This window comes from Amblyraja radiata, chromosome X (genome assembly GCF_010909765.2).
Source record: "Amblyraja radiata isolate CabotCenter1 chromosome X, sAmbRad1.1.pri, whole genome shotgun sequence".
Classification (NCBI taxonomy): domain Eukaryota; kingdom Metazoa; phylum Chordata; class Chondrichthyes; order Rajiformes; family Rajidae; genus Amblyraja; species Amblyraja radiata.
Window position 1 is genome coordinate 1,681,672 of NC_045999.1, and position 72,089 is coordinate 1,753,760.

At 42.8% G+C, this 72,089-nt stretch overlaps 1 protein-coding gene across 6 annotated transcripts; it reads right to left on the minus strand.

Annotated features, from left to right (window-relative positions):
* Positions 1 to 7,349: 7,349 nt before the first annotated feature.
* cxh15orf39 (chromosome X C15orf39 homolog) lies at positions 7,350 to 56,713 on the minus strand. Of its 6 annotated transcripts, none has more exons than XM_033014982.1 (5): positions 56,276 to 56,713; positions 55,993 to 56,182; positions 52,158 to 52,200; positions 12,853 to 16,478; positions 7,350 to 9,891 (listed from the first exon to the last, which is right to left on the minus strand). In XM_033014982.1, the coding sequence occupies exons 4-5, from the start codon at positions 16,433 to 16,435 to the stop codon at positions 8,888 to 8,890; spliced, it is 4,587 nt and encodes a 1,528-aa protein (XP_032870873.1). In that variant the 5' UTR covers positions 16,436 to 16,478; positions 52,158 to 52,200; positions 55,993 to 56,182; positions 56,276 to 56,713; the 3' UTR covers positions 7,350 to 8,887. The 6 variants fall into 6 exon arrangements, with proteins under 6 accessions (XP_032870873.1, XP_032870872.1, XP_032870871.1 ...); XM_033014981.1 differs by having other exon boundaries at positions 55,993 to 56,185; XM_033014980.1 differs by lacking the exon at positions 55,993 to 56,182.
* Between the last annotated feature and the right edge of the window lie 15,376 nt (positions 56,714 to 72,089).

The following is a 72,089-nucleotide window of genomic DNA, read 5'->3' on the forward strand; positions in this document are numbered from 1 at the left end:
TCGATAGAAAATCCCACTCACAAGTCTACTCACCAACGCGTAGGAAGGTAGAACTACAGCCACGCTATAGTCTACTAAAGGGTTTTTTTTCTCCTACGGGTTAAGAAACCGAGGAAAAATGTTTTTGGAAAAACCTGTCTACCCCTCCCGCCATTTATGCGTTGCTCCCGTATCAGCTAATCTACAATTAACCTGCTCGACGTCCAACTGCGAATTGGGCGACAGGAGGTCCACTCAGCTGATATCAATTGACTGGTGATCAGCGGGTGTGGCCAGGGACTGAGTTTGCGTGAAGGGGGCGACTTTATGGGGAGTGGGAGGAGGTTTGGAAAGAAAGCACTTAAACCTTCCACATGCAGTCTGTAAGTGTCCACAATTACATTGCATGTGGACACAACATGCTGATCGTCTGAAGAAGGGTCTCGACCCGAAACCCCACCCATTCATTCTCTCCAGCGTTGCTGAGTTATCCCAGCATTCTGTACCTTATCGTCGGTTTAAACCAGCATCTGCAGTTCCTTCCTACACATTACATTGCATGTGGTCTTTGATCAGTTATTGCAACCCTCTACCCAACGCAAACTTTCAAACCACTTTAGTATCTTCACTTCATAAGATGTTTGATCTGCTGGGTTTGGACTTTGTTGATTAGAGTTCCCTTTGCCTCTCACTCGCCAAGCTTTGTCCCACCCTACCCCTCTTCCAACTTTCCCCTACTAGGTAGCTTTGAGGTCATATTTAGAGTATTGTGTTCAGTTCTGGGCACCGTGTTGCAGGAAAGATGTTGTCAAGCTGGAAAGGGTACAGAGAAGATTTACAAGGATGTCACCAGGACTAGGGGGTCTGAACTATAGGGAGAGGTTGAGGACTTTATTCCTTGAAGCGCAGGAGGATGAGGGGTGATCTTGTAGAGGAGTACAAGATCATGAGAGGAATAGATCGGGTAGATGCACAGAGTCTCTTGCCCACAGTAGGTGAATTGAAGACCAGAGGACATAGATTTAAGGTAAAGGGGAAAAGATTTAATAGGAATCTGAGGGGTAACGTGGGTGTATGGAACAAGCTGCCAGAGGAGGTAGGCAGAATTCTGAGATGACTTGGATAGAGTGAATGTGGAGAGAATGTATCCATTGGTGGGAGAGTCTAGGACTAGAGGTCATATTAAATTAGTATTAAATCAGAATTAAAGGACGTTCTTTTTGGAAGGAGATGAGGAGGAATTTCTTTATCCAGAGGGTGGTGAATCTGTGGAATTCTTTGCCACAGAAGGCTGTTGAGGCCAAGTCAATGGATATATTTAAGGCAGAGATAGATCGTTTCTTGATTAGTACGGGTGTTAGAGGTTATGGGGAGAAGGCAGGAGAGTGGGGTTGGGAGGGAGAGATGGATCAGCCATGATTGAATGGCGGAGTAGACTTGATGGGCCGAATGGCCCAATTCTACTCGTATCACTTATGATCTCATGACTTAATTGAACATTATCATGACCTAAATTGATATATCCAGCATAATTGGATGGCAACCAACAAAGATGCTTTCAAGAGAGAGCTAGATAGGACTCTTAAAAATAGCTGAGTCAGGGGATATGGGGAGAAGGCAGGAACGGGGTACTGATTGTGGATGATCAGCCATGATCACATTGAATGGCGGTGCTGGCTCGAAGGGCCGAATGGCCTACTCCTGCACCTATTGTCTATTGAGAACTGGTGTTATTTTCTTTGTCTGTGTGTATATTTAGTGAGCTCATTTTGAACTTGAGAGACATACTTGAAGCATCTTTATAGTCAAGGGAGTCCTAGCAATTCCTCCGCCACTGTTGTCATGGCAATGGTATTCCCAAGTGGTTTTGCTGTCTTAATGAATCATTCTTTGTCTACTGTGGCTTGAATTAGACATCCAATGGCATTCTGAATCGTGTTGGAAGGTAGCTCAGTCATGACTAAGTGTTGTGAAAGCAGTGATCCCAGCTGCCAGGCAGTTGTTTGCAAGGCGATTAAGACAAATTATTGCAGAGAAACAAACTGAGAATCTCACCAATGGCTTTTACCGAGACCAAATGAAGTCAGCAACCTCACATTGATACAATAATATTCTATTCCATGAGGATGTTCTCTGGAGAAGACACAGAGTGCTGGAGTAGCTCAGCGGCTCAGGCAGCATCTCAGGAAAAGCAGTAGATACAGTATAAACTATTGAAGGATAATAATATTTATAGATGTAATGGATGTCAAATTCCATTTGCTCCTTGGCATAAAGTGCTACAGATTCTCAATCACTAGAAATTAGTCAGTGTTCACATACCTTGACATCAATAAAAATAGAATGCTTGCTTCTGTGGTTCGATAGACACAAAATGCTGGAGTAACTTTGTGGGATAACTTTGATCTAGTGTGAACGGGTAATCGATGGTCGGTGGGTCAAAGAGCCTGTTTCCTTGCTGCATCTCTAGACTAAACTAAATAGCAAGGAATTGGTTCACCACACATACAGGGACACAAGTGTTAAGTCCTTTAATGTTCATCTATTACCCTTTGTTATGCTTACCAGCCTTACCTCTATGTGACCCCCTGACCCACCAGTGTGGTAGATTTCTAACCACCTCCACACTGCAGGGAGAATTGGGGATGGACGATAAATGCTGGCCTCAGCAAAAAACAACAACTGAACTTTGGACTCACATTGTAGAAGTTGCATTTACATTGTGGTTGAGAATTGAAGCTCAACGTGAAACCCGCAATGAAACTGGAAGTTTCACTTCCACTGTATGAGCCAACATTTGGTACATCACTTGCAATGTTAGTGGCAAGACAAAGTGATCAGAGAATGGTAGTGTTGTGTTGAAGACATTATTATAAGTGTAATCATAAGTCATAGGAGCAGAATCCGGCCATACGGCCCATCAAGTCTATTTCGCTGATAGACAAAAATGCTGGAGAAACTCAGCGGGTGCAGCAGCATCTGTGGAGCGAAGGGAATAGGCAAAGTTTCGGGCCGAAACTGAGTCTACTGAGTTACTCCAGTATTTTGTGCCTATCTTTTTGATCTTCCATTGTTTCAATAAACCACCTTTTCCCTCTACAGGCTCTATCTTTTGAGCTCTGCAAATTATCTTGCTTCAAGCGTCCATCCAATATCTCCTTTGACTGTTTCCACCAATCTTGCAAGGTTAGGCTTTCAAGTTGGAGCTGCTGTTATTAGGTACGCCTAAGGTTTGGGATGGCACGGTGGCGCAGCGGTACATTTGCTGCCATACAGCGCTTGCAGCTCCAGATTCGATTCTGACTACGGGTGCTGTCTGTACGGAGTTTGTACGCTCTCCCCATGGGTTTTCTCCGAGATCTTCGGTTTCCTCCCACACTCCAAAGACGTACAGGTTTGTAGGTTAATTGGCTTTTTATAAGTGCAAATTGTCCCTAGTGTGTGTAGGATAGTGTTAATGTGTGGGGATCGTTGGTCGGTGCAGACTCGGTGGACCAAGGGGCCTGTTTCTGCACTGTATCTCTAAATTAAACTCACATCTAACGTGCAGGAGTTGTTTATCTCAATGGTGTCAAATTGGGAAAAGAGGGAATACAATGGGATCTGGGGGTCCTTGTTCATCAGTCACTGAAAGTAAGCATGCAGGTACAGCAGGCAGTGAAGAAAGCGAATGGCATGTTGGCCTTCAATACAAGAGGAGTTGAGTATAGGAACAAAGAGGTCCTTCTGCAGTTGTACAAGGCTATAGCGAGACCATACCTGGAGTATTGTGTGCAGTTTTGGTCTCCAAATTTGAGGAAGGACATTCTTGCTATTGAGGGAGTGCAGCGTAGCTTCACAAGGTTAATTCCCGGGATGGCGGGACTGTCATATGTTGATAGAATGGAGCGGCTGGGCTTGTATACCATGGAATTTAGAAGTATGAGAGGGGATCCTCTTGAAACGTATAAGATTATTAAGGGTTTGGACACGCTAGAGGCAGGAAACATGTTCCCAATGTTGTAGTTAATGGCAGGAACAGCATTGATGTTCAGAGGGATCTTGGTGTCCAAATCCCGAGCTCCCTTAATGTGGCAACACATGTAGATGGAGTGGTAAAGCAGGCGTATAGTAGGTCTGAAGAAGGGTTTCGGCCCGAAACGTCGCCTATTTCCTTCGCTCCATAGATGCTGCTGCACCCGCTGAGTTTCCCCAGCAATTTTGTGTACCAGGCGTATAGTATGCTTGCCTTCATCGGTCAGGGCATTGAGTCCAACCATCAGGATAGCTGGAGTAAGTCAGCAGAACAGGCATCATCTCTGGAGAGAAGGAATGGGTGACGTTTCGGGTGGAGACCCTTCAGACTGAGAGTCAGGAGAGAGGGAAACTAGAGATATGGAAAGGTACAGAGAGAATGAAGACAATAAAGGAAGAAAAAAATGCTGGAGAAACCCAGCGGTTGAGACTGCATTTCGTTGTCTCTGTACTTGTACACTGCACAATGACAATAAAGTTTTGAATCTGAATCTGAGCATCTATGGAGCGAAGGAATAGGTGACGTTTCGGTCGAGACCCTTCCATATCTCGTTTCTCTCTCCCGACACCGTTTGTCCATTCCCTCCACATATGCCGCCTGTCCAGCACTTTGTTTTGCTCGAGATTCCAACATCTTCAGTTTCTCGTGTTGCCTACATTAGAGTTGAGCAAGCTCGAAACTTTGATATACAAAATAAATGAAGGTAATCAGAAATTGGACACGGAGCAAGAGCAAGCTCAATGTTCTTTGTGTAATTGAATCATGTGGTTTATGGAAAATGTTACAAACATTTGTGACTAATGTTCATTCATCTTTGCCACGATGTAATAAATAGTCCCATTCCATCACAGTGATGAGGTCAAGGAAAGAGCGTTCACGTCGATCGCGGCCCTGTTTCCACTCATCTTTCCACCACCACGCACAAGAAGCGACAAGACAGACACCATTGCATGCAGATGCCGAGAAGTGTGTTCAGCTCTGGCTGAACAACTTCTAATCTTGTGTGGAGTCGATAAGATCAGTGATCAGGCAAATCCTATCTATGTCTCTTCAGCGAGTTCAACAGAGTACTATCCCTGCAGATGAGGTTAGATTGAGTTCATTGCTGCAGCATTAAGACTGCAACAGTGCGGATCTCTCTACAGAACATCCATCATTGATAGCTTCATGGATGCCAGCAACTGGAAGGTAGTCTTATGATATGACATAGTCTTCTTGATTAGTAAGGATGTCAAGGGTAACAGTAGAACGGGGTTGAGAAAGAAAAATAGATCAGCCATGATCAAATGGTGGTGCAGACTCAAAGAGCCAAATAGAAACATAGCTTAGACAAATGGCTTAATTCTGTTCCTTTGTCTTATGGTCTAGAAGTATTTATCGTCAATGTCGTCTAGGTTGAGTTGAAGACTGGTAAAGCAATTATTGAGCACAGGAATAGAGGTGAAAAAAAGAGGACTGCAGAGCTAGGTGTCAGAAGAACCAGCTCCACCACCAACTGGAATACTCCATCATCTGAAGAGGCTCAATGATCACAGCTAGTGGTTGAGGTAGATCTTGGCAACTCCATCTTGTATTGTGCCTTCAAACATTTGCACCGATGGTTTTCTTCCAAGACTCGAGGTTCAAGAAAGCTCGTAGAAAAGGATTAGTCCAAGGGGAAGAGAACCCACACCTTTGGTCCATGGCCGTGGGAGTTGTTAACGCACTGTCCCCTTTGTCAGACGGTAACAAAATCCAGGATCCACGCCAAGTATATTGCATTTAATGATTTCTTCTGTTGCGCCAACATTTCAGCCCGAAGCAAAGATTGCATAATGTAGCAAGAGACACCAGTGTAACTTAAAACTAGTGGAAAGAGACCAAGTTGTTGAATGGCTGTCAGGTGGCAAGACTGGAAAGAGAACTGCAGCAGAAAGTTGGTGTGCACACTGCCTGCGGTTAGAAGCAGCGATGAACATAAATACCACTCAATACAAGATCTTTATTATTGTGGATAGTTTGGAAAGGTACTACAGAAATTAATTGGAAACAGCCTAATGAACAATTGCTGCTCGTTTCTCATGTTTATCTGTGCCAGAGCTAATTAGATAGTACTTGGCAACATGGAAGTTGAGTCATGGCAGTAAGAACTAGTATAACAGTCAGCTGTAGAATTGTTGGCAGGGTGATTGGCATCTATGACACTTTGGAGCGACGCCCTATACACTGGCCTGCGTAAGCTTTCACATTATAACATGCTCAGAATTTGGTTTTCTCGTTGAAAGTGATTTTGAGGGTCAGCAGAATAAAGATTTCGACTTTAAGCGGAATAGAAATCTTTGCCAACGTCATGGAGACAACACTCATGAGGTAACATGGCGGCATGTCGAACTTTATTGAAAAAGATGTAGGTCTGCTTTCTTAGCATCTCCACATCCATTGCCTGAGGCCTCCTATGTGTTGTAGAGGCATCACTCACCTTATGTACCAAAGCCACACACACACAATTGGCACCGCCTTGTTAGAAAATTAAAGAATGGGCTTTCAATAACTCTGAATAACCTGAAAAGATGTGAAATAAAGTCTGTTTATTTATTTCAACTGCGAAAAGACAGATGTTTCTCATTTCAATTCCATTCTCATCTTGTGGATGATGACATCCATGCTTCCAAGAAAGACACCGGAATATCTCAACACCATGTGTTCTATTGAGTGATCTTTATTGTTGTATCCTTTTGTTTTGTTCTAGACGAGCATCATTCTCAGCAGCAAAGAGTGAGATTCCTTCGCATGTTAACTCTTCATCACCATCTTAAGGGTCAATCACAGCATTCTCCACAATGTTAAGTGTCAACATCTTCACAATCGTAAGTCGATTATACCATTCCGTAGGGACTTCTGGAACTGCAGGCTGTAGTGCAGGGTTCCACCTATTAATTACCAGTACTTAATATAGGGTTACTTACTGCGCTTTGGCAATGGGTGGCGCAGCGGTAGAGTTGCTGCTTTACAGTGAACACAGCGCCAGAGACCCGGGTTCGATCCCGACTACGGGTGCTGTCTGCGTGGAGTTTGTACGTTCTCCCCATGAGTTTTCTCCGAGATCTTCGGTTTCGCTCCCACACTCCAAAGACGTACAGGTTTGTAGGTTAATTGGCTTGGTAAATGGAAAAACTGTCCCTAGTGTGTGTAGGAGAATGTTAATGTGCGGGGATCACTGGTCGGCACGAAGCTGGTGGGCCGAAGGGCCTGTTTCTGCGCTGGATCTCTAAACTAAATGTTCATCCACAAGCATCATTTTTGGAGTTGCATTTGCACAAAGGTGTATTTTAATTCATTTCACCGTCATGTAAATATATTCAAAAGAACCAGACACATTTCAATAGTTTAAGATCTTTATACAAAAGTAGTTCGTAACAACATACTATTTCAATCTTGTTTTAACTTACTGAGATACAAAACTAAGGTATAACAAAAAAATAGAAAACACCAGTGTAACTATGCTACTTATGTTATCAATGCCTCAAGTTCTTAGTCTGTACAGCAGCAACAGATGAGCACATTTGCCTCCACGATGCACACCGTTATTTTTTGACAAGAGGAAAAGGGAGACAAATTTACAGCAATATTAAATCTTGTGAATGTACAATTGCTGTTTTTGAAAAATTGTCCATGGTGACCTCAGCAAGCAAAATTTTTGTTTAACGTGATACATATTGAAATTGAGATTTCTGTATCATTGATTCTTAATTTATATATTATCTGAGACCAAACAGTACTCTATGCACTGGAAGTGGACAAAAATGCTGGAGAAACTCAGCGGGTGAGGCGGCATCTATGGGGCGAAGGAATAGGTGACGTTTCGGGTCAAGACCCTTCTTCAGACTGATGTACTGGAGCACAACTTGTAAAACTCTGCCAACATAACCACAACCCAACCAACTTAATAGTGTTCACTGTAATTTTAGAAGGGAGGTTACAAAACAATGCTTCTCTCCTATCAAAAGTCTATAAACAAATTTGTATTCCACATTGTTGAACTGAACTCCGAGAAATAGACACATTAAAATGATCGGCTCAAATATTTTCAATATTCTACCCACTAATTAGCCGTTTCTCTAGAAATATGGTACAGGGATGGAAATTGAGCTCTATCACCCCAGGTAACAATTAAATAAATCAGGTTTCCTGGCAACTCCCATTTGGTAGGTAGGTGTGTACGCACAAGTGTGTGTGTATGTGTGTGTGTGTGTGTGTGTGTATGTGTGCTCATACCAATGGTAAAGTACAGCTAGCTGCAAGCTAGTTCTATAGAGATATCACAGCACACATTGAGAAATGAGGTGAATGCATTAAAGGAATGTACAGCAGGTTGCTAGCAATTGCTAGCTGTGCCCAAGAACAAATAGGTACTTTCGACAGGAGGAGAACTGATCGTAGGGAAAACCCAATAAGCAACAATTAGTTTTGGAAGAGTAGAAACAAGGGATTGCAGATGCTGGTTTACAAAAGGCAGAGTGCTGGAAGAGCTTGGCAGCATCTCATGAAAACACGGACAGGCGATGTTTCAGGACGGGACCCTTCTTCAGCTGAAATTAATTTTACTTGGAACTTTGAACCCTTTCCTTAATTTAAGTTTGGAATGTGTATACTTTTTATCCCTAATTGATATCATAGGAATGTTATTCGCCCTATTGTCTCACCAACATTTGGATTGTAAAAGAAGAATCAACACACACATTATTTTGCCATCTTGGAATGAAGTGTTGCAGAGGTATCATTTTTTTGCTAGTAAACTCAAACCCCACAGAGACTTGCTACAGTTCTCTTACAATATGCAGAATATCTACTAATTCCTTCCTGAAGTTTGCTTTACTTCCCACCGTGGTCACCTGAATGAGTCAGAATTCTTAGTCAGTCATCAACTCTCAGCCATCCCTTTTCATAATCTTGCAAGAGTTCAAGGTAGTACTTCCAATCAGGTTCAGACTCATATTTAACTTCATACACAGTCTTCAAAGGATTGTCGTGCTTTTCATGTACCCTGAGTACGACGCCTTTATACCAAGACTCAGATTTATCATTTTCCTCATACAGATGCCTGATATGCTTACCCACTAAATTTGGGTACTTATTTTCCTGATGATTTCTTAAGCTTCGAGGTTTCAAACCTTTCTTCTGATCCAGCCGCTGTGAGTTGCGAGTCAATAAAGGCTTTCTTGTGGTGATTGGTTTCAATATTATCTTTCTGCAGGGAGTAGATTTCACAGGTTTATGCCACTTTAGTTGCACGATCGAGCCACGGAGGTGGAGAACTTTGGACGTGCTTAGTGCATCCGTATTTTTCTTTGCGACCATTTGGGGTTCTTTGACCTTTACAGTGCAGGGAATATTTGTTCCATTACTGTTCTTTTCAATTACCACTCTGTTCAACTTAACTACCAAAGCACTTCCCCTCTTTTCAAAAGTATTTCTCACCCTCTCCTCCAAGACCTCTTTGGTACCCCTGCGTAGTTTTTCTGGAGTTGGCTGAGGGTCTTTGGACAATTCCACTGCACAAGGATTTTGCTCAGGTTCTGTGGGGCAAGATTTTGCTGAGTGATCAACTGACAATGGGTTAACTTTGTTTGCAGATGATGAACCACTTATTGAATTATTACATACAGGGTTGGAATTTACACATGAGGAAACATTATCATCCCGTAACCTTTTCCTTAGTTTTACACCAAGTCTGGGGACGGTAATGCCATCGTTAGGCTTTTCTTCAATGGAAGATGGGTTTTTAACTGGTGGTCTGCTTTGCATTTTTTTCTTCTTCTCACCAGAACCTGAATCTGTCTGCTGAACTTCATCACTACTCTTCCCAGCTGGATTTGGAGTGACGGCAATCTTCTTCAGCTCTTCCTCATTTTGATCACCTACAAAATACAAGAATTGTATACAATTAGCATTTCAGATAAGTTAATTAAATCATTATTTAATAAAGAAATGAAACATCAAAAAGTGCTACAGGATTCAAAACACTGGTTAAAAGATACCTGCAATGGAGCATCTAGACCAACATGTGAAGGCAGATCTGCAAGAAAAAAATTCATTTACAGCGATCTTATAGGTTGATTATTAATTATGCCTAATATATATTTTAAGTAGGTTTTAAATTAGATTTTTTTTTTTTAATTCCCAGCTACATCTAATATTATTTTCCTCTCCTCCAAAAGGTTCCCAGCTACACCTAATATTATTTTTCTCTCCTCCAAAAGATTTGAAAATTTTATTTGGTAAAATGATAAGATTTTTCTCTCTTACTTGCTGCTGCAGAGACAGCGGTGCAACATGTGCCTGGCAGATTAATCGGCACTGCTGGGTTTCAGTTAAGGCTACAAAATTATCCAAACTTTCTAAATTTAAATTTGTCTTTAAGCCTTCGTAAAAGGTATACGCAACACACAAGACCATTAAGTGTTTTAAACAGAAGGTTAAATATGTACAGGGATATAATTGTTTAAATCTTAGATCTTATGTTCAGAGGAGGTAAACTACATGTCAATTCCAATCACATCTTCCTTTTTAATGCTTCAGTGCAGATCAACGCCAATGTTTTGTCACCAAGGTAGTCATTCCCTTCCCCCACTGTTTTATAGTTCATAATACAGAAAATATTCAAAATTCCCAATTTAGCTTACATTTTTTTTTAAATTAAGGTTTCCAAGAATATGATTTGCAAGGTAAAATAATGGCCAGTCATTCATCGAATTACATAATTGACTTAGTATTCCATGGAAGAGTTATAGTTAAAGCTACCTTGCTTACACAAGAAAGTCTTTCCCTGGAACCTATTGGGGTTCTGTAGTATATTTGAGATTCATCCCAAGCATTAAGATATTTTGTGCCATTTTTCTTGTGACTATCCATAGCATCTTCCAGGGTCGCAACAGATTGGTGGGAATTGAAGATGAACTTTTAACACCATGGTTACTTCATTTTGGGTTGCCACTAGAACTGTTTAGACAAACCACATTACAATTCATGCATTGCAAGGGTACCACAGTGACACAGCTAATAGAGCCACTCTCTCCAATACCAACGGCCAAGAGGTTCAATCTTGGCCTCTAGTGCTGTCTGTGTTGAGTTTGCACGTATCCCTTGTGACTGCGTGGGTTTCCTTCCATAGAATGGAATACTTTATTGTCACATGAGACGAGGCACAGGGAAATTCTTTGCTTGCCCAAGGTATGTAAACAGTCGCCACATACGGTGCTGACAGTTACTTTATTCTCCCCCCCTGTCAGTGGGCAACAGAAGTGTTGCTACAGTTAAAAGATGAAATACAAAAGTAAAGACAACATTTCCAGAATACATTTTGTAAGATATTAGCCTCATTATGCAAACTAATCAAGTTTCTTGGAGACTATCCACATCATTTACTTGATGGGTTTCAGCCTAACTCATTTAGTTTAAGGCTTTTAAAAAAAAACTGGGAGGTAACGGCAGTGTGGAATAGGAGTGGAGGCAATTTGGTGGGGTTTTGAGTCTGTGAGAAAGATATAATTCATTAATATATGTTATTTATGAAATGACAGTAGAACCCTGTAATTTGGACTTTTTTCATCTTTTTAAAAACAAATTGAAGCTAAAAGCTTAATAACCATAAAGAGTCTTTTCCAGGGGAATGCCCAGTTCCCGGGGTGTGGGTGAACGATAACAGGGGAGGAATTGTTGCCCCAATCGCCTGGAGAGGATCTCATGTTGCATTTTCCCGGACTTTTGCCCCATGCTCATACATGGACCATGAACAGAACAGTGAACTTGATGACTGGAGGATGTGGTCACTAACTGCTGATAAAACAAGACTAGAGAAAAAGCTAGCGACATCAAGAAATTCACACGCACAATTTTGTCTTATAGTTTTGGATTTCATCTTTAACAGACCAACACCTAACATTGTAGCTTGCAAACATCAATCCAGACCTGACATCCAAATATAGCACCTTTTTCATTATTTATCACCCCTGCTTGCAAAAAAAAAAATACCGATTTTGCTTAAGCCATGCCAAAACCAATTTCCCACTCTTCTGTCCAAAGTAGCAACGGAAAATTGGAGAACAGAACTGTATAAGCCAGTGTTGACTTTTAGTGCTATATTTTCAGAAATAACCCGTGTAATAAGGGTGAATCAGGCTTTAAAAATACAGATGGGGACATTTACACAGGTAAAACATTTTTACTTGGGATATTTTCCAGAGGAATGCCCACTTCCAGATTCCACAGAGTCAAATGACGATTGTTAAGAGTACTCTGCACCAAAAGAAAAGTTAAAAGATTAGTTTATTTCAATTAGGAGTTTGGGGTTAAATATATCTATTCTACAAGACCCAACCTGTAGCAATTTAATAGAAAGAGCAGAAAGTGAGAGTTGCAATTATTTAGCATGCGAGGGTTAACTAGTTAACCATTACGATCTGGATGTAGGCATTATGGATAATTGGGAGATTAAAATGCGTGAAAGGAGGGGAAAAAAAATAAACAGCAGACAGAAGGAACTGCAAATGCTGGAATCATGAGCAAAAAACATACAAAGTGCTGGAGTAATTCAGCGGGTTAGGCAGCATCTCTGGTGAACATGGATAGGCGACAGTTTGGGTCAGGACCCTTCTTCAAACTGATATTATAAAGAGTGATTGGAGGTTTGCAAGTGACAGTAAGATAGAATACATTAATAGGTTATTTATGAAATTACAGTAGAACCCTGTGATTTGGACTTTTTCAGCTGTTCTTAAAATTAAATTTGAAGCTAAAAGCTTAATAACCATAAAGAGTCATTAGACTTGCCTGAGAAACAGTTCTCACCCTGGAGAGTGCAGAGCTGCAAGGGGACTTACCAAGACGAAGTTTTGCACAAGAATGCCACAGAACATTCAACAAGTCTGGGTAGATTTCGGGCAGTTGCTTAAGGGAGAGCAGCTTGATCAGTCTCGAGGAACATCGTTGTAGTTTCAGCTCACTTTGTAGCTTCTTCTCCTCCGAAAGAGTTGTCGGTCGCAGTTCTATTTTGTGCTCCTGAAAAACTTGATCAATCATCGCTCCCTTGAGGCTATGAAAGAGTTTCTCCTTCACTAAATATATTGGAATAAAGAACGCACCTGCCCTTATTACATGGGGAAATGGGCAGTTTTTGGTGAAATGGTAGATCTCCAGTTGAGAAAGCAGTTTTTGCATGGTTGGTTGAACATGCCCATAGGCGAGCCAAATCTCCTGAGATTTTGATATCTTTACTCCCTCACTGTTTCTCGTAGTAGTCTTAGACTTCAGTGAAGATCTCAATTTAGGATTTTCCTGGCCATGCTTCTGCGTTTCAATGTCCTGTAAACATGCGCGCAAAACCTCCTCAGAGGTTTCCGCCATAGACCCCGCAATCATGTCACACAGGGACCGATGAAGACTCAGAAAGTGATCGTAACTGTCATTCTCATTCGGCATTAATACCCCATTACTGGGTACACTGGGTTGGATTTCACAAGGAGACCTCCGAAATTCTGGAACAGGACTCGGTGCCAATTTGGGCTCATTCGGCATGATTAGCTTCAGAGGTCTCAGAAATAATTTCAATGGATCAATCGATCCAAATAAACTCAATTTTGTAGCATCAATAGAGTCTGGAAGAGTAGGATTGGGTCCATCCATTATCACGGGGATTGGTCTCAGTATTTTATATTTATTCAGTTCCAATGTGAGGGCACTATGGGTAACTGCACTGCTGATGACTGGGGTTTTAATTACTGTTTGCACATTGTTATCAGATTGTGCTTCAACCTCTGGTTTCCTCTTATCACTCTCACATTCTGCAGTATTTTGCTGCTTATCCGTTGATACTTCCTTGCTCTTCAATTTCTCTCTGGACTCGCTGGAACCTGAAGGCAGTGGGAGCTGAGTGTCATCCACTTTGCTTTTTGGTCCTTCCGTATTACTCGTGGACTCCCCGGCACTGACATTCTCTTCTTCTTGCATTTCTTCAGCACGCTCCCATTCTTCCTCAGATCCGCGGGAAGCTGAGAACTGTTGCGGAGCGACATTCACAGGCTGATATTTATTTTTAATGCTGAGGTCTAAGGCTGACTCGGCATCTGTTTCGGTCACCTCACCAAGCTTTCCAGTGCTATAGTCAAATTCTTGGCTTGCTGTAGAGCTGCTGCTCAATGGACGGCCAACATTTAGAATCCTGAGGTTAGGAGACAATTTAACGTCTTGTCGTTGAATGTCTGTGGAACTCTTCTCATTTTCTGCTTTCCTTGGATGTTGTCCTGATAAGTCTTCATTGCTAGTGACCCCTGTGCTGCTTTGCTTTAATTCAGCGTCTTTGCATTGTAATTCACTGGTGCCCATTGAAAGTTGTACAGGGGTTTGCTTAAGTAAGTCGGGGTTCACAACTCCAGCATAGCCAAAATGCTTAGTTTTCTTTTCTGAAGGACATGAACAGTGTAAAGATTTATTGGAATCTGACAGACATTTCTGACACCTCGAGAAAAACAGGCCTGTGGCTTCCAGATATGATCTGTAAGGTGCTAAACTGAACACATTATTAATAACAGGCATAGGCGGGGAAGGAGCAGAGAGTCTCTTGTCTTCCCTTGAAGAGGTGGGAGATTGGAAATTAAGCTCCAATATTCTTCTGTTTGGACTAATATTGTAACTCTTTGGAGAGTCACCCTGTCCAGAGTCCACCAGCTTGTTATTAACAATTTCATTCTCTTTACTGAAAGTTGAAATACCATGATTACTAATAGGTGAACCATCAATGCTTGGGTGCCGTTCATGCATATAAATGTCCTTTGGTCTTTGATCTGCAGGGGAGACTGCAGCTGGTCTCTCGAATGCCCCCTTCAAATGTTTTCCAGAGAGTACTGGTTGAAAGGCACTGTGTTTGCTGATCAGCTGATGCTGGCCAATATACTCCTTATTGGGAAGAGAGTTTAATGAATCGTAACATCGTTTGTCTGTTTGTGCCTCAACAATAACACGCGGCCTGAAGAGCAGGACATCCGATGAAGGCAGTTTTCCATTTGCTGGATCGTGGTGAGATGGGGGAGCACTTTTTCGAGAGGGGCTATGTAAGTCCAGCTGTCTCGGTTGTGTCCCGGATTCCAAGCCCGGTTGAATCAAAGGATCTTTCAGGGGGATGCCTTTCGGCACTGGAGGGGAATGAACTGGATACTCAGAATGCTGTTGATAAAGGTTTCCTGAGCATATCTGACCTACAAACGTTGAAGTGGCTACAGGTATCCGCCCACCTGTGCCTTGAATTGAGGGGTACGGGCAACCACTTGTTTGTGCTCTATAGCCATGTGGATGCAGCAACGAGTAAGGACCTGCATTTTGCTGATTTAAAATAGTGTTTTGAGAGTGAACAACTTTTGGCTGAATTGGCATTGGATACTTTGGAGGTGACAACTTCTCACAGTAGAACGGTGGCTGCAGCTGTTGCCGTTCACTTGTTGAATATGGGTGCAAAGGAGGTTTTTGGAAGTTATGGAGGCTGTGTATAGATGCCTGGCTTGGCATGTTTCCGTATTGTAGCACAGAATATCTGGGATCTTGAAGAACATTCCTACTGTATGCACCATATCCTTGGCACAGGGGTGACTGTAGTCCGGCTAGGCTTCCAGTTTCTTTGGAGATTCTGTCTGTCGAACTAGGCTGTGCATTGCTATGTCCATGAGGCAATGATTTATTTTTCAAAAGAGGATTACCATACTGCTGAGTATGCATCAATTGATCATTATTTGCAATTAAACAGCTTGAAGTAACCGGAGTTGTCATTCTCCATTCAGTTTCCCGTGTTCGTCGGTGAAAATGATCTGCCGAATTTTCCAAAGGGCAACCAGACCCGGAGCAGCAAATGCTACCTCTATATACAGGTTGCGGAAATGCTACATTTCCGCAGTTATGGACCGTAGGTAATGTAGAAGCCATTAAGGTATGTTTCCCAGCGGGAGATGGGCAGTGTATACCCGAGGGGGTCTGAGCATTCCTCAAGTTCTTTTGTCGTTCAACAAAAGTGACCCACTTTGACCGAACGTTCATCAGGTCCTTGACCAAATCAAGTTTATCTTTCTCATTTGCAGATCGCTGATACGTTGGGGATGGAACTTCAGGTTCAGTCCGATACAAACGGTTGCCAAGATGAGCATCATCAGTAGCTCGCGACTGGGCAGAGAGATTACTCATGCTTTGTAAATAGGCTCGCGACGGACTCCAGATTCCCGAGTTGTCGGTTCCATCTCGGTTTCTAAGATGATATGCTAAATAAGATCCAGTGTATTTAAGGGAGTTTTCTTGTGCATAAGTGGGAAACGGGGTTGGTTTAGAAATCTCTACTGATAATTCACTGGGTTTGTTGTCCAGTCGAGGCATCTTGCTACAAATGACAGAATCCATGCATTCAAGATTTCTTTTATTGGCCATCATGATCCTCGCCGGCTTTTATCTCCTCCAATAAAAGGTAAAAGGCCTTAACCAAAACAAAAAGAGAGAAGAACATTAAAAACATCAAGCAACATTCTATCATGGTTAAAATAAATGCAGAATACATGTGCTACAGTGTGTCAACTGGAAGTTAATTGGTGAATGCATGCACAGATATAACCAATGCAAGATTAGAAATGAAGAGAAATAAAAAATAAAGCTGGAAATACAAGAGATACAAGATGAACCGATTCTCTGAAATTATTGAATTCCTAGTTTGAGGACAAAGTTGTATGACTGCAGCCACAGAATTGGAGGGAACTAATCAAAAGTGCAAGTTGACGCAGCGGTAGAGTTGCTGCCTTAATGCCCCTGTCCCACTTAGGAAACCTGAACGGAAACCTCTGGAGACTTTGCGCCCCACCCAAAGTTTCCGTGCAGTTCCTGGAGGTTGCAGGTGGTTGCCGGAGGTTGCAGGTAGGGAGGCTGAAAAAAAAACCTCCGGGAACCACACGGAAACCTTGGGTGGGGCGCAAAGTTTCCAGAGGTTTCTGTTCAGGTTTCCTAAGTGGGACAGGGGCATTTTACAGTGCTTGAGACCCAGGTCCGATCCAGAATATGGGGGCTGTCTGTACGGAGTTTGTACGTTCTCTCTGTGGCCGCATGGGTTTTCTCCGAGATCTTCGGTTTCCTCCCGCACTCCAAAGACGTACAGGTTTTGTAGGTTAATTGGTTTGGTACGAGTGTAAGATTGTCCCTAGTGTGTGTAGGATAGTGTTAATGTGTGGGGATCGCTGGTCGGTGCGGACTCGGTCGGCCGAAAGGTCTGTTTCTGCGTTGTAACTCTAAACTAAACTTAACTTGAGAAGTATTTAGAAGTGTTCAGGTTGTGGGGAAATTCACAAATGACATTGTATACACCAAAGTTCACATTCACTATTAGATGAGACGGTGATATTTTTTTAATGCACTATCAAGCTCTGAACTGAAATTTTGTAATAAAGGGACATGTGCAAAAGTATCACTTATATTTAAACCTTAATACATGCCAGTGAACAGAAGTGCTTATCTGACACCTCATAGGAATGCGTTACCCTGGAGTCACATTTAATGGACTGCTCTACTGGGTTGAAATTAATCAGCATCATGCAGACATGTATCCCATGCACAATTTACATTGAAGCCAACAAACAGAAATGATCCGTACTAGTACGTTTCAGGCATGTCAAAAACTTATTTGGAAGCAAAATCCAAAAAACACTTTTCTTCTCCGATTCAAATGCCTATTTTAAAATTAGAAAACCTAAATATCGATGTGTGGCCACAGAGATTGGATTTGGAAAATCATTTCCTGCAAAATGAAAACTATGCATTGTAAAACTCTTCAGAGCTAGATTATTGGCAAAGGCTAAACATTGCGCAAAACCCTAATCTTAATCAAGTTATCATTCACGCCACCTGTTTTTATTATACATGGGATGCATATCTATAGGTCACAGCTCCCGTTAATGAAGGGGCTTTTCCAGTACTCAATCAATCCCTGTTCAGGATCTCAAATTGAAAGACTGATTCACCACCTTACAAAAGTGTGCTGTTTTACCACGAGTTTATATAAATTTCAAGGGGAGTGTAATTGTTCAACGATAATGGCAGTATAAAAACAAAAAGATCTCTACTGTCACCTCAGATGTTGTACGACAATTGTCTGGTGTGTACAATAGGATTTTCTGTGATCTTTTAAACATACAGGATTTTCTAACTGCCGCCAGATGGCAGAATTACCAAAGACTTCCTTCCACTCAGTCTTGCTACAATGTCCTTTCACTATAGGAGGTGACCACTTGATGGTTAGCGTGGTGAAATTTATGGTTTTTAGTGGCACAATCTCGAGAATCAACCGTGCGATTTATTCAATCAGTTTGTTTGAAAGATTCCTAAGTTTATTCAAGAATTATCGTTGGGAGGATTAATTCTCATCAGCAACCAAAGCAGTGACTTCCAACTACAAAGACACTTAATCCTAAAATGTACACTGAGCAGCAGATAACATTAGATCATGTGCAGAAGTTTCTCCCCCACGCAATAGATTCTAGCCAAGTTACAAAACACACAATGATATCCACCATCTAAAAACAAATACTTCAGAATTTGATATACAGCTTGAAACTGAATACACAGCTACATAAATCTTGGATATATATAATACATTTTGCATCCCTTGATCTTCCCCTACTTATAACAACCTTTGGTAAACATGTAGCTGAATAAGAATCTCTAAGCCGTTAATAGCGCATGTTAAAAGTCGTCACAACAGCAGAAACAATTAAAATATGCTGCACGTACCATCATTGTTCTTTACTGACATGGTCCATCATTAATTCCACAATTGAAAGTCAGATATAAACACCAGTTCAGAGGAAACTTTAAGTGACGCAACCTACATCCAGTGTGCACTGCTGCTGAGGCAATAACAAATGGAAATGCTCTGGTGCTGTCTGCCGCCTATTTGGCAAAGGAAACAGACTTGTGACAATCACTGCATAATCAGCCAATAACCAGCTGCCAAGTACGCTTTTTGAAGAGCAGCTATCAAGAGAATGCAAATATTTTAATCAACTGTTCTCTATTAATCTAAGTACAGTGGTTCAATCGTGTACCAACAAGTAATTTACACGTTTAAGATAATGTTTTATATATATATATATATATATATAAATATATATCCTTGACATAGCAATGAGTATAATATGAATGTTTTCTCCACGCATTCAATGAGTTGAAGCGACAGGTTTTAATCTTGGAGCACTAATAACAGTAAGATCATGTTTAACTTTCAAAGCTTGCCAGGTGCACAGCTCATAACCTGGAACATTTCAATGCAGGAACAGGTCTTTTAGCCCGAATGTCTGTGTGGAACAATCTCATGTGCCTGTATATGATCCATACCCCTCCATTCCCTTTATATTCATGTTCCTATCTAAAAGCCTCTTAAGCAACTCTATTGTATCTGGCACATTTTTTGTTGGGTCTGGATCCCTCCCTCTCCTCCCCTCTCACATATATACACACAGACAACATTCTGTAATTATCTCAAACCTCTCCCACACATAAAAGTGCACAAAAAATTCTGTAATTACCACAAAACTCGGCAAAGAATGAAGTCCACTCGCTGAACCAGTCGCTGAAGTTATTTCAAAGTTATATTAATTTGAAAGGGGTCTATATTCAACATTTTGGTTGATGCTAATATTCATAAGGACTGCTTTCACAGAAATGAAGACACAGTCGATGCAACACAAATGTTAATTTGGATGAAAACCCAAGGGTAAATGCCAATATTTCCCAATTTGGCACACTGATTATTGGGATTAAATCAACTGTTCAATATAAAATGAATGAAGTGATAAAAGCATTTAAAATACCAGGTTTATTAGCACAATTCTCTCTGCATCATCATAATTGTAATGGGGTGCCAAACGATAAAATCCATGGGAGGGGAGATGATGGACAAACAAAAGAATTAACTGCCACTGATAAAACAAACAGAAGCCACTTTGTATTACATTTTATTATCCCCGTCATAGTTTTACATGGGCACAAAATGCTGGAGTAACTCAGCGGGACATGCAGCATCTCTGGAGAGAAGGAATGGGTGACATTTGGGGTCGAGACCCTTCTTCAGACTGGGAGTCAGGGGAGAGTGAGACACAGAGATAAGGAAGGGTAAAGTGTGCGAAAACAAGACACAAAAGAGATGGAGATCAAGAAAAATGTAGAATAGATCATTGTTAGCTCGGAAAAGGTGACAACAAAGCAAACAGAGATAAAATGTAATCGGGGACAGTCAGACTGGTCGGAGTACTGGCAAGGGGGAGGGACAGAGGATAGCTTGAAATTAGATGAGCCAATATTCATACATGCACATAGCTCTTACATGCCTCAACAACCCTTCAACTCCATCTTACTGGCCCCTGATCTAACAGCACCTCAATTTAAAAATTCTTATCCCCAAATTCTTATCCCCCTTTGGACAGTCTCCCTCAGATGGTCACGTCAATCAATTCAGCTTGTTTATTTATGTATTGTATTTATTTACCTTTCCTGGACATCAGTGGAGCTGCACACTAAATCTCGTTGCACTGACGTGCAATGACAATAAAAGATATATTATTATTATTATTATTATTATTGTGGACTCTTAATCATCCTCTATTTTAATTCATTTGTTTTCAGTTGCTCAAATGCTGAAATACCTTCCCTGAACTTTTCTGTTGATATCTCCTATCTATTTTAACAAAATCTTGAAAGCCTTGCATCATCTGCCTCAATATCTCCAATCGTGTCTAGTCATCCTGTCGAACTGTTTCACTCATAGTTCCAGCACCTGCAGTCCCGTGTGGTTCCATGCGATATGAACTTGTTCTCCTGTTGAGAATGGAGTTACCACAAAGACTTCCAGTAAAGAGTGGTTACCCCCAAGAGAACATTTCAAAAGGTTGCTGATGATGTGGAAGGTCAAGTCTACATAAAACATGTCAGATGTCTCACCACAACTTCTATCTACCTTCACAGCAATGAAGCTTAACAAGGAACCTCCTGACTTCAGGGCCTACCCGATTACATTGTTAGGGATTATTCACAGGATGTAAAATAAATGTGGAACTATTGTGGAAAAATGTGGAAATCTTCCCTCCGAAGAAATAAAATAGTCAAATACAACAAATAATCCTCCAACATTCTCGCCACCTCCAACGTGATCCCACTTGCCACATCTTCCCATCTCCTCCCCTGTCTGTTTTCCACAGAGACTGCTCCCTCCGTAACTCCCTGGTCAATTCGTCCATTCCCACACGAACCACCCCGTCTCCGGGCACTTTCCCTTGCAACCGCAGGAAATGCTACACTTGTCGCTTTACCTCTCCCCTTGACTCCATTCAAGGACCCAAGCAGTCTTTCCAGGTGCGGCAGAGGTTCACCTGCACCTCCTCTAACCTCGTCTATTGCATCCGCCGCTCTAGATGTCAGCTGCTCTATATCGGTGAGACCAAGCGTAGTCTTGGCGATCGCTTCGCCCAACACCTCCGCTCGGTTCGCAATAACCAACCTGATCTCCCGGTGGCTCAGCACTTTAACTCCCTCTCCCATTCCGAATCCGACCTTTCTGTCCTCGGCCTCCTCCATGGCCAGAGTGAGGACCACCGTAAATTGAAGGAGCAGCACCTCATATTTCGCTTGGACAGTTTGCACCCCAGCGGTACGAACATTGACTTCTCTAATTTCAGGTAGTCCCTACTTTCTCCTCCCCTTCTCTCCCTCAGCCCACTGTCTCCGCCTCTTCCTTTCTTCTTTCCGCCTCCCCACTCTCACATCAGTCTGAAGGGTCTCGACCCGAGACGTTGCCTATTTCCTTCGCCCCATAGATGCTGCCTCACCAGCATTTTTGTCAACCTTAGATTTTCCAGCATCTGCAGTTCCTTCTTAAACATTGATGTCCTCGTGCACTTTTTGTCCTTTTAACCGGAAAAATGTTTACTGTCTCTCTTTCTTTCTCTCCGCAGCTGCTGCCTGACCTGTGGAGTATTTCTAGTATTTTCTGTTGTTATCCCAGAACTCACAATGTTCTACTTTCCAGCATTATTGCCCGTTAGGTGTTACTCCAAGCAGAGTGCGTAGCTAGAGAGTGGTGGCAAAAAGATTCAACGACAACTTTCAAAAAGTAAATTTAAGAAATAACTGAAAGGGGAAATAGAAACATAGAAATTAGGTGCAGGAGTAGGCCATTCGGCCCTTCGAGCCTGCACCGCCATTCAATATGATCATGGCTGATCATCCAACTCAGTATCCCGTACCTGCCTTCTCTCCATACCCTCTGATCCCCTTAGCCACAAGGGCCACATCTAACTCCCTCTTAAATATAGCCAATGAACTGGCCTCGACTACCCTCTGTGGCAGAGAGTTCCAGAGATTCACCACTCTCTGTGTGAAAAAAGTTCTTCTCATCTCGGTTTTAAAGGATTTCCCCCTTATCCTTAAGCTGTGACCTTGTCCTGGACTTCCCCAACATCGGGAGCAATCTTCCTGCATCTAGCCTGTCCAACCCCTTAAGAATTTTGTAAGTTTCTATAAGATCCCCTCTCAATCTCCTAAATTCTAGAGAGTATAAACCAAGTCTATCCAGTCTTTCTTCATAAGACAATCCTGACATCCCAGGAATCAGTCTGGTGAACCTTCTCTGCACTCCCTCTATGGCAATAATGTCCTTCCTCAGATTTCAGAAATACAGCACTAGGCCACTGCAAACAAATTCTTTTTGGAAGTCCAACATCTTAACTTCCATAAACACAAACTGGGGAGCTATGATTATACTGGGGAGCTATGATATCCACTGCAGCAGAGGAGCACTGGAGAGGAAAGGGCATGCCTTTCCAACCTCTTATCAGTTAAAGTAGTCTGAAGAATGGTCTCGACCCAAAACATTGCATGTCTTCCAGAGATACTGCCTCTCCTGCTGTGTCCAGCACTATGTCCTCTATACCTCTGATCCCTGGTGTCTTTATTTCAATAGACTGGGTATAAACGCACACTGCATGTGGTGCCATGGGACCATGACGTGTATCCAAGCCATTGCAGCGAGTATATAATCTTGTGATCTCCCCAAGGAATATGTGCTGAATACAGGGTCTGTGCAGAACACCCTGTGCTCAATACACATACTAATATTAATAGCCTACATTCATTTTGTTAATAGAAGATGGAATATCCAAACCTGGGTGAATATCCAAACTCACACCGTTCTATTCAACCATGATTCATGTATTTGTTATTCCACGTTGATGCTAATCTAGCGATGAATTCAAATAATTCTCTCTCTCTCTTCAAATCCCTCAGGGCCTTGCTCTGACAACACTCTGCAACCACCTTTGGCTCCAAAGCCTCATGTGGATCCTTCATTTTAATGGCTCCATCATGAGCAGCTGTGGTTTTAACCGTTTCGTTTGTTATCTGGAATTCCTTCTGTAAACTGCCTCAAAATCTGCCTCTTTAACCAAGCTTCTGGACACATGTTCATACATCTCCTGTGTGGTTCAATATCAAAGTTCACCAGTTATAGGAGTAGAATTAGGCCATTCGGCCTATCGAGTCCACTCCGCCATTCAATCCTGGCTGGTCTCTGCCTTCTAATCCCATTTTCCTGCCTTCTCCCCGTAACCCTTTGTCAGATAAATCAACCGAGGACTTGGACGTATGGAGAGTGAAACTTTATTATGTGATGTCACGGAGGAACTGCCGCGCGGGAGACAGCTCCTCAAGAGTACTGACGGCCCGGGTTTATATACTGCCGAACAAACAAGTGCATGTGCAGACTAGCACATATCTTAGTTCCAGAAACACCTTAGTCAGGGAGTTGCGATTTTATCGAAACCGCCTAAAATAATTATTCAGACCCGTACATGGTTGCTTTTGCAGATAACAGAAGATAACATCACGCATCAAGAAACAGATATCTGTACATAATGCTCCAATCTTTTGGCCAAAGTTTTCCTAAGAATAATGCGTGTCAACAAGCAGAACAGTTAAAGTTTAGCAAAATTCTCCCACACCCATCAAGAATTTGTCTATCTCTGCCTTAAAAATATCCACTGATGTTTATCAAGTTATACAACTGCAGTCTTGAAGAAAGGTCCCACTCAATCTGAAACATCACCTATCCATGTTTGCCAGAGATGCTGCCTTACTCGCTGAATTACTCCAGCACTTAGTGTCTTGTTTTGTAAACCAACATCTGCAATTTCATGAAGATAGACACAAAATGCTGGAGTAACTCAGCGGGACAGGCAGCAACTCTGGAGAAGGAATGGGTGATGTTTCCGGTCGAGACCCTTCCATATTGTTTGTTTCAAACCTTCCATCTGACGTGAATACATTTCCAACGTATGTTTAAATGCTTCACACTGCATATGGCGGAAGAAGGGTCCTGACCTGTAATGTTGCCTCTGCATTCGCTCCACAGAGGCTGCCTGACCTGCTGAGTTACTTCAGCACGTTGAGCTTTTCTATTACTGTGGCAGACTTAAAGCTGGAGTTCATCATAAAACAGCGATGACAATAGACAATAGATAATAGGTGCAGGAGTAGGCCATTCGGCCCTTCGAACCAGTACTGCCATTTAATGTGATCATGGCTGATCATCCACAATCAGTACCCCGTTCCTGCCTTCTCCCCATATCCCCTGACTCCGCTATCTTTAAGAGCCCTATGTAGCTCTCTTTTGAAAGTATCAATTTTGGCAATGAAAATGCAAACTACCTATATAGTTATAAAGTAGCTGTAATTGAGTACAGGAATAGAAGTGTCAAAAGTATATTCACCAAGGCTGTTTCAGCACTGGATAGCAAAGTTGGCTAAAATATGGACAATTTATTACGATTGTCACTTTAATTCACAATCCAGGATTAAGGCACATAATCGCAAACAACACTCAAATACAGCACAGTTGGTGTTAACTTCCAAGTGTAAAGTTAAACCAAACTGTCACCTCAGGTAGATACAAAAGAGCCATGACATTATTCACATTAATCACACATCTTCCTATGCGTGGATATATTCTCAAGACTTGTCTACTACATCTGTCTTTACTTCAAAGTATGAGGTTTAAGTTTATTATTGTCACGTGTACTGAGGTACAGTGTAAAGCTTTCTTTTGCATGCTATCCAGACAGATCAGATATACCAATCTTAGCACTTTCTCGTTATGATAGTCACTGATCATATATTCTAAACCCTTGCCACACATGCTTCCTGACCTGCTGAATGTCACCATATTTGTTTTGATTCATCTCATTTTCAGGATCACATTGTATCCAAACTGTTTTGCATAACACCAGTCTGACTACGGCTTCAGTTCAAAAAAATATTTTCTCAGATGTAACTGCTCAAAAGGCACCCTGACAACAGAATTTACATGTACAGGAACATTATTTAACAGGGAAATAAGATCCATCATGTGCCTCCAGGAACCAATGAAAAAAACAATGGTAATCTTTCTTTATGCAAAACTGTCTGATCTTTTTTAAAGTTTTTGTTTAGATGCCAGCAGCACTGACCTGTAACGCGTCACAAGTCAACAGTACAAGCAAATACTGCAAATTATGATACAAAGTGATAGAGTAGCTCAGCCGTTCAGGCAGCATCTCTGGAGAACATGGATAGATGACGTTGCAAGTCGGGACCTTTCTTCAGACTGTTTGTAGGTGGGGTGGGGTGGGGGAGGCTGGGAGAGAGGAGTGGCAGGTCAAAGTGTGGCAGGTAATAGGTGAGCACAGGTGAGGGAGGGATTTTGACAGGCAGAATGATTGGAATAAAGGCCAGATATTTAAACAAAGATTCTGAAGAAGGGTTCAGACCCGAAACGTCACCTGTTCCTTTTCTCCAGAGATGCTGTCTGATCTGCTGATTTGTGCCAGCATTTTGTGTCTATCTTCAGTGTGAAACAAAAGGAGTGAAAAGTTGCAAATTATGAAGCCAGAGGAATGTGGGTGGAGAGGAGAAATGGGCGCGAGTCTAGGTGGGGCACGGGAGTAGGAGAAAGAAAGGAGAGGTATGGCGGAGAAGCGGGGGAGGCGGGTGGTTAGAGGTTACCTAAATTTGAAGAATGTAGGGGTTTAGTTCCCTTTGCTCCACTTCGGGCACAACTGCCTGAGTGATTCTCTCCCTTGTTGGTGGGTCAAACCCCGGCCATCACTCCACTCGAGCGGTTCCCAAGAGAGAGAATACAAAAAAGGGAGAGTGGGCGTTTCGAGGCACCCGGATTCCCCTGGGTTCTAGACTTCGGAATTATGGTGGGATATGATAAACGGTTGACTTGACTAGAGCGTGCTAATGAGAGAAAACAAAAACCAAGACGGACTCAAGGCAAGTCTAAAATTTACAGGCTTTATTAAACAAATGATCGATGCAGGGTCAGGAGCCGTCATACAGAGCAAAAAGAAGGCTGCTCCTTTTTATACCCGAGAATTTCTCCCTTGAAAACTCCCAGGTGATCCTCTAGACAAAAGGGACTTTCGATGACTGCCAGTTTCGATCTGGCATGAACAATAGGCTTCCGATGATAATGGGTTTGCTGATGTCACGATGCATTGGCCTAATCGTTATCCCATCACCTGGATGGGCTCCCGTTGTCCCGATGGATGGGCCATTTACGATGGTGATTGTCTAGCTGCTGGGCTATTTACCCCCGTCTGCTGGGCTTGGTTCCTTCCTTTGTATTTCCAAGATAATCTCGTTATCTCTGTCCCGGCCTTTCCTGTCCTCACCACTCGCATAGTCATGTGGCCGCCCAGGCCCACAGACAGGCTTTGAACTTGTTCTTCCTTTGTGATCCCTTGGGGTTTTTTTCTTTTGCAGCCAGCATGCCCGTTTTAAAAATGTCCAGGTCCTTATCCCCGAGTTCTTCCATAATTTTGGAGGATTTGCCCCAATAACTTACAAGAATAATATGTTCATATTGTTCGAGTGCATGCTACCCAAGCTACTAAGCACTGTATTCATAAGTATATTTCACTGCAAGTCTTAAAATATGTATTTTGTTTCCTGTGGTTAAAATGCTTCCTCAGGAAAACATAAAATTCACAGCATTGGTACACGGATTTTCAATCTCCCATTCTAAACTTCAGCTACATGCAGCCTATGTATATTTTAAAACTGAACTTATTTGATAAGCTATGATGGACAAAAAATGCTGGGGAAACTCAGCGGGTGAGGCAGCATCTCTGGAGAGAAGTGACGTTTCAGGTCGAGACCTTTCTTCAGACTGAGAGTCGGGGAGTGGGACACTAGAGATTTGGAAGGGCAAGGTGTGAAAAGGAGAGGTCAAAGGGAATGTAGTTCAAAGACAATGTAGAATGGATCATTGTTAGCAGACCGGAAGGTGTCAACTAGCCTTACAATCAGTAACATTTAATCAGGTTAGCGAAACTAATCGGATAGCAAGGATTCAAGAGAGTTTATTGTCATGTGTCTCAGATAGGACAATGAAATTCTTGCATTGCTTCAGCACAACAGAATATAGTGGGCGTGAATACAGAACAGATCAGTGTGTCCATACACCATTATATAAATATATACACACATGAATAAATAAACAGATAAAGTGCAAATAAATAGTTAATGGTCTATTAATATTGAGTTTTGTTTTAGTTGAGTTTAATAGCCTGATGGCTGTGGGGAAGTAGCTATTTCTGAACCTGGACGTTGCAGTCTTCAGTCTTCATGGGAGAGGGACGGTGAGAGAGGGAAAGCATGTTAGAGAAGTCAATATCCATATCGCTGGGGTGTTAGCTGCCCAAGCGAAATATGTATTGATGTGTCTCTGAAGGTGTGTGTTTATATTTAAGCGGTAGCACGAATGGCAGGAGCGGCTCGACAGAGAAATGCGGTGCAAGAGCCGGGAAAACCAAAGCATCCAATAACTGTGTTCACTCACTTCCAATAGGTGCTGCCTGAAGCCAGCACTTTCAGCAATAGTAAACGCTCCAGCGTTATATATGACATTTAATAAGAGTTAAAATCTGATCATTACGAATGCATTGAAACATTGTATTGTGTATATTTAAAAAGAATTCTGAGTAAAATTTCTTTTTGAAGTAAACTAGCCCAGCAATTTCGACTTTTAATTATCCAGCGTTTGTTTGCATTTGCACACGGTAACTGCCACGTTTAATATTATGCAGAAACATGACAATAAACTAAACTGAACTGAAGCACTGCCAAAAACATCTCACAATGCAGAACCAGTTGGACGACTTCAGTGAAAAACTAATGAGAGCCAGACATCAGAGATCTATCAGAACGGGTTTTTTTGTTTGGGGTGGGGGGGGGGGGGGATCGGGGAGAATAAGATCAGCGAGAGAAACCATACAAGATTAAAAGGGGGCAGTGGGAATGAGGATGGTGTTCGACTCGATTCTTCCAACAGACCGCTTATTTCTCCAGATCCCAGTATTTGTAGTCTATTGTATCTTTAGCCCTTTGGGGCACATCAAAACAGGAGAGGCATGGAATAAAGAGAGGCTGTGGGAGTGTTTAGATACCTTTAAATAAGAGATAAGAGAAAGGCAAAGAATTGGGGAATAAAATAACTAGTCTGAAGAAGGGTCTCAACGCGAAATGTCACCCATTCCTTCTCGCCAGAGATGCTGCCTGTCCCACTGAGTTACTCCAGCATTTTGTGTCTATCTTCGTGAATAAAATAATACTCCTTATAGAGAGAATGAGAATGAATACAATACAATTCTGCAGACTTGCAATCCTATAACAGCAGTCAGTGACTCCAAAGGAACAACATTCTGCAAAGATCTACACGAACAATGAAACAATCAAGTATAGACTTGCAATCCAATAACAACAATCAGAGAATTAAGTATAATAGGTTTCTACTTAAACCTACAATCCTATAACAGCAATGAAACAATGTAATAATATTCTATAAAAAGCAATCAAAGAATTAAGGGTAATTATATTCTACAAAGACCTGCAATAGCAATGAAAGAATAGAGTATAATAATATTCCATAACAGTGATTAATGGTAACAGCAATCAAGAGAATTAAGGGTGATAATATTCTATAAAGTCCTACAATCCTACAACAGGAATGAAACAATCAAGTATGATAATATTCTATAACAGTAATCGGAGAATTAAGGGTAATAATATTGTACAAAGAACTACAATCATGTAACAATTTAGTATAATATTCCATAACAGTAACCAGATAATCAAGTGGAGTACAATTGTGTAAAGACTTGTAGTCTTATAACAGCAACGAGAGAATCAAGTGGAGTACAATTGTGCAAAGACTTGTAGTCTTATAACAGCAACGAGAGAATTAATGGCAATAAAATTCTGCAAAGACTTGCAGCGATACAAGAGAATTAATGGTAACAACATTCTGCAAAGACTTGCAGCGATACAAGAGCAACGAGAGAATCGATGGTCATTCAATTCTGCAACGCCTTGCAGTGATATAAGAGCAATGCAATGCAATGTGATGGGATGGGGCAGTTAATTTTGCTGGAGCGCCCGCGTTAAGGGGAGAGTGTGTCGGCGGATGCAAGTTAAACTCCTGGCAAGAGTTGGAGCCCAAGTTGCAGGCGACCGGCGACGTCCGGGATTCGGCTTTCACGGGACTCACCTCAACTCGCTGCTCCCGGGACACATCCTTCTTCCCTCATTCCCTCCGTGGTAAACGGTGGACGAACACGACGACAACCGCCGAGCTCGCAGCGCGCCTTGTTTGGTTTTTTTTGTGAATGGCAAAGCGGTGATGGCGCGAAGGGCCGGGCCGCGCCTGAGCGCCGCGCGCGGTCACGTGCTGGGGTGACGGTTGGTGGAGGTGGCGCGCGGGGGGGCGGAGGGGGCGGGGCACCTCTATATAAACCGCCAACCGCCGATGGAACTCTCCAGAGAGAAGGAACGGGCGGCGTTTACAGGTCGAGGGTAAGGTGTGAAAACGACAGATCGAAGCTGAACGCTGGTCAAAGGCACTGTAGTGTCCGTTATCTATGGACACAAAAAAGCTGGAGTAACCCAGGCGTGTCAGGAGATAGCATCCCTGGAGAAAATGACCCGTTCTCACTTGAGCAAACAACTCACTATGGTCTGTGTAGGAAGATTGTTCCCGATGTTGGGGAAGTCCAGAACAAGGGGTCACAGTTTCAGGATAACCATATAACCATATAACAATTACAGCACGGAAACAGGCCATCTCGACCCTTCTAGTCCGTGCCGAACACATAATCTCCCCTAGTCCCATCTACCTGCGCTCAGACCATAACCCTCCATTCCTTTCCCATCCATATAACTATCCAATTTATTTTTAAATGATAAAAACGAACCTGCCTCCACCACCTTCACTGGAAGCTCATTCCACACAGCTACCACTCTCTGAGTAAAGAAGTTCCCCCTCATGTTACCCCTAAACTTCAGTCCCTTAATTCTCAAGTCATGTCCCCTTGTTTGAATCTTCCCTACTCTCAGTGGGAAAAGCTTTTCCACGTCAACTCTGTATAAGAGGGAAATCTTTTAGGACTGAGATGAGAAAAACATTTTTCACACAGAGAGTGGTGAATCTGTGGAATTCTCTGCCACAGAAGGTAGTTGAGGCCACAATTCATTGGCTATATTTAAGAGGGAGTTAGATGTGGCCCTTGTGGCTAAAGGGATCAGTGGGTATGGAGAGAAGGCAGGTACAGGATACTGAGTTGGATGATCATACTGAATGGCGGTGCAGGCTCGAAGGGCCGAATGGCCTACTCCTGCACCTATTTTCTATGTGTAGGAAGGAACTGCAGATGCTGGTTTACACTGAGGGTAGACACTAAATGCTGGAGGAACTCAGTGGGACAGGCAGCATCTCTGGAGAGAAGGAATGGGCGATGTTTTGGGCCGAGACCCTTCTTCAGATTTCTTCTGAAGAAGGGTCTTGACCTGAAATGTGGCCAATATCTTTTCTCCATAGATGCTGCCTCTTCAGACTACTTTTTCATTGTTTAAGAAAGAACTGCAGATGCTGGAAAAATTGAAGGCCAACAAAAAATGTAGGAGAAACTCAGAGGGACAGGCGCATCTATGGAGAGAAGGAATGGGTGATGTTTCGGGTCGAGACCTTTCTTCAGATTTTTCTCGACCTGAAATGTCGCCAATATCTTTTCTCCGTAGATGCCGCCTCACCTGCTGAATTTCTCCAGCATTTTTTCAGATTCAGATTCAAATTTTATTGTTGTTGTGTACAGTACAGAGACAACGAAATGCAGTTAGCATCTCTCTAGACGAGTGACATAGAATATGAGCAATAAATAAATATACTTACGTGCATACAGACATAGTAGTGCAATTTTTTTTTTCCTGGTGGAAGGAGAGGTTGGCAATCACCGAGGTACAGTGTTAAGTAATGACAGGGTCTACTTTCTGTCCTTTTTCATTGTTACATATTTGCATATCTTTCATTCATATGTTCTTGATTAGTGCGGGTGTCAAAGAGGTTATGGTGAGAAAGCAGGAGAATGGGGTTAGGAAGGAGAGATAGATTTAATACATTTTTGTTAGCCAAGTATGTATAGGGTGATTTCACGAAAGGTCACTGGAGCGTAAATCCCCACTCACGTGACCGAAAATTTTAACTGGGGGACAAGCGTCACTTCCGGTACATGTTAGTGAGTGGGAAAACACGCACTTTCACACCCGTTAAAAACATCGAAAACGGCCAGTTTCTGATCTGCAATTAAGTGAGCCAGTCGGGGTGACCGTGAGGAACAGCTACCTAAATTTACAGTCCAAAAAAATGATGGAAACTAAGGTAAATACAAGAGCGAGCTGAAGGTGTAAAAACGGCGGAAGTTGATTGCCGACATTTTTCGTGGAGATTTAAAGATCCAAAATATCAGGAATTATCGCGTTTGCTCGCTGCATTTCATCAAAAGTGGCATTATTGACTTTGTTATCTTTATTCATTTGTTAGATGAAAAGTATTAAAAGTTAGAAACCCGTCAGTAAAATTGCAAAATCGCCCATGGTTCTCAGGTGGGTTTTAACATGCAAAATGAACACGCTTCTGAAGCTCCATTTACCATTTAAATAATCGTAAACTCTCAATGCGTTTGGAAATCAATTTTACTGAGATGCAAGCTTACGATTATTTAAATGGTAAATGGAGCTTCAGAAGCGTTTTCATTTTGCATGTTAAAACCCACCCGAGAACCATGGGCGATTTTGCAATTTTACTGACGGGTTTCTAACTTTTAATACTTTTCATCTAACAAATGAATAAAGATAAAAAGTCAATAATGCCACTTTTGATGAAATGCAGCGAGCAAACGCGATAATTCCCGATATTTTGGATCTTTAAATCTCCACGAAAAAATGTCGGGAATCAACTTCCGCCGTTTTTACACCTTCAGCTCCCTCTTGTATTTACCTTAGTTTCCATCTTTTTTTTTTTACTGTAAATTTAGGTAGCTGTTCCTCACGGTCACCCCGACTGGCTCACTTAATTGCAGATCAAAAACGGGCCGTTTTCGATGTTTTTAACGGGTGTGAAAGTGCGTGTTTTCCCATCCACTAACATGTACCGGAAGTGACGCTTGTCCCCCAGTTAAAATTTTCGGTCACGTGAGTGGGGATTTACGCTCCAGTGACCTTTCGTGAAATCACCCTATACATACAAGGAATTTGCCTTGGTGCTTTGTTCGCAAGTAACAATATGATATACAGTAGACAATTAAAAAATAAAACATTATAATTTAAACATGTGAAGAATGAAATAAAATACCAGAGCAAAATGAGGCTACAGACTTATGGCTGTTGAAGAGTGCTCAATACATGAAACGCATGCTTGGTGGCTGAGCCAAACCAGACCATGATGGAGAAAGGTGAGAACATACTCTATGATGGCAGTATAAAACTGGACCATCATTGCCTGTGGCAGGTTGTGTTTCCTCAACTGCTGCAGGAAGTAAATCCTCTGTTGGGCCTCTCTGACTGTGTAGTTGATGGTGGCCTCCCATTTAAGGTCCCTGGAGATGATGGTTCCAAGGAACTTAAATGATTCCACAGATGTGACTGTGGTGTTGTTGATGGTAAGTATGGGGGAGCTCTCCTAAAATCTACAATCAATTCCATCGTCTTAAGAGCATTGAGCTCCAGGTTGTTGCGATGGCACCAGGACGGCAGCTGTGTCACTTTGCCAGCTAAAATCCACAAACAAAATCCTTGCCTGGGGATCTTGGTGCTGGAGGATGAAGTGCAGGCCTGGGTTGACTGGGTCATCCACTGATCTATTGGCCCAGTATGCAAACTGCAGGGGGTTTGTGATATTTTCCAGGTGGGCCAGCACAAGTCTTTCAAGGTTCTTCATGATTACACAGGTCAGTGCAATAGTCCTGTAGTCTTTAAGACCAGTAATCCTTAGCTTTTTGGGTACGGGAACAATAGTGGAGACTTTGAAGCAGGCAGGGACAGTGCAGGTTTGCAGGGACCGATTGAAAATGTCTGTGTAGACTGGTGCCAGTTGTTTGGCACAGAGCTTGAGGGTAGAGGGGGAAACACTGTCAGGTCCTGGAGATTTCTGGCTTTTCTGTCTTCTGAATAGCTTTTCCACCTCCTCAATTGCTATTGTTGGTGATGGAGAAGTGGCCCGACTGATGTTGGGCAGCAAGGAGGGGGGAGGGTCGTGAACAAGGGCCCAGTCTTTGCAGACTGGAGTCAGGCGGTAAGTGGGTGTGAAGTGGTGATTAGGGAGGAGTGGGTGGGGATGAGTCCAGTCTTTGCAGATTGGTCAGGCTATGAGTAGGTGTTGTCATGGTTACCGAAACTCAGTTGGATAAGATGACACGGACATGGAGAATTCTTCGAAAAGTCGAAAAGCCTTTATTTGCAAACAACAGCTGGAAGACAACTCGGGAGACAACCGCCTGACTGCTCATCTACTGCCGCGGCCAGCTCCTTTTTATTACAGGTTTTCAGTCATATCTCTTCTACCTTATCTTGCATGCACATACTCCTCTTGTACCCATCCATCTTCTATACTGGCACTCTCTGCCCTGCCACCATTAACTTTCATTGTTGGTTCAGTCTTATCTCAATTCATACATCTCTTCTTCTTTCGCTACCCTTGGACCAATTTTTGCTATTGAGGGAGTGCAGCGTAGGTTTATAATTCTTGCTATTGAGGGAGTGCAGCGTAGGTTTACAAGGTTAATTCCCAGGATGGCGGGACTGTCATATGCTGAGAGAATGGAGCAGCTGGGCTTGTACACTCTGGAGTTTAGAAGGATGAGAGGGGATCTCATTGAAACATATAGGATTGTTAAGGGCTTGGACACGCTAGAGGTAGGAAACATGTTCCCGATGTTGGGGGAGGCTAGAACCAGGGGCCACAGTTTAAGAATAAGGAGTAAGCCATTTAGAACGGAGACAAGGAAACACTTTTTCCCACAGAGAGTGGTGAGTCTGTGGAATTCTCTGCCTTGGAGGCAGGTTATCTCGATGCTTTCAAGAGAGAGCCAGATTCGGCTCTTAAAAATAGCGGAGTCAGGGGATATGGGGAGAAGGCAGGAACGGGGTGCTGATTGGGGATGATCAGCCATGATCACATTGAATGGCGGTGCTGGCACGAAGGGCCGAATGGCCGACTCCTGCACCTATTGTCTATTGTCTTATTTACTGTCTTGGTCTGTTCCAAAGATACTATAGGAGCTCCTCTAGTATCTTTGGTCTAACTCATCTATCACCTTCTATTTCGCCACCCTTATCTCCCAGCTGTCACTCTTAACTCATCTATCACCCTCTATTTCGCTACCCTTATCTCCCAGCTACAACTCGTGACAACCACATACCAGTTTATAGATTGAATTACTAAGAATACAAAGATACAAATGAATTACTAAGAATACAAAGATACAAAAGTAGAAATAAGTAACTTGTTTACTGAATAAATGATTTAATTAAATGACTAATAATAACATGAGTGTGCTGCTAAATGACTAAAGGGCCTGTCCCACCAGCATGCGATTGCATGCTTCTAGCGCGACCAAACGTGGTGGCTTGAGGCGTACGGCCTCGAGGGACCGGCCCACTTCCAACCGCAGAGCCGTCTGGAGCTGGTCCCGACATCATACTCACCAATCAGCTGGGCAGGAGGCGGGCCGACTGAATTTGGACGTCGGGCGCTTGCGTCATCACGCAACGGCACGCCGGGCGGTGACGTCATCGCGCAACGCCACGTGCTAGGCGTACGGCGTCGAACCGCTGCGTACGCCCGACGAGGTGCTGCGTACGGCCTCAATGCGGCTGCGGGCCGACAGGCCGTTGCCGAGCGGGAGTTTTGGACAGTGTCAGTTTTTCGGAGCCCCGCGCGATGTCGGGACCAGCCCCGCACAACTCCATACAGCTCCGGCGATCGAAGTGGGACCGGCCCCGCGAGGCCGTACGGCTCTAGTGACCACGTTAGGTCGCACTAGCCGCATGCTGGTGGGACAGGCCCTTAACAATCACGTGAGTATTAAGTAAAGTAGCTGACGTCTGATCAAGTAAAATAGCTGACGTCTGCTGCTATGTGTGTACTTCCATAGTGTGAAGTGGTGATTGGGGAGGAGTGGATGGAGAATGGTCCAGTCTTTGCAGACTGGAATCAGGCTGTAAGTAGGTGTAAAGTGGTGATTGAGGAAGAGTAGGTGGGGGAGGGAGGGAAGAGGTACTGGGGTTATGTTTCTGTCTATTGAACACCTTGCTCCTCAACTTCTCAGAGTACCTTTCCTTGGCAGCTCTGGTTCCTCTTCTCAGCTTGTACTTGGCCTGCTTGTAGAGGTCTGCAGCCCCGCTCCTGTAGGCCTCATCTTGTCTGGCGGAGTTGTCTGAGTTCTGCTGTAAACCAAGGCATGTCGTTGTTGAACCTGATCCGGGTCCTAGTGGGAATGCAATTGTCCTCACAAAAGCTGACATATGATGTCACGGTGTCCGTATATCATCAAGGCTTGTGGTTGATGAATATAATATAGATAAATATCATCAGCCATGATTTAATGGTGGAGTAGACTTGATGGGCCGAATGGCCTAATTCTACCCATATCCCTTAAGACCTTGTATCTCACTACATCACCATCTATATTTCTCGTTTCCCATTCCCCTCCTGACTCTCAGTCTGAAGAAGGGTGTTAAGATTGAAGCTGGTTTCATGATTGCTGCCTCACCCGCTGAGTTTCTCCAGCATTTTTGTCTACCTTCATGATTGCTGGCTCTGTTTCATGTATTTAATACCTTAACACAGTCATTGAAGACCACATTGACAGAAAGTACAAGTTGCATCTCGTTGTCCTAACAGGCAATTACATCCCACTTGAAATATCACTATAGTCATTGAAGAAAATATTTTTAAAAATCAATGTAATAAAACTAAAGTAATGCTTAACTAAATCTGACTCTGTATGAAGAAGGGTCCCGATCCAGAATGTCACCTATTCATGTTCTGCAGAGATGCTGTCTGACCTACGGAGTTACACCTGCACTTGGTGTTCTGTTGTGTAAATCAGCATCTGCAGTTCCTTGTTTCTACGTAACTAAATATAATTGTTGCTTTGAAGCAGGATTCGGTGAGCTTGCAGCAATTGTACATAATACATGTTTTACATGTTTCTCTTTCACAACACATCTATCTTTGGTTTAAACCAGCATCTGCAGTTCCTTCCTACATAAGTTGGAGTGGACCTTGTCCCCTGCTATGTAGCTTTTCATATTATGTTCTCAATGTGCTTATGTCCTTGCAGATAGTGTGTGACCTTTCAGATTCAGATAACAATTACTGACTTGTAATAGTGTGCTATTGTACCTGTCTGGTTATATGCCAAACTTAGGTTTAAAATGGTTATCTCATGAAGGTGACCGCTGTATGTATTGATAGCTGCACCAAATAAAAATGCAGAAGCCAGCACTTCAAACTTACGAACTGTGGTGGTTGGTGGTTGATTTTAGACTTTGGGCATTTAAAAAAATCTGTTCACTAACTTGTTTGCGAAGCAGAACACAGCCAAAATGTAGGTAAACATCAAAACTATTTTTTCTCTAAACATTCTTGGGAATCCCATTCAAATATTAACATACTTCTGGGGAACATTGTGTTTATTTGAATTATACCAGCTATGTACCAAAACCACTATTGAGTCTATGATTAGGATGAAGCAATAATGGTACATAAAGAACATAATTACAGAAGAACCATGACAACTTTCTTAACTGACTATTGTGAATCTAATGAGTAGGAAGGAACTGCAGAAGCTGGTTTACACTAAAGATATTCACACAATGGTGGAGTAACTCAGCAGGACAGGCAGCATCTCTGGAGAGAAGGAATGAGTCGCATTTCCTGCCGAGACCTTTCCTCTGCCTGGTCAGGGGAAAGGAAAACTCATTTTGTGTCTATCATTGGGAATCTAATATTGATGTTTGAATGCCCTTGAGTGAAATAAATGATGCCGTAACAACAAGCTCTCACTTAACATCAACAAGACTAAAGAACTGATTGTTAACTTCACAAGGAGAAATCGGGAGGTAATGTACCAGTTTTTATTGGTGGGTCGGTGGTGGAGAAAGTTAGCAGCTTCTAATTCCTAGTTGTTAATATCTTGGATGATGGGCCCAGTACACAGATGCAATCATGAAGAAGGCATGCAAGCTCCTCTACATAGAAGTTTAAGGAGATTCGGTACCATGGGAGGGGGAAACTTTTTTTTCAGTCTCTTACCCTGCCGGAGATGCGATTGTTTTCCGGATCGCATCTCCGGTCGCTCTGCGGCCTAACATCTTGGAGCTAGCGCCCTCCTTGGACTGACTTTGAGCCCCACTGCAGGGTGTGGACTTACCATCAGAGCTGATCCCTTGTCTGGGATCACTGCGGACTGTACATCGCGAGATCGCAGCCTCAGGAGAGACCGAGTCGGGAGCTCCAACGACGCAGAGATTAGATGCCCGACCCGGGGTCCGATCACCTACCGTGGGGGAGCTGACTGCCCCGACGCGGAGGGCCCAAACACCACCGGGTACGGGAGTCAAGATCACCCCGTCAATGGAGGGCTCTTCCAACAGAGTGAGGAATGTGGAGGACTCGCTGTGGTGGATGTTTATGTTAAAATGTATTTTTGTGTGTTCTGTTGCTTTTTATTTGTATGACTGACTTGGCAAATGAAATTCCTCGTATGTTGCAAAACATACTTGGCTAATAAAGTATTATCGTAATTGAATACAAGTACTTTCCACATTCAACATTTTAAGATGCATGTAGGGGAAGCACATATTTGAACAATAGGCTTACTTTTCCCATTTGAAGATACAAAGTGCTGGAGTAACTCAGCGGATCATGCCGTATCTCTGGAGAACATACTGTAGGTGACGTTTTTGTTGGGCACTTTTATTGTTATAAAGACTAGTTGCAACATCTCACAGTACTTTGCCAATTGTGTTTCAAACAATACTTCCAACCTAATAGCTTTACAAGTGTAAAGAAACCAGGCAACCCAGACAGACAGTATTTTTGCTGAACAATGGGTGGATAAAAAGCTATTAGGCAAATGTAAATGACATGGGGACATCACAAAACTTCAAAGATCTAATGTATATCTCATCAGCTCTTGGTTCATTATGACTAGCTTGTGCTTTCCCCTCAATGATAACAGGATGTGCATGTATGTAGGGATGTTGCACAATGGTTTAATAAAGGATGCTAATTTAAGAGAAATAAAGTGCATCCGGCTGAGTAAAATGCAAAGCGTTAAGTTCACAAGGACCGCTCTGAGTTCTCATAGCATCCGTCAATTCAAGAGAGTTTATTGTCATGTGTCCCAGATAGGACAATGAAATTCTTGCTTGCTGCAGCACAGAGTATTGTAAGCATAAATACAGAAACAGTTCAGTGTCTATATAGCATAGACCATATATATACACATAAATAAACAGATAAAGTGCAATAGGCTGTTATAGTTCAGTTTGTTTGATGGCGAGTTTAATAGCCTGATGGCTGTGGGGAAGAAGCTGTTCCTGAACCTGGATGTACCAGATTTCAGGCTCCTGTACCTTCTACCTGATGGCAGCGGAGAGATGAGTGTGTGGCCAGGATGGTGTGGGTCCTTGATGATGTTGGCAGCCTTTTTAAGGCAGCGACTGCGATAGATCCCTTCGATGGTGGGGAGGTCAGAGCCGATGATGGACTGGACAGTGATCACAACTTTCTGCATTATTTTCCGCTCCTGGACGCTCAAGTTGCTGAACCAAGCCACGATGCAACCTAACAGCATGCTCTCTACTGTGCACCTGTAGAAGTTTGAGAGAGTCCTCTTTGACATACCGACTCTCCGTAATCTTCTCAGGAAGTAGAGGCGCTGATGTGCTTTCTCTATAATTGTATCAGTGCTGTTAGGTAATGAGTTCCAAGATTTAAAGCCAGAGATGAAGGGCTGATATTTTTCCAGTTTAGGATGGTGTGTGATCTGGAGGTGAATCCTGCAAATCTTTTCTGAACCCTTTCAAGCTTGACAGCATCTTTCCTATAACATGGTGCCCAGAACAGAGCACAATACTCTAAATGCAGTTTCACCATTGTCTTATACAACTGGAACATGACCTCCCAACTTCTATACTCAATATTCTGACTGATGAAGGCCAAAAGATGCCGACATAGAAATGGAACTTCATACCTGGTATGAATTTTCTATTCTGGATTGTCAAGAGCAGAAAGATTATCCTTGTATTTGTGCTACTGCTTTGGAACATTGCATAATGCTACCCAAAATTGTTGATAGGGATAGAAGCCAAATTTCCATCCAAATTAAAATGAAAAGATATGGGTACTGATTATGTTCAGCTCCAATTAGATTGTAACAAGGACATAAGTTACAGAAAGACAAATATTTAGGCTACCAAAATATGGAACATAAATAATTCCTCATCAAGATGTTTATATAACTTGGATGCAAAACTTTGCGTTGATATGGCAAATTACCAAGGAACAAGGAAGAACATTGTGTGAAAAGAGTTGCAGCAGACATTGATACTCGCAAAGCATATGATTAGCCTTTGGAAACAATGGACTGTTGAAAAGCAACTGAATCTTGAGGATGATTAGAAAAAGGTGTGGAAGAAGAAAGCAGAATTAACATCTGAGGTTGTTGTTCGGCCATTTTGTAAACTAGATGAATGAATGTAATTGCTCAGCTGTAAAAGCCTGAAGAAGATAGAAGATATTTAGGTTATCGGGCATGGCTGAGGCAGGACTAAATTAATTGACAGAGGTGCTGCTATTGGCAGAAGTATATGTGAGCAAAAAAACAAAACCAGGTAAGATTAACTCACAATCACTCACACGTTAAAGTCTAATCAAAATCTGTTTTTCAGTTACAACTAATAGGAAATTGGATATTTACAAGATTAACATATTCTGATTAAAATGGCTGAGTTATATCACATATCACCTGGGTTGGATATTATTTCCACAAATAAATTACCTTTTCTGCATTTGTTGTTTTTGTGCAGATGGCATTGCCTTTGAACCAAAGGTATCAGCACTTCATTAGCAAATTACTTTCTTCATTTAAATCACACGTAGAAAAAAAGTCCAGAAGCAAAGTTGGAAGCTGTAAATACACATCATGCCACTTAAGAGCTGACTATTTGGAAATATTCAGGAGTTATAGAATTGTGTGGTCAGGATATATTTAATAAAATAAGAACCAATCCTCTAAATGGCAAAATAACTTGTACACAAGTTTGTAGGAAGGAACTGCAGATGCTGGTTTACATTGAAGATTGACACAAAATGCTGGAGTAACTCAGCAGGACAGGCAGCATCTCTGGATAGAAGGAATGGGTGACGTTTTGGGTCGAGACCTGTAGAGTTTAATTGGCAAGGATACTTTAAACCATAATGAAACCAGTCATCAGGTGAGGAACATTCTAATCAGTTTGATGACAATAAATTAATTCATGTGCATGTTAACTAACCCTGATTGAAACCTGCACAGTGAGATCAGCTGGAGACATCTCATATGTCAACATATATTGTAAAACGCAAATCCTTGCTCTTCAATGTAGAGTTTGTCTGGTCATTTAATATTCTGCTGTTCCTGTATCCAGAGAACTGTCCATCAACATGGCAACAAAATAATCATAATTTGGGTGTCAATAAAATGTTAATAATAAATGTGACAAATCCGACATCTTGAATTCTCTAGCCCTCTACTAGTTAAAAAAATATTTTATTCGTTTTTGGGAGGATGGATAATAATACAGTAAAATGTGTGTAATTTATAATAACATAATTTCCCTCAATATTTCTATTGTTACTTTTACCTGCTCACATGAACCTGTTTCTCGGTGCTGGGACATTTTTGAAAAAAATCCGTCAATTTTAAAGGATCAATTACAATAATTGTCAGGCATTTTGTTCTCTAATTATATGATGATTGAGATCTGTGAGGTCGTACAACAATTTGTTTTGTTTTGACGGGTTTATCCCCAAACCAACATCGCTAAAATAATTGCATCTTAAAGGAGATTACTTTGCAGAAGTCAGCTGCTATGTTTCCTGCAGTCATTTTATCATTTGGCTTTGATTTCAATCCGTATGTTCATGTCTGTGTTTTGTAGATGATAACATTTGGTTTATTTGACAGTCAGATATGCTGTGGAAAAGATCAGACCGTTCTTCGAGATATGTTCCTTGTTTTTAATTTAACAGCTGCAGTTGCAAACAGTGTTTGATTAAAGTTTCTGTTGGTTGTGAGTGGAAGGCCCAGAACTGTCAAGGTTGTGCGAGTCTGAAGAAGGATCCTGTCCATTTCCTCCACAGATGTTGCCTGACCTGCTGAGTTCTTTCAGCCCTTTAGTTTTGCTGATTGTTTCTACATCTTTACCTCCTCGTGTGAGGTCTTTGTTTTCTGTGATATTATTGTTCCATTGTGCCTTCTTGGTGATCTTGGCATGCATTCAATGCTGTAGGGGGTTACGTTTGACTGGTGTATGGGATATGTAAGCTTCTGTTCCGCTATCAAGGGCATTGTTGTTCACCTGCAGAGAATCATTGACTTCCATGCTCGGTAAACGATGTATATGGCCAAGCTTAGCAGCCGGTCCACCTTCAAGGTGTCATGGCTGTCTGTCCAAAATATGAGCACAATCTGCAGCGGGATATGTCAAAGCTAAAGGAACCATTTGGATGAGAATAAATTCCCAAGAAGTAATTTATTGTGCGGCTATCCTGATGCGAGTTCACCAGAAGACTAATGGAGTCAGAATTCTATTATGCAGAACATTGAGGCACCACTGCAACTCTTACTCGTAAGCAAATATACATGGAATGGTACAGTTGTGCAGCAGGCAGTGCCTCAGCTCCAACAACCCAGGCTTGATCTATACCTTTGTGAGCACTGTTCCACTTTCCTCCCACATTCCAAAACAGTGTTCACTCCTAGTCCATCCTCTGTCTGCTAACATTTATTACTAGTTTCTACTAGTTGAAATTATTTCTGTGTGCTGGTTTGCAACCACATTGACAAGGCCTAGAGGATGACGTGATCCAACCAAGTCAATGTGGGCCTTAACACAATCTTGATAAGGTTACTGTGGACCCCACGGTTCCCATTTATCAGTTACTGCTACAGGAGGGTCATACACGTAAGGAAGTCATATTCAGTATTGTTTCTCTTGATAATGTCAAGATGATGAGCAAACTGTACTGGTCAGAAGCTTATCTTAATTACCAATAAGCGCTTTGTATGTAAGACAACGTCTGCTGCTGTGCTTAAAAAACCTCTGGGTCTTGATAATGAGTCAGCAATAAGCTGTTTGTACCTGAATAGTGAATATCCATCATAAAGTAATTTAAATCTATGCAAAGCGTTTGGCCCAAATGGTTGACCTGGCCAAGTGCTAAAGAACTGCGAGGACCAACTGGCTGGAGTATTCACGCACATCTTCAACCTCTCACTTCTGCGGTCTGAGGTTCTCAAGGTGTATATTTTGCGTGTATCCCAGAAGGACATGATGACATGCCTCAATGACCACTGCCGGGTAGCACTTAGATCCACCGTCATCAGATGCATCGAGGTTGGAAATGATGACGTTTTTGTAACTTTGTCAGCACCAGGTACGTAGCGACTCTTGTGTACTGCCTAAGTATAGCCTGCTGTATGATTCTACAAGGTTGTATGCAAAACAAAGCATTTCACTGTACCTAGGTACATGAGACAATAATGTATCATGGAATCATTGAATCAAGTCACAAGTTGTGATGAGTCAGCATTTACGATGAGGAGTTGTAACACTATATCCTGCACTTTATTTATTTTCTCTGCATTACTTCATGTACGATTATCCCGGGTAGCAGAGATTCAAATGTAGCTTGGGATTCATGACAATAATAAACCAATGCTATTGGCAAAAACATCCTTCAACCACCACCCTTATCTTATACAACAAAGCCATTTTGGATCTAATTAGCTCACCTTGGATCCTATGTGCTTTAACCTTCAGGATCAGCCTCGCCAAAGTCCATGGACACAATGTCTACCCCTCTGCCTTCATCAATCTCCTCAAAAAACTATCCACATGTCCCCTCTCTGAACCCATCATCTCCCATGTCCTGTGTATGAAGGAACTGCAGATGCTGGTTTACACCAAATATAGACACAAAAAGCTGGAGTAACTCAGCGGGACAGACAGCATCCCTGGATAGAAGCAATGGATGACGTTTCGGGTCGAGACCCTTCTTCAGCAAACCTATATCATTCTACTTGGAAGTATTAAATTTGAGCTTTACTCACATCACTTGGCTCCACACATCACTTGGTTTCCCAGTGGGCCACCCATTCTTTCGCTGGCTACTCTCTTCTTCATGATATGGTTAAACCCATTGCCTCCTTGTGCACGAGGACTTTATACATAGAAAAAGGTTCAATTCTGTGAATGTTTAGCTGATATATTCTCCACATTGTATTAAACAAATCAATGCCTCTTTCTTGGGCAACCATTGTTAATTCCTCAGCAATTAGAAGGCAATTTTCAGAAATGTTTTCCTGACTGCAATGTTGATTCAGGTTGTTCCTTTTATTTATGGTTTTTAATCCAGTGGCATCCTCAAGAATTAAACTTTAACACAGACAGGATGAGGAGAAAGATTTCACAAAATAGCCTAGCATACCACTGAGGCAGGACAACAAATGCTTTGAGGCATTTTGCAAGTGGCCTAGCTATGATTTCAAAGATCATTAAAGTTCACTCCGAGACTTGAGCACAAACCTACTCTGATATCCAGGTGGCATTGATGGGCAAGCTGAGTCCCTTGGGTACGTGCGCAGGTTACAGGTTTTTTTTAGGGACAATTTTGCACAAGCCAGTTAACCTATAAACGTGCATATCTTCGGACTGTGAGGAAACCGGAGCACCCAGAGAAAACCCACGCAGTGACAGGGAAAATGTACAAACTGTACAGACAGCACCCGTAGTCAGGAGCAATCCTGGGCCTCTGGTGCTGTAAAGCAGCAACTCCACCATTGTGCCACCCCTTAATAATAATGATGATATTTGTATCACTGCTGACATGGTTGTCACATAATTCTGTGAATGTAAAGTTACTATCGAAAGGCAAGGAAGATGCATTTGAAAGTAATCAAATAAAATTGTGGAAACCAATGAGTATAACATAAGCTCAGAGACTGGAGAAAGACAGACAATATCTATTTCAATACTGCAACATCATAATGTGATAAGAAAGAATATAATTTAATAATTCGTATATCTACCTTTGCAGTAAAGAGTTTAGGTTGCTGCGCAACAATTGTTTTAATGCTGGGCAGCACAGTGGCAAAGCTGGTAGAGCCGCTGGGTCGAAGGGCCTGTTTTCATGTTGTATCTTTCAACCAATCAATCAAGATTTTTTTTTAAATGACAGCGCATTTTGTAAAATATGAGTGCACAGAGATCACCACAAATCCCCTTCCTTCAACTCGACCAACCTATTTACAACAGGAATTGCTATATTGCCTGAGACCAGCAACAACTTAATTGGCAAAACTATACATAGGATATATTAAATTGCAGCTTTTAATCTAAAATACAGATTTTATAAATGTTTCCTTTTGTACAAAATGTACATTTTTAATGGGTATAGCGACCTCTCTCTAATTTGTTATGTAATTATTAGGGTTGTACAGGAGAAACAAGACGACCTTGGCCTCTGTAGCTATTTCTAATTAGTTCTGACCATTCTAATCCCCAGACTCTTGAAACAGATACTCTGTTTTCTAAACTGTATCATGGGAAGAGATTACTAGGCAAACAGAACAAAACATTGAAAGGTGTGCCATGCAATGGAAGCACACAGAAGCTACTAAATGGCAGAGGAGCAGATTACCCCCTGTGGTTCCCAGGGCCTGATAGTTTGAGTGGTCACGGCGTCATAGAGCTATACAGCACGGAAGCAGGACATTCCGTCCAACTCATCCATACTGACCAGCCTGGAGAAGCATCATGAAGTTTTTCCCTAAGATAGACACTAAATGTTGGAGTAACTCAGCTGGACAGGCGGCATCTCTGGAGAGAAGGAATGGGTGATGTTTCGGGAAGAGGCCCTTCTTCAGTTACTCCAGCATTTTGTGTCTATCTTCGGTCTTCGGTTTAAACCAGCATCTGCAGTTCCTTCCTACACATAAAGTATGTCCCCCTGCACTCAAGGCTACCCTTCACGTGCAGTGCCAAAGGATTTGGACCATATTGTGGACCAATGACTATATTAAGTGCTGCACCTTTATATAATGCAATCAGTTGAATTTAAAACATATCTTAAATTTGCATATGTAACCTACAAGTGCAGTTATCATATCAGTATGATCACAATGGGGAAAAGATGGTTAGAACAAGACCAAGTCATGTATTAACTATTTGCTTTAATTGAAACACTTCATTGAGCAACAGTCCATTGTTTAACAAAACACACTGATTGAGTTAAGAGTTGTTTTTTGGATAACCACTAATTGTATAAAATTTATTGTTGATATTCAGTGGACTCTTTGTGATAAGAAAAATAAGCCTGATGCTGACTCATTATTTCTAAGACAAAAATGTGGACCGCTGTCGAAATACTATTATAGGTGTAATAATATGTGTTCTTCTTCATATAAATAGACAGATGGACCTTGCAGAATAAGGATTGCAGAAGGAAACAACAAATGAAAACGACCACCGTGCAAGGTGATTTAAAAAAAAAAGAACGAAAAGCAAATTAATTAATCTTCAAATGAAATAATAAATCTACTGGAAAAGAGGTTTAGATAGTTTTTCAAACTGTGGTGGGGGCCTGGAATGCATTGCCAGGGGTGATCATGGATGAAGGGTCTCGACCCGAAACGTCACCTTTTCCTTCGCTCCATAGGTGCTGCCTCACCCCTGGAGTTTATCCAGCATTTTTATCTACCTTCATGGAGGAAGATAAGATATGTTTAAGAGGTTTTTAGATAGGCACATGAATATGCAAGGAACGGAGGGATATAGATCATGTGCAGGCAAATGAGATCAATTTAACTTGGCATCAAGTTCAGCACAAACATTGTGGGCCGAAAGCCAGTTCTTGTGCTTTACTGTTCTATGTTCGACAGCAACAATGGAAAATGCTGGAAATACTCATCATGTCAGACCGCATCTGTGGGAAGTGAAACATAGTCAACATTTCAGGTCTGAGACTTTTTGTCAGAACTGAGAATGATTAAAAACAAATGCTTATAAATCTGCAGAATGTGTGGGGGAGGGATGACCATGAGGAGAAACTATAAACACGGTTATCTGGTAATTGAGCAGTTGGCGAGTGAGAACATAGATAACAAACCATGAGAGTTGTGAGCGGCAGTGTGGGAGAACAGACATAGCAGATCAGGCAGGGCTTGCCCTCCACTCCCACAGGGAGAAAAACAAGCTTCCTCCCATATCCCAAAGACATGCGGGTTTGCAGGTTAATTGGCCTCTAAATTGCCCCTAGTGTGTGGGGGGAAAGTGGGATAACATAGAACTAGTGTGAATGGCCGATCAGTGGTCGGTGGAGACTTTGTAGGCTGAACGGCTAGTTTCCATGCTGTAACTTTCAATCAATCAAACAATTCATCAAAGGTAGGCAACTGAGAAGTTTTCCAATGGAACTCAGCAACCTATGGAACTGAGTTATACATCGGCGAGACCAAGTATAAACTGGGTGATGGTTTCACTGAACACATTCCCTCAGTTTGCCTGGTCCTACCTGATCTCCCGGTTGCCAAAGACTCATTCCCCATTCCCACACTGAGTCTGAAGAAGGGTCTCAACCCGAAACGTCACCCATTGCTTCCCTCCAGAGATGTTGCCTGTCCTGCTGAGTTACTCCAGCTTTTTGTGTCTATCTTCGGTTTAAACCAGCTTCTGCAGTTCCTTCTTACCCACACTGACCTTTCTGTCCTAGGCCTCCTCCATTATCAGAGTGAGGCCAAATGCAAATTGGAAGAACAGCACCTCATATTTCGTTTGGGCAGCTTACAACCCAGGGGTGTGAATATTGATTTTTCTAATAAACCTTGCATTCCCTCTCCAGCGCTCCCCCACCCAAGTTGTACCAGTTTCAAATTCGTCTTGTTGAGTCTCCTTGTCTGTACTCGTTCTCACCTAGGCCACAGTTAACAATGGCTTTTTTCCTTTATCATAGTTACTTTTTTGCATATCTCTCTACATCACCATCTATATTTCTCGTTTCACTTTCCCCTGACTCCCAGACTGAAGGGTCTTGACCCGAAACGTCACCTATTCCTTTTCTCCAGAGATGCTGCCTGTTGCGCTGAGTAACTCCAGCTTTTTGTGTCTATCTTTGGTTTTAACGAGCATCTGTCGTTCCTTCCTACACAGGCCATTGGTGAACAATGCTGTAAGGAAGATCTAGCAGTGGCAAACGAGAAGGCTGTCCACTGTGCAAGAGCCTGGCCGAACATTTGAAACATAGATGATGGACACGAAAGACGACGACACAGGTGATGAGTTAAACAGCTCTCAAATCAACATGGCATGCTTTGTACCAGAAGTGGGTGGGTGACAAAATTCCTCAGAGGAAGGGAAGTAATATTAATTGGATGAGTTTATTAGGGAAGTATAATGGTGAGCCATTCCACTTTGCACCTTGTCCAGAGCTGGCTTAAGAAATGTAAGATGCTTGTGCCGTTATTGTACTGCAGTAACTGGTGAATAGCCAAGAAGGCCAACGTAAAACGTCATTTATCTGTACACTGCGAATGGTTCGATTGTAATCATGTATTTCAACACTTCCCGGTCCATCACAGTCCACCGTCGAAGAGATCTACAAGAGGCGTTGCCTCTAAAAGGCAGTCAGCATCATCAGAGACCCACACCACCCTGAGACTTGCGGCTTTGTTTTGCTTTGTGCTATATTGCTTATTTTATTCATTGAACGTATGTTTTAGTTTGTTTATTATATTGTGTACTGAGTACTGTGAATACAAACTGTTGTGCTGTCTCAAGTACTCTTTGCATTCTTCCATTCCGATACAAATGACAATAAAACGTTCTTGACTGTTGGAATTCTTGACAAACCACGTTGAGATGACCATCGGTTCCTCTGATGAAGACTGACAGGATGTCCATTTACTGCCATATATACAGGTACCTTCTTAACATAAACCTTTGAGGGAAATTGTTGCATTGCTATAGATCTCGGGGATCATGGTAAAATGCTGATAGATACCAATTTATTCTCCTCATTTAGCTCACTGGTAACTTCCATTTGTTTCTTTCTCAATGGTACTTTATTGTAACATGTACTTCGGCACAGTGAAATTCCTTTTTTTTGCATATTCAGTAAACTCTTACTATACACAAGCATTATTAAGTACAAGTATGAATAGTAAATTACACTGAGGCAGTACTCAAGAGTCGTCACGTGAACCATCTCGTATCCTTCAAATTTCTTAAGTGTTCTCTGCTCGGGAAGGTGTAAAACAGTCTGATTTTAAAAATAATCTATGAAAGTTTGTTTTTCTGTGTAGCCGCTAATCCTGTACCTCCTGAAAGCTTTGCTCGGCTGTCTTCTGCAGGAGCTGGGTACCTGTTACAATGAGCACTACTCATGTGGCAATCCGGGCAGTAAGATTAACAGGCTGTGTAGCTGCATGGTGTGAGGACTACACATGAAGCTGATCCTACACATGAAGTTGAGATTTTGAGCATCGGTCGCCGGGAGCTATCCGAACCAGTGAACTCTGTTTATTTTCCCTATGCCTAACCAGCGGGAGACAAACTTACTAACAATACTTCGGCGAAGGATTAAACAGATAACATGATTAAGAGGCTAAAAAAGCAGAAACATGTAACTGTAGTTGCTGGTTTACACAAAAAGACACATAGTGCAGGTAATATCCCTGGAAAACATGGATAGATGACGTTTTGGGTCAGGACCCTTCTTCAGACATCACCTATTCATGTTCTCCCTGGATTCTGCCTGAGTTTAGAGTAACCTGTGTAACTGCGCACTGAGTTACTCAAGAACTTTGTGTCATTGGGGGAACATCTAGCAAATAGCGAGCATATCATCTTATGGTTTCAAACAGCTATGCTGCAAGGCAAACATCTTCATTGGAAAAAGACCAATTTCAATATGGCCTGGGGAAACTGGAATTAAAAATTGGCAAGCAAAATTGTAATTCAACAGCAGAAGACTTTTAACGTGGTGATGATTCAGTTACAAACTATGTGCATTCTATAAAGAAGGGTAGCGAGATTAAAGCTTGAGCTCGTAAAGATAAATAGTAAAACAGAATAACGAGCAAAACCGGAGATGCTGGTAGAACTCAGTCAGCCAAGCAAGAGCCTTCTCCATCCAGTGCTGGTTTCACAACGGAGAAGGACACAATGTGTAGGAAGGAACTGCAGATACTGGTTTAAACCGAGGATAGACACAAAAAGCAGGAGTAACTCAGCGGAACAGGCAGCTTCTCCAGAGAGAAGGAATGGGTGATGTTTCGGGTCGGGACCCTTCTTCAAACTGGTGTCTTTAAAGGACACAATGTGCTGGAGTAACTCAGCGGGTCAGGTAGCATCGCTGGAGAATATGAATAGGTGACGTTTTGAGTCGGGATCCTTCTTCGGACCTGAAATGTCGCCTATCCGTGTTCTCCACAGAGGTTGCCTAGCTCGCTGAGTTACTCCTGTGCTTTGTGTCCTTTTTGTAAACCAGCACCTGCAGTGCCTTATTTCTCCATTTCAAAACCGACACCTCGCCTCACTCCCCCTAGTTCTGAGTAATGGTCATTGACCAGAAACAATATCTGGTTTCTCTTTTCCGCAGGTGCTGCTTGACTGGTTGAGTTCTTCCAACATTTCAGCTTTTGTTCCAGATTCCAGGAACGGCAGTATTTTTTTAAAGAGTAAAGAGCATATGACAGACACCAGGATTTTAATGTTAGTGAACTCATGGCTGACTGCAGAGAGACAAAGACAGAGCATTACTAAATTCTGACAAAAAGCATACTAAGAAATCTAAAAAATATTCTCTCGGTATGTGAACAGCAGTAGGAATGTAAGTGGAGAGGGAACCACTGAGGTTAATGTGTTATCTAGTAGTTCTGTTACAATTCAACAGCTGCATTCCCACAGAACCTCATGTTATAAAAAATCTTGTTATAAAATCATTGTTAAATGGGGACAGTTTCAGATTCTTAATGACAATCTTTAGTGCAGGGTATTCAAAAAATATTAATACCAATAAGTTAATTTTTTGTTATGGAAAGCTAAGAATATTAAAGACTGTATGTTACAGATGTATCATTCACAAGTGACAATAGAACCAATTGCTTAACAATTTCAATTACTACCGACTGTGAAACTGACAGACTATGTTCTCTAGAGACAATGGTGTGTGATTACTGCGGGAGAACATGGAAACAGTTTTCCCCCATACTGTTCTTTCCCAAGACAGCTGTTTTTTTTTCTTTCTCTGCGCCAAGTTCTAAAGTAACTTTTAAATGGTTCACGAGTTCTTGCTAGCTAATCAATTTGGCCTGTGCAGTGTAAACAGTGTACGCTAATTCATTGTTCATGTTATATCCAATTTCCATTATGGAAACAATTGTTAGAGCAGGAATATGGGCTTCCAAAAGGCATTTGATAAGATGCCCCATAAGAGGCTTGTTATTAAAATCTAAAGTCATAGAATGAATGGGATGATAACAGCATACGGGAAGAAGTGGAATGTTTTTTCAGAATGGTGGGAATGTATAGTGGAATTCCACTTGGGTTGATATTAGAACCACTACATTTCTTAATATATAAATATTAATTATTTGTATTTGGGTTTATCAGATGCAAGTTCCAGCTATGCAAACAACACAAAATTTGGCAAAGTGTGTTTGGCAGCACAAACGTTGTGGGCTGAAGGGCCTGTCCTTGTTCTGTACGGTTCTATGTATAATAATGAATACAAGCAGATCAGATCAAGAGATGCCAGCAAATAGACTTGATGGACCAAATGGCCATCTTCTGTTCTCTAACCAGTCTGCAATAGGAGGCTCTATAAGAGGATAATTGCTGACATGGAGCCAAATAGCCTGTATCTCCGAAGATAGACACAAAATGCTGGAGTAACTCAGCGGGACACGCAGCATCCCTGGAGAGAAGGAATGGATGACGTCTCGACCCGAAACGTGAGTCTGAAGAAGGTTCTCGACCAAAATGTCACCCATTCTTTCTCTCTAGAGATTTTCTCTCCAGCATTTTATGTGTATGTCTATCTTTGGTGTAAACCAAAGTTCCTTCTTACACATTTATCCTGTATCTCTGCCGTACAGACTTTGAAATGTGCGTTGAAATTTTTTGCTTGAAGGTGAGTTGTATCAAAACACAAGCGTAGACGCAGGGGACTTTATTGGTGGTGGTGATCAACCTCTAGCAGCCACCATTGCAGTTACGTGCAATGTCAGATGAGAACTGTCTGCCTTTACAAATCATGATCGATAGCCTGCCTGTTCCCTTCCTCTAGTTTGCTTCATTTTAATCCTGTGTCTGTCCCATCGTATTTAGTGCAGTTAAATTAACCAGCATTTCTTAGGAAGTTTGAGCAGCGAACAACAGTATAGCTATTTAGCACAACTTTTAGGAATAAAGTTAAACTTACCACAGATTTTCAATGTTCTGCTATTTCCTGTTCAACTCAGAATCTGAGGAGGAAGCAAAGTCACAGAGTAGGAACAATTAATACCAACAATTTTTCCTCTTTTTGCATTTTGCAACATTTTTTTTTTTTGTTAGATTCTTTTTTAACATTATTGCAATTATTGTCACATGGGCAAGTGGCAAAGGATTGAAGAAGGGCTGTTTGATTTGCTTCTGGGATAATCCTATCAAAAATCTAAACATTAATGCGTGTTTTACAGGTTCAGTTGCTGAATCTGTTCCTGAATCTGGAGGTATTCATTTTCAAACTTCAGCACCTCTCGCCTGATGGGAGAGGGGAGAAGAGAGAGTGACCGGGCTGAGACTGATCCTTGGTTATGCTGGAGATAGACACAAATAGCCGGAGTAACTTGGCGGGTCAGGCAGAATCTCTGGAGAAAAGGAATAAGTTACGTGTCAGGTCAAGACCCTTCTTCAGACTGGTTATGCTGGTGGCCTTGCAAGGCAGCATCAACTACCCATCTACACTACTTCCCATTGTTTTTAGTTTTCAGTACATTGGCAAGTCAACTGCCCATCTTCTACATGTTTTGGGAATTTCTACCTCCACAACCATCTCAGCCAATTTATTCCAAACTCCAACCATTCTCCAGGTGAAAAGACCTTATTCCCTCTCTGAACCTCTTACACCTAACAGTTCCAGTTATAGGCACCTCTGCTGTGGGGAAGTTTACTTGTCTCTACCCTAACTGTGCTTCTTATAATGTTGTAACCTGCTATCAGTTCCTGCTAGTGTCCGTCCTTCCAAGTTGTTTTGCATGCCATATTGCTTAGTACGGGTGTCGGGGGTTACAGGAGAATGGGGCTAGGAGGGAGAGATAGATCAGCCATGATTGAATGGCAGAGTAGACTTGATGGGCCGAATGGCCTAATTCTGCTCCTATCACTTATGAATACAAGTTGATTACAGTGCGTAATTAAGAGCCAGGGTTGTGGAACTAAAGTTAGGGTTGTACCTCTAATCAAATAGATTGAGAAATAGAGCAAAGTGAGAGATAACTACAAATCAAAATAGGTGAAATGTAATGTTAAATTAATCACCACAAGTTGTAAATAATGGAAAATAAATTGGGTTTGTTGGAAAAGATATAAAGATATAAATACCTCCAACAACAATTCATATATGAAGAAACGAGAGAGCGGCTGTGTGCTAGTGTTTCAGTGCAAAAGAGTTTGGCAATATTTAACTGATATCACATTTTAAAAGGGGAACATAGGAACTTAGAAAATAGATGCAGGAGTAGGCCATTCGGCCCTTCGAGCCAGCACCGCCATACAATATGATCATGGCTGATCATTGCTTTTGTAATAAGTTGATGTAACTATTTACAGTGTTTGCTTAGTTTAAACATTGCAACAAGGAGGAAAACATAAGTGCTTGAGTAACTCAGCAGGTCGGGCAGCATCTGTGAAGGGAATGGATAGGCGATGGTTTGGTTTGGGACCCTTCTTTAAGCCCCGAAGCGTCACCAAACTGTTTCCTCCCGAGATGCTGCCTGACCCACTGAGTTCTAGAACTTCTAGATATCTAGAACTTTTTGTTTTGCTCATGATTCCAGCATCGGCAGTTCTTTGTGTCTTTAACATAAAGTATGAGGTTATGGGGAGAAGGCAGGAGAATGGAGGGAGAGATAGATCAACCATGATTGAATGGGGGAGTAGACTTGCTGGGCCGTTTGGCCTATTTCTGCTCCTATCGTATGATCTAGAATGCCTTTCAGTGGCTGAGCAGGCAGCAGAGTGCTGAAGCAGAGTCCATCTATTGCACAGTGACTTCTGCCTCTGTGGATATGCGGGGGTTTGGGTGCTTTGGACAATGGCAGGTTTCTGTGAAAACTTGAATTTACAGTTAAGTGACAATGCTTTGCAAAGGTAGTCAAAAAATGCTGGAGAAACTCAGCAGGTGCAGCAGCATCTATGGAGCGAAGGAAATTGGGAACGTTTTGGGCCGAAACCCTTCTTCAGACTTTGAAAAGTGCTGCTGGAGAACCACGTGACAAACCGGAGACACTAAGTCTGGGGGTTGCAGAGGTTGCAAACTTGAGCTCTAGTGACCTGTTTGCTGCCATAGAGTCTGGGATTCTGCAGGTTTTCCAAGGCTATTCCTGGACCTGCGATTATTTAAGAGAGTTTAATAGTTATACTGTGTTTCTACTTTGTTTCTGTGTTTGCTCAACAATACCTGTGATTGGATGCCCTTAATGGCATGTTTCCTAAAGTGTTCGAGATGTTTCTACTTTGTTGCTGTGTTGTAAGATGTCACTCCATGTATCTTCTCTCTGGTATGGGTGATTGGGCCTGTAGGGGCTGCGTGCCAATATTGGTTCCACCTCTGTGTAGGGATATAAGAGGGTGGACAATTTGTTTGGGCCTGTCGGTTGCTCTTGACTAATGTTCTGTTTGTTTGCTCGAGGCTATTGTAGACTCGTGTGAGTGGATCAGTGACTGTCCCTGCGGTTTGTACAAATAAAGGAAGCCTTGGACACCAGAGTTCTGTTTATTTGCACTTTATCTATTTATTTATTGATGTGTGTTTATATTTATACAATGGTATATGGACACACTGATCTGTTCTGTATTCATGCCTACTATATTCTGTTGTGCTAAAGCAAAGCAAGAATTTCATTGTCCTATCTATGACACTTGACAATAAACTCACTTGACTTGAACCAGACTAGGGAGAGAGGTTTAGATCCGGAATCAACATCTCTGCCCTGAAGTTGTTGGAACTATTAATGCTTAAACTTTTAACAAACTCGATAAACTCTAGGGCGTGATTCTTTAACGAACATTCTTCATTGATTTTTTTAATGGACATTCTTCATATCTAAATCCCTCCTATTCATCTTTTGAAATTGTGATCCTATAATGAGTTTGTGTGAGTGGTCCCACTGTGTGATTCATTTCACAGTGCGATGTTATTTTGTGTTTTGGGATGAAACCAATTTTTTTTTCAAATTTTGCAATTAAATGACGTTACGAGGTACACGTACACCCTTTGTTTATAATGAAAGATTTGTCTGTCATCTTAAAGAATGAGATATAAATACATCCTTCTCTTGAATCATTCGCTGAATAGATTGGCAATGGTCAAAGCAAGTTTAGACTGGAGACACAAGACAATGCAGATACCTGAATCTTGAGCAAAGTGCTGGAAGAATTGCAGTTTGATATCCATCCATATTCTCTAGAGATGCTGCCTGACACACTGAGTTACACCTGCACTTTGTGCCTTCATGTTTAAACCAGTAACTGCAATTGTGCAGGAAGGAACTGCAGATTCTGGTTTACACCAAAGATAGACAAAATGCTAGAGTAACTCAGCAGGACAGGCAGCATCCCTGGAGAGAAGGAATGGGTGACGTTTCGGGTCGTGTCCCTTTGTCAGACAGAGTCGGGGGAGGGGGAAGACTAGAGATATGGTAGGGTGAGGTGTGAAAACAACAGACCAAAGCAGACAATGGTCAAAGAAATGAAGAATGGTTCATTGTTAGCTGAGGGGAAGGTGACGATGAGGCATACAATCAGTAAAATATCAATAAAATGAATGCAGTTCTTTGTTTCTATTGCCGGAGATCAGACTGCAGCTGTGGAGGGAATGGATAGATAACTTTCAAGTCAGGACCTTTCTTCAGACAGCCTAGACAGGGTTCAACATATAAACAGAAAATGTACTCATTCTTGATTCAAGCACAGCTTTGCAAGTTGTGGAGTTATCAGAACAAAATACCAGTTACTATTTGACATTAGTTCTCCAGCTAATCAATTGTTCTTACCATCAAAACAGAAAATAAAGATGATTCATGGTTATTTTTTCCAGCTGTAAACTGACTCTTAAATCAGACCGTAAAAATCCTACAGCTGTTTCAGCAGGTCATTTTCGGGCAAGACAATTAAACTAGAAAGGGTAATAGGGTGAACTGCGAGGTAGCTGTTTCATGTACACCAAGATTTACTTCGATCGTTCTACTGGAGAAAAATCAAGCGATATTAATAATCCCAAATCAACTCTGAAGAGAAGGCGGTGGGAAGATAGTGACCAACATAACTTGCACCCACCTTTCCAAAGGCAGTCCAGCAAAGAAGTTAAAGCTTCATCTTTTTTTAAAGCATGTAGTGATCCACTTCGATGCACATTACATCAGCCAGACTAGGAAACAAGAGTCTGTGGTCGGTCGCAACGTCCGAAGGAAATGACATCTCACTCCACAGGCTAAAATAGTCAAGTTATTGTGAACACAAAGCAAGATCGAAGCCACAACCCACAAGTCAAGAGATTTCTTCTAGCAAAGTAGCTGAAACTGGAGCAAATCAGCCCCTCTCCTTTACAGAGGGAAACCAAGAAGGGTTCCTCCTTTAAATGTGCACGTTGCCTTAATTATGAGCCACGTTGGTTTGGATCATTCAAATGCAGTCAGAAGGTTATTTTCCTTGCAAATCTCGCTTAACTTCTGGCTGCTGCGGGGCATTTTATACTTGCAACCAAATGCGAGGTGATGAAACAGCTCATGATGTCAGCGTGCCTGGGCTCCCAGCCAAGGTTTGCACAACCCTGCCTGCCCTAGTCACACCAGTCGGAGCAGGGAGAAGAATGTACCGCCACATGAAGCAACCTCCGGCACTCGCCCGATCACCGCTTCACAGCGGCTTCAATATTGCCTTTCAAATGCAAGCGGCGGGTTTTTTCCGCAAATAAAGAAGGTTAATCAACTAGGTAGACAAAAGTGCTGGAGAAACTCAGCGGGTGCGGCAGCATTTATGGGGCGAAGGAAATAGGCAACGTTTCGTCCCGACAAGGTTGTGGAAATCCGCTGAGTTTCTCCAGCACTTTTGTCTACCTTCGATTTTCCAGCATCTGCAGTTCCTTCTTAAATGGGTTAATCAACTAGAACTAGAACAAATGATCAAGGGTTGAAGAGGGATTGCGAAAAGGTTGCCCTTCCTTGCACATTGGCCTACTAACACTGCCCACTGCATTACACTACATTGCCCGTTGTCTGAAGAAGGGTATCGGATCGAAACGTCACCCATTCCTTCTCTCCGGAGATGCTGCCTGTCCCGCTGAGTTACTCCAGCATTCTGTGTCTATCTTCGGTCTACTAACATCTCCCACTAAAAGCTGAGAATGTCTACTGTAGAATTAGACAGAGTTACACAGCGTAGACAGAAACAAGCCCTTAGGTCGGCCCACTGCGTCTATGCCACCCGTTGTACCTATCATAGAAACATAGAAAACAGGTGCAGGAGTAGGCCCTTCGAGCCTGCACCGCCATTCAATAGGGTGGTTGCACGAAAGGTCACTGGGTCATAGGGCTCGACGCACGGAGCCGCTAAATCCAACTGGAAGACATCAGTCACTTCCGGTATATGTTGTTAATGCTAGAAACGCGTACTTTCCTACCTGTTAAAAACCGCCAAAATGTTGATTTTTTTTGCGCTGAAAAAAATTGTGGGAATCGGGGTAAGTGTGAGAGACATGTACCCAACTTTAGAATTTCAAACGTGAAGCGAAATGAAGGTATAGAGAAGCGAGAACTGAAGGGACTAGAGCAGCTAAAGTGCTTGGTAAACATTGAAAATATTGGGAATTATCGCGTTTGCTCACTGCATTACATCAAGTAAGGCATTTGTGTTTTTTCTTGATTCCTTTGGCATCTAAAAATTCTCAGGTGATAAATCTGGCTGTAAATTTTTCTTCAGATGGGCGATTAAAATAAATTACAGCCAGATTTATCACTTCTGAAGCTTTTTAGATGCCAAAGCAATCAAGAAAAAACACAAATAATGCCTTACTTGATTAAATGCAGTGAGCAAACGGCCAATGTTCGCCAAGCACTCTGGCTGTTGTTGTCCCTTCAGCTCTTGTTTCTATCTACCGTCATCTCTCCTCACTTTTGGAATTCTGAAGTAGGCTAAATGTCTCTCACGCTTATCCCGATTTCCATAATTATTTACAGCGCAAAAATTGACAATTTCAGCGGGTTTTAACGGGCCCGCTACGCTGGAAACAATGGTAAGTGCCTACCTGCAGTTCATCGCGTGTAATCCATTTGGAGTAGCGTAGCAACAGTAAGGGTCATGGGTCGTGACCCGACTGCCGTGAAACCTCCCTATATGATAATGTCTGATCATCCAACTCAGTATGCTGTACCTGCATTCTCTCCATACACCCTGATCCCTTTAGCCACAAGGGCCACATCTAACTCCCTCTTAAATATAGCCAATTAACTGGCCTCAACTGCATTCTATGGCAGATATAGATATCACACTACACACCTCCAGAGGTGCAGGCTGACTCTCCCTCCTAATCCCCATTCTCCCCATGACCCCTGACACCCGTACTAATCATCCTACATTATCCGTAGTAACAGGGAACTGCAGATATTGGCTTACAAAGAAAGACACGAAGTCCTGGAGTAACTCGGCGGGTCAGACAGCATCTCTGGAGAACATGGATAGGTGACGTTATCCGGCTACGGTCACCCTACAACTATCAGGCTTACAGCATCCAAGGACTCGCAATATAGAAACATAGAAATTAGGTGCAGGAGTAGGCCATTCGGCCCTCCGAGCCTGCACCGCCATTCAATATGATCATGGCTGATCATCCAACTCAGTATCCCGTACCTGCCTTCTCTCCATACCCTCTGATCCCCTTAGCCACAAGGGCCACATCTAACTCCCTCTTAAATATAGCCAATGAACTGGCCTCGACTACCCTCTGTGGCAGGGAGTTCCAGAGATTCACCACTCTCTGTGTGAAAAAAGTTCTTCTCATCTCGGTTTTAAAGGATTTCCCCCTTATCCTTAAGCTGTGACCCCTTGTACTGGACTTCCCCAACATCGGGAGCAATCTTCCTGCATCTAGCCTGTCCAACCCCTTAAGAATTTTGTAAGTTTCTATAAGATCCCCTCTCAATCTCCTAAATTCTAGAGAGTATAAACCAAGTCTATCCAGTCTTTCTTCATAAGACAGTCCTGACATCCCATGAATCAGTCTGGTGAACCTTCTCTGCACTCCCTCTATGGCAATAATGTCCTTCCTCAGATTTGGAGACCAAAACTGTACGCAATACTCCCGGTGTGGTCTCACCAAGACCCTGTACAACTGCAGTAGAACCTCCCTGCTCCTATACTCAAATCCTTTTGCTATGAAAGCTAACATACCATTCGCTTTCTTCACTGCCTGTTGCACCTGCATGCCCACTTTCAATGACTGGTGTACCATGACACCCAGGTCACGCTGCATCTCCCCTTTTCCAAGTCGACCACCATTTAGATAATAGTCTGCTTTCCTGTTTTTGCCACCAAAATGGATAACCCCACATTTATCCACATTATAATGCATCTGCCAAACATTTGCCCACTCACCCAGCCTATCCAAGTCACCTTGCAGTCTCCTAGCATCCTCCTCACAGCTAACACTGCCCCCCAGCTTAGTGTCATCCGCAAACTTGGAGATATTGCCTTCAATTCCCTCATCCAGATCATTAATATATATTGTAAATAGCTGGGGTCCCAGCACTGAGCCTTGCGGTACCCCACTAGTCACTGCCTGCCATTGTGAAAAGGACCCGTTTACTCCTACTCTTTCCTTCCTGTTTGCCAGCCAGTTCTCTATCCACATCAATACTGAACCCCCAATGCCGTGTGCTTTAAGTTTGTATACTAATCTCTTATGTGGGACCTTGTCGAAAGCCTTCTGGAAGTCCAGATACACCACATCCACTGGTTCTCCCCTATCCACGCTACTAGTTACATCCTCGAAAAATTCTATAAGATTCATCAGACATGATTTACCTTTTGTAAATCCATGCTGACTTTGTCCAATGATTTCACCACTTTCCAAATGTGCTGCTATCCCATCTTTAATAACTGACTCTAGCAGTTTCCCCACTACCGATGTTAGACTAACTGGTGTGTAATTCCCCGTTTTCTCTCTCCCTCCCTTCTTAAAAAGTGGGGTTACGTTTGCTACCCGCCAATCCTCAGGAACTACTCCAGAATCTAAAGAGTTTTGAAAGATTATTACTAATGCATCCACTATTTCTGGAGCTACTTCCTTAAGTACTCTGGGATGCAGCCTATCTGGCCCTGGGGATTTATCGGCCTTTAATCCATTCAATTTACCCAACACCACTTCCCGGCTAACCTGGATTTCACTCAATTCCTCCAACTCCTTTGACCCGCGGTCCCCTGCTATTTCCGGCAGATTATTTATGTCTTCCTTAGTGAAGACGGAACCAAAGTAGTTATTCAATTGGTCCGCCATATCCTTGTTCCCCATGATCAACTCACCTGTTTCTGACTGCAAGGGACCTACATTTGTTTTAACTAATCTCTTTCTTTTCACATATCTATAAAAACCTTTGCAGTCAGTTTTTATGTTCCCTGCCAGTTTTCTTTCATAATCTATTTTTCCTTTCCTAATTAAGCCCTTTGTCCTCCTCTGCTGGTCTCTGAATTTCTCCCAGTCCTCCGGTATGCTGCTTTTTCTGGCTAATTTGTACGCATCATCCTTCGCTTTGATACTATCCCTGATTTCCCTTGTTATCCACGGATGCACTACCTTCCCTGATTTATTCTTTTGCCAAACTGGGATGAACAATTTTTGTAGTTCATCCATGCAGTCTTTAAATGTCTTCCATTGCATATCCACCGTCAACCCTTTTAGAATTAATTGCCAGTCAATCTTGGCCAATTCACGTCTCATACCCTCAAAGTTACCTTTCTTTAAGTTCAGAACCATTGTTTCTGAATTAACAATGTCACTCTCCATCCTAATGAAGAACTCAACCATATTATGGTCACTCTTGCCCAAAGGGGCACGTACAACAAGACTGCTAACTAACCCTTCCTCATTACTCAATACCCAGTCTAAAATAGCCTGCTCTCTCGTTGGTTCCTCTACATGTTGATTTAGATAACTATCCCGCATACATTCCAAGAAATCCTCTTCCTCAGCACCCCTGCCAATTTGATTCACCCAATCTATATGTAGATTGAAGTCACCCATTATAACTGTTTTGCCTTTGTCGCACGCATTTCTAATTTCCTGTTTGATACCATCTCCAACTTCACTACTACTGTTAGTGATCCCAACTATATCATAGTCATTAATAGCTATCTGCACATTCAACTCATCCACCTTATTACGAATGCTCCTTGCATTGAGACACAAAGCCTTCAGGCTTGTTTTTACAACACTCTTACCCCTTATACAATTTTGTTGAAAAGTGGCCCTTTTTGATTTTTGCCCTGGATTTTCCGGCCTGCCACTTTTACTTTTCACCTTGCTACCTATTGCTTCTACCCTCATTTTACACCCCTCTGTCTCTACGCTCACACATTTAAGAAACCCTTTCCCTTTAACTCCATCCTCCACTAGCCCATTCGACACCCCACCCCCCTTATTCAGTTTAAAACCACCCGTGTAGCAGTGGCAAACCTGCCAGCCAGAATGCTGGTCCCACACCTGTTAAGATGCAATCCGTCCCTTTTGTACAGTTCCCCCTTACCCCAAAACAGATCCCAGTGATCTAAGAATCTAAATCCCTGCCCCGTGCACCAGTTCCTCAGCCACACGTTCAGGTCCCGTATCTCCCTGTTCCTGCTCTCGCCAGCACGAGGAACTGGAAGCAAACCGGAGATAACAACCCTGGAGGTCCTGCTTTTCAGCATTTTTCCGAGCTCTCTAAAGTCACGCTGCAGAATATTCATCCCCTTCTTTCCGACATCGTTTGTGCCGACATGCACTACCACTTCCGGATGTTCACCTTCGCCCTTGAGGATTTTCTGCACTCTGTCCGTGACATCCTGGATCCTGGCACCAGGAAGGCAGCACACCATCCTCGCATCCCGTCTGTTGCCGCAGAAACCCCTGTCCGTACCTCTCACAATGGAGTCTCCCACTACAATGGCGTTGCCTGCCTTAGGCCTTTTTGGTTTTGGCTCAACAGCCCTATTCGCATCACAAGCCAGTACGCGGCCCAGTGTAAACACCTCTTCTGTCCCGACAGCTTTTAAGTGGGTGAACCTGTTCACAAGAGGTACAACACCCGGGGACGTTGGCATTCCATGCTTCCCTCCCGTTCTCACTGTCTCCCACCTTCTCTCTTCCAGTACCTTAGGTGTAACAATCGTACTGTAGGACTTGTCGAGGAACGACTCAGTTTCTCGGACGAACCGGAGGTCATCCACTTGCTTCTCCAGTTCCCCAACACGGCCCTTCAGGAGCTCTACCTGGATGCACCTCTCGCATTTGTAGCAGCCAGAGGCACCGGCGGTGTCCTTGACCTCCCACATACTTCAAGCATTGCACTGAATCAGCTTGCCTGACATCTCCTTCTTTCGTCTCCTCTCCGAAGACTCTCGAGCCAAAGACTCACACTTTTCTCACAGGGCACTTCCCTCACAAGGCCGCTCACTCACTGCCGCTCGCTAAGAGCAGTCTTGCTTAAATTGACTGATAAATTGCCTGACTTACCAATTTACAAACCAAATTCCTCAGTTTTCAACTGTTTTCCCAGCACTGACTCACTTCTCTCCTCCCACTTGGGCTAGAGCCAATATGGCAATGAATGATAATTTGCTGATAAATACCAGAATTTATCTTCAACGTCACTATTTATTTTCCACTGCCGTCCAAGATGCTCTACCGAAGGGCCTAATGGCCTACTCCTGCAGCTATTTTTCTATGTTTCTAAGCTAGTCCTGTTTGCCTGTATTTGGCCCATGTCTCTCTAAACTTTTCCATTCCATGGTACCTGGTACCTGTCCAAATGGTCTCTTAAATTATGTTATAGCACCTGCCTCAACTACCTCCTCTGGCAACCCGTTCCGTATGCCCGCTACCCTCTGTGTGAAGAAAGACTGGAGCAACAGAAATGCTGGAAGAACTCAGCCCGTCAAACAACACAAGTGCAAAGAGAAACCAATTGACCTTGCAGGTGGGCACAAAGTGCTGGAGTAACTCAGCGGGTCAGGCAGCATCTCTCGAGAAAAGGAAAAGGTGACATTTCTGGTCGAGACCCTTCTTCAGACAATTGACATTGCAGGTCAGGAACCGCTGAGAAAGGGTCTCCGAGACACAAACGTTGGGATGTGGAACACTAACTGCTGGAGGAACTCAGTAGGTCCGGCAGCATCTGCTTACCTGGATCAGGTGTGCTCCACGATTTTCAAGAGGTGGACTGGACTTTGCATTAGGTCCTTTGACCCAATTCATTCATGCCGACCAATGTGCCTTCCTGTGCTAGTCCAGTTTGCCGATATTTAGCCCATATCCATCTCAATATTTCCTATCCATGTACCTGGCCAAACGCTAATTAAATGTTGTGATTTTACCCACCACTATCACTCCCTATGGCGGCTCATTCCATATATCACCATCTGTATGCAAAAGTTGTAATTCGGGTCCTCTTTAAATCTTTCCCCTCGTACATTAAATCTATGCCCTCTAGTTTTAGACTTCCCTACCTGAAGAGAAAGCCTGTGGCCATCCATCTTATCTCTGTTCTTCGTGATTTTATATTGGTCTACATGGTTGTCCATTAGCCTCCTTCACTCCAGAGAAAGCCCATCTTTTATCGTCTTGTAATGCAAGCTCTCCAGTTTCAACAACATAATTTTCAAAAAAACAAGGGACTGCAGTTGCTGGTTGACACTGAAAGACTGGGGTAACTCAGCAGGTCAAGCAGCATCTCTGGAGAACAAGAATAGGTACCTTTTAAGTGGTCCCGATCCGAAATATCACCTATCCATGTTCTCCAGAGATGCTGCCTGACCCGCTGAGCTACCCCAGCACTTTATATCCTTTAGGGTCTGTGTACTTACCTTCACATTCTGTATGCAACAGGGTGGTTGGCTACTCCCGAATGTTTAGCTGATCAGTTACATCCCGAGAAAGAGCTTTTTCTCCATCTTATCTTGTTTGATGTGTCTCAAAGCTGAGTCAGCAGTTTTGAGGCCGTTATCTCTCGTTCCGTGTGTGCTTGTAGGCCAATTACCCCGAGGCCCAATGTCCTGATAAGATTGCCAGTTGGACAACTATCTTATCTTCCGGTTGCAAATGCCGAAACTTGTCAGGACAGTCACCGCTGCTATCTCTTTGGTAATTTGGCAGTTCTATCAATCATGTTAGGTCAAGTCGAGTTGAGTTTTTTGTCACAGGGGGCAAAGCTTTACTATGAGAGGAGCTATGCTTAAAGAAGATGTGCAGGGGAAAATGTTCACAACGAATTTGGTGTGTGCATGGAATATATTGCCTGGGGTGATGGTGGAGGCAGATATAACAGTGGTGTTTAAGAGTGTTTCTCTGGAGTATCAGAGGTGCAGGGGAGATGTAATAGAAGATTATACAATTAGGAGAGGTATAGATAGGATGGACTGTCATGCTGGAAATATTAAATACTAGGGGGCATAGCTTTAAGGCAGTAAAGGTTTAAAGGAGAGTTACGAGGCATGTTTTTTTACACAGAGGTGGCGTACACAGCCTAAAGTTGTTGGACAACTTGTTCCATTTGATCTTATTTGATTATGGACACCAGGCTGATTGCATTCGTTGAAACCTCCCAATCCCCCTAAGGCAAGTGGTGGAAGGAGATACAGTAACATTGTTCAGGAAGCGTTTAGGCAGGGTCATGAACAGGGAGGGAATGAAGGGATATAGGCAATGTGCAGGCACACGTGCATTTAATGTTGGCATCTGCTGCCTGTGCCGCTGAGTTACGCCAGCTTTTTGTGTCTGTCCTGGTCCACACAGAGGTTGTGGCTGAAGGGCTTGTTGCTGTTCTGTTCTGTTCTATTTTATGTTCTTTACGGTTTAGTGATCAGAACTTGCATGTCCCTTTGTGGGAGCTCTCTCCATCTCTCCTGCCGTCCGTTGTACTGTGGAGCTGGCCAAAATTCCGTTTTCAATGGTGGCCTCCACCATCTCCACAGTCGGCATGGGCGGTGGGCAGCAAGGCTTATCTCTGTGTTGTACGTTCTATGTCATAGAGTTATAGAGTGATACAGCGTGGAAACAAGCCCTTCGGCCCAACTTGCCCACACCGGCCAACAATGTCCCAGCTACATTAGTCCCACCTGCTCACAAACGTTTGGTCCAAATCCCTCCAAATGCCCTATCCATGTACCCATTTAACAATTTCCTAAATGTTGGGATAGTCCCAGCCTCAACTACCTCCTCTGGCAGCTTGTTCCATACACCCACCACCCTTTGTGTGAAAAAGTTACTCCTCAGATTCCTATTAAATCTCTCCCACTTCACCTTAAATCTATGTCCTCTGGTCCTCGATTCACCTACTCTGGGCAAGAGGCTCTGTGCATCTACCCGATCTATCCCTCTCATGATTTTATACACCTCTATAAGATCACCCCTCATCTTCCTGCGATACCAGGATATAATGCAAATTGGAAGTCATGTTAGAGACCTGCTTCATCTACTTGGAAAGATTGTCCCAAGAAAGCTGAGAGTAAATCCTAAGCTCCACAGAGTTAGGGTGGCGCAGTGGTAGAGTTGCTGCAACACGGCACTGTAGACCTGGGTTCAATCTTGAACTCACATGCTGTCTGTACAGAGTTGGGAAAATTATGTTGTTGTCCTGCATGGTCAAGGTCTCAAGAGGTGCGAAGGTATGTTGGTGGTACTGGAGCCAACAGCAGTGTGGTCAGTGTGAGGTAAGTGGATGGTCAATAGTATGCATGAGCAGGCATTAAAACTGTGTCCATTGTGTCAATTGATAAAGTCACATGGTCATTGTCAGATAGGAATATGTGTCAGATAAGAATAGCTAGAACAATGGAGAGACGGGAAACAGATGTATAGACCAGCCAGTTAACTTGTTTCTATCTCATCTCGTTATCAGTTGAGTTGAGAGGACTTATTGTGAAATTATCTCTATTCCTTTTTGCCTATCTACATATTATCAGTCCACCTGTCTGCCTGCTTTCCTAATAACCACCAAACCCTAATCTCCATTTAAAATCGCAAAGTGCTGGAAGCTCTGTTTGCTGGGCTACATATGCAAAAAGCGACACAGAATCAACATGGGCGGCATAGTGGAGCAGCAGGTGGAGCTGATGACTCACAGCGCCTGAGACCCGGGTTCAATCATGAGATCAGTTGTTTGTCTGTGTGTGGTTTGCAAATTCTCGCCCTAACCATTTGCATTTGCTCCGGATTCCTCCTGCATTCCAAAAATATGCGTGTCAGATGAGGAAAGAAGGGGAGGAATGAATTGTGGAGTGGGAGGGATGGATGAGGGAGAATTGGTGGGATAGAAGGGGAGGGAGATGAATGTATGAAGAAGTGGGGAGGAGCAGGCAGACATGGTGGGTGGGTGGGAGACGGTGAGAGATGTCACAGTTTCTGTGCTATCATATCCTACACACATGCGGCAATTTACAGAAGCCAATTAACCTACAAACCTGCACGTCTTTGGAATGTGGGAGTAAACAGGAGCACCCGGACAAAATCCATGCCATGAGATCTTGTGCTTGTCGCACTGGTAGTACAAGCCATTGCTTAGTCAAGACTCTGCTCTCAGCATTAAGTTAGGAACATGTTGGAATTAGTCTGCTATGTAGCCTCTTACTCAAGCAGGCCTTGATGTGGTATGGCCACTTTATGACCCTTGCATTAAATGTACCTAGTGTTCTGGCTTTGTGTTAGAAAGAGCTCAGAGGGTTATATGATTTCTTGACCTATTCCACATTAATATATTAAGGGATGACATTCCGAGCTGACCAGAGTGGGGTTGTAGTGCGGTGCGTTATTCCACTTAAACGTGAGTCAGCAGTTTCCAATGATGAAGCCTCTGTGTGTCTGAGTCATGATATCCCGACTCCAATCTGCTGCCATTGTGCTGATGTGCTGTGTAAACAGGCGTGTGATCTGCAGGACTTCTTGCACTCGGTCATCTGCCCGTTGCAGAGCTTTTAATGAAGTTAATATTCAAGAAGTCAACACTAGTTTTGTTTATCGAAGGGTGAACAATTGTTTGGGTTACCTGTGATAAATTTGTTGAGTGTTGTAATCCTTCTCTGAATTAACACAAGGTGCCCTGGGTGTGCAGTACATTCTGTTCTTGTGTCGTGGACACCTCCCCACCTCCCCACCAGTGCCCCCTTGGGTCAGCGTTCCAACAGACTTCATCCTGTAGAACTTATCGTATTCCTCTTCACCACCAAAATTGAGCACTTCCATCTGGTAATCTCCGTGTCTCCGTCCGAATGTTCTTTTCACCACCTGCCCTGGAGTTTGCTATCGTGCCCCCAGTGTCCAGACTCGAGTCGTGGGCACATGCCGACTACAAGAGTGAATCCAGCAGCGGGCTGTTGAACATGTCCCCAATCCAGCTGCACACTCTGGTCCAAAGGCCAAACCTGCAGACGCTGGAATTCTGAAATAAAACCACGGAACGCCAGAAACACTCAGCAAGTCAAGCAGCAACCAGGAAGAAGGAATCGGGGTTAATGTTCCAGGTCAATGATCTGACATCAGCACTGGGATATGAAGAATGCATTTTAAGGTCGAGAAAAGGGGTAGGGGTGGAGTAAAGAATGGGAATGTCAGTAATGGGTGGAGTGACAAAAGAGGCGTTAATGTGGGCTGAGGCAGCGGTGAAAGGTTGTTAGAGAAACAATGAAGGTGATCTTCACTGTTGGTGGCATTGTGTGATTTGACCTGTTCCTTGAGTCTGCCTTTCATGTGGAGCTCAGGAATGCTCCTAATTACCACTCAGATCGGGTCAGCAAACAAAGATAATCTCATTGAGCAACAATGCAGTTTCTTAACCAAGTCGGTTTATTCAGGCCTTAACTATATTGTGGGTAACAATTTATGAGGGCCAAAATTGCTTTACTTCACTCAACACTGCATCATATAGTTCCTGATAAAATGGTTCCTTGCCGGTTTTATTTTACCAGTAGTGAAGATTTATTTCTAAATATTGATCCTTGCTTTATCTCTGCTGGGCGTCTAACCTTCTGATAGCGAGGACCTCTCTTCCTGTTGTTTAGAAAACTATTTTCCATTTGTCCCGCAAATGGGTGTTATAAAGTAATTCCTCATTCCTCATGATCAGATTTATTGCCCTCAGCCTCGTTTACAAACATCCTATGTTTGCCTTTCCCATCTGAACCCAACCCGAAACATCACCCATCCTTTTTCTCCAGAGATGCTGCCTGGCCCACTGAGTTACTCCAGCACTCTGTGTCTGTCTTCGGTATAAACCAGCATCTGCAGTTCCTTTCCACACACAATGTTAACCTTTACTCCAGCTAGCAGCTGTATGTCTTGCAATCTAAACACTTCCTAAATCTATTTATTGCCTCTCCTAAAGTGACCTTTAAGTGGCCTCCACTATGTTGGCCCCTTTCCTCATCATGTTTCTCTGGTATGCAGGCTCGCAGGTTAACTACATTACAAACTTGCCCAATTTTCTTATAATTTCCATAAATTCATCACTATGACTTCTGCGTTTACAGACCAGTGTATACAGACAGATCTTCCATTTTCAGTACTATATGACAATTAAGTAAATGGATATATTTAAGGCAGTGATAGATTCATGATTACTACAGGTGTCAGGGGTTATGGGGAGAAGGCAGGAGAATGGGATTAAGAGGGAAGATAGATCAGCCATGATTGAATGGCAGAGTAGACTTGATGGGCCCAGTGGCGTAATTCTGCTCCTATCGCCCCGGCGCAGGAGTTTCAATCACCCCTGGGCGGGAGTTTCGATCGCCCCAACTGCGGGAACTTCGACTGCCCCGACCGCGGGAGAATAAAGAGGAAGAAGTTTGGACTTTATTGCCTTCCATCACAGTGAGGAATGTGGGGAATGCGCTGTGGTGAATGTTTATGTTAACTTTTATGTAGTTGTGTGTCTTGTTGCTTTTTCTTATGGCTGTGTGGTAATTCACATATCACTACCTGTGACAATAAAAGATCTTTGAAACCTTTGAAACCTTGGAATTTATGAACTTATAAACACTCTTGACTCTTGTGTTAACTCCAGGAGAAATACAAAGTGCAGAATGATATACAATGCCTGGCCTTGCTTGACACCACAAACTCCTTTGACTCGGTCAATTAAGAAGAACTGTTGAGCAGCCTTTCTCATGCCCAACAAAATGCATCTCCATCCTGTATCTGCTACATGGTGGCATGCAGACCTCTCATGTTAACCAGTGAGTCCACAATAGACAGAATCTCATTACAGTGTATAATCATGAGAGGGATAGATAGGGTGAACACACAGAGTCTTTTATTCAGGGTCGTGGAATCAAGTTCCTGCCTTCTCCCCATATCCCCTGACTCTGCTATCAAAGATGGAAGAAGATGAAATATGAAGCCAGATGAAGCAATATAAGTGGAAGGAGACGTGAAACAAACTTGTGTGGAGATGTTGCCCATCCCGCTGAGTTACTCCAGATGTTTGTGTCTATCTTCAGTTTAAACCGGCATCTGCAACATCTCTGGAGAAAAGGAGTAGGTGACGTTTCCCAAAATCTCCAGAGATGCTGTCTGACCTGCTGAGTTACTCCAGCTTTTTGTGTCTATCTTCAGGAAACAAACTTGTTAAGGTGCTGTGAGCGAGGGGAGGAGAATGCCTCTGATGGGATTAAAACCAGGGTGTCTATGATAGGATTAAAGCCAGGGTGACCATGGAGATATGCAGTAAACAAAGATGTCTGCTTCATGAATGCTTGGGAAAAGTCAGAGACTGGGAACATAGACAATAGAATTTTATCCCCGTTAGCTCACTAGGGTATCGACTGACGTGTTGCACAATGAGACGCTAAACCAAGGTTCAGAACAACTTAATCTTTATTACCACTCCAGTTACTTAAACGCAAGCAAGCCAGCGGTTCCTGCAACTTGCTTCTAGTGTGTAGGTAAGTGATAGAATTTGGCAGAGGTTGATGAGAATGTGGAGAGAATAAGTTACAGGGGAAATTGGCGTGGGAAAGGATCCTCCATGAATTGGCGTAGACTCAATGGGCTGAATGACCTACACAAATGTCCTTGGGAAATATTTTAAAAGTAAAATAATGAAGCAATAAAAGTAAAAAAGTAAAAGGTTAACAAAGCACCTCTGCCTTTGTCATAACCTGCAGGTCATGGATCACCATTGAACTAAATGCGGTCTTTGATCCAACTCCAGTACTGACCTCGCTTCAGGTCTGGACACGTCTGCAGTCTGAAGAAGGGTCCCGACCGGAACGTTGTCTGTCCATTCCCACATGACCGGGATGGCGGGACTGTCATATGCTGAGAGAATGGAGCGGCTGGGCTTGTACACTCTGTAGTTTAGAAGGATGAGAGGATATCTTATTGAAACATATAAGATTGTTAAGGGTTTGGACACACGCTAGAGGCAGGAAGAAGTCTGAAGAAGGGTTTCGACCCGAAACGTTGCCTATTCCCTTCACTCCATAGATGCTGCTGCACCCGCTGAGTTTCTCCAGCACTTTTGTCTACCTTCGATTTTCCAGCATCTGCAATTTCTTCTTAAACACTCAGTTTCTTGTGTTTCCGGTTATGACCTGCTGAGGGATCTCAGTGGTAATTCCCCAGACAAGATCTTCTTCTTGCGTATGGCGTGCACAGCCTAAAGTTGGAGGACAACTATTGTTTTCATCGGGTTGATTGCATTCGTCGAAACAGGGCGGACCACGTGAAGGTTGCAATCTTCCCACCCCAGACAAGATAAAACTCAGCTCCCCACAGACCCAGAATAATAGGAGATGGGTGTGGAAGCCGGACGTGTGCTAAGGTTTAAACAGTTGAACAATTGGACAACAGCCAGGGAGATTCACCTCAACAAGTCACAATGTTACAGCCAGTCTAATTTTCATGCAAAACTTTGCATTGTTTTTGTAATATTTTATATAAATGCAAATCATTTTATAATAGTTGATTCACTTAGGTTACAACAATAATGCAAGATAAAGTGTTTCCCAATTCAGAGTGTAGCAAAGCTGTCCGCTCATAATTAGGTTTATTGTGCAGTCAATACATTTTCTGTAAAAAAGACACAAAGCGTTGGAGTAACTCAGTGGGTCAGGGATCAACTCTGGAGAACATGGATAGGCTACATTTTGGGTTCGGACCCTTATTCAGACATATTGTAGCAAGGGGGGGAAAGATGGAAGAGAGGGGGGGGGGGGGGGCAAGACAAAGCCAGGCAAGTGATAGGTGGAAGACAGGTATGTTTGGTGCTTAGTTACCTAAGATTGGAGAATTCAATAATCCAATGTTCCAGCAATGGTGGCAGTGGTTACCCAGAAGTCCGCACGCTGCCGAAAGTGAGTGCGCTGAACGGAGCTGGGCGCCACAGTTAGTAATCTCAGTGAGTAGGAACGACAGCATCTCATATTTCACTTGGGCAGCTTCTCGAACTTCAAGTAACCCCGACATTCCCTCTCTCTCTATCCATCCCCCACCCAAGTCGCACCAGCTTCTCATGCTCACCCAACAAACAGCTACCAATGGCCTGTTTCCTTTATCAGTGTTACTTTTTTGCATATCTTTCATTCATTGTTCTTTATCTTTCTACACCATTGTCTATATCTCTCCTTTCCCTTTGCCCTAACTGGTCTGAAGAAGGATCTTGACCCGAAACGTCACCCATTCCTTCTCTGCAGAGATGCTGTCTGTCCCGCTGAGTTACTCCAGTTTTTTGGGTCTATCTCAGTGAGTAATTCCAGACGGGATGGGGATTCTAATTTATGTACAATCTGACTTACTGTATGTAAGCGTTCACAGAACAAAACCCTCATGCAAGTTTTGGTGCTTGCAGTCAAGTAGCCAGTATGGAGCATCACTGCACCACCCTATGTTGGCACAAAGTGCTGGAGTAAC

Excerpts from the sequence above, each read along its gene's own strand:
- cxh15orf39 (XM_033014980.1), bottom strand. The coding sequence starts at position 16,435 with ATGATGGCCAATAAAAGAAATCTTGAATGCATGGATTCTGTCATTTGT. Across the intron at positions 9,892-12,852 it reads TTGTGCAAAACTTCGTCTTG|GTGATCAAAATGAGGAAGAG; the intron begins GTAAGTCCCCTT and ends TGTATTTTGTAG.